The sequence below is a fragment of the Capra hircus genome, chromosome 10 (genome assembly GCF_001704415.2).
Source record: "Capra hircus breed San Clemente chromosome 10, ASM170441v1, whole genome shotgun sequence".
NCBI lineage: Eukaryota > Metazoa > Chordata > Mammalia > Artiodactyla > Bovidae > Capra > Capra hircus.
This window is the reverse complement of record NC_030817.1, coordinates 77568227-77629174: the sequence shown is the minus strand read 5'-3', so window position 1 is coordinate 77629174 and position 60948 is coordinate 77568227. Positions and strand designations below refer to the sequence as shown.

The 60948-nt window shown below is 42.4% G+C and overlaps 1 long non-coding RNA gene and 2 gene segments (V, D, J or C); all 3 read right to left on the bottom strand.

Moving 5' to 3' along the window:
* Nucleotides 542-10833, bottom strand: LOC108636871. The segment is given in 2 exon segments: nt 542-951; nt 10688-10833. Coding segments are annotated over 2 exon segments (519 nt in total).
* Nucleotides 22559-27506, bottom strand: LOC108637003. The gene is made up of 3 exons (XR_001918732.1): nt 27327-27506; nt 27041-27155; nt 22559-22933 (listed from the first exon to the last, which is right to left on the bottom strand). It is a non-coding gene; the product is annotated as an uncharacterized LOC108637003 (long non-coding RNA).
* Nucleotides 45794-47330, bottom strand: LOC108636911. The segment is given in 2 exon segments: nt 45794-46792; nt 47198-47330. Coding segments are annotated over 2 exon segments (555 nt in total).

The following is a 60948-nucleotide window of genomic DNA, read 5'->3' as shown; positions in this document are numbered from 1 at the left end:
AAACAATGCACACAGCGCCCGCGATGTTTACAGAGTGGGCTGCTCTCATCCGCAGGGCCCTTGACAGAAGGAGTATCTTCTCAGAAACTCTCCTCCTGGAACTTACTTAGGCAGCAGAATTTCTAGAGCAACCAAAAGGGATGGAAAAGTCAAGGAAAGAGAGAATAAAGCTCCACTCCCTGAAGATCAAGTGTCTGCAGGTGAAACTCAGCAGGAAACACAATCTTGGCCTAAATTTTAAAAACCAGAGACTAGCTTCCAGGTCACATAGTCATCGATCAACAATGTGCCCTGGAATTTTCCTTAACACATTGTGAAATATTTCAGCATATATAATCTGAATTGTCATTGAAGAGTTAATTTCACTTTAAGGGATTCTATCTGAGGGGATGTTGATGGGCTGAAAACAGGCATTTCTGGAGAAAAGCTCTTAGGTTCCTTTTTGCACTGTCCCGCTCCAGATTCCTCTCTGTAGGGCAACCCAAGAATTCATAGGTCCTTGGCTCTGAGGAGCAGACCTGGAAGTGCTTTGACAATACCTCTAGCAGAGCACACTGGAGAGAGAAACAGCACCCCCGTGCAGGGCTGCCCACAGCCAGAGCCCCATCTGCACTCTGGGTTTGTGCTCAGCTCCCCCGCAGCCCTGTGTCACTGTGTCACTCAGAGCACAGTAGTACACAGCCGAGTCTGATGCTTGCACTGCCCGTTTCTGCAGGTGGAAGGACCTGTCACTCTGAACAAGAGTGGCCTGAAAACCTTCATGCTCTACCTTCTTGTCTGCTGTTAAGCCCTTCAGAAGGAGTTGAGGAGCTTTGTTGAGATGCTGGATATACCAGTAAAGATAGGGATTCGAATATGTGGTCTGGTAAGTGCAGTTCAGGGTCATGAGAGTCCCCTCTGAGACAGTCACTGGGCCTTCTGTCTGGTTCACTGAGTCACCATTGGTCCCTCCTGGAAGAAAATCACTTTGTTATCGTAGAAATGTTCAGGAGGAGAGTTTTCAGTCCAAGAAGAAAAATACAACTTACCTCTAGTTATAAGAAAGTGAAAAATCATTAACATTTAGAATAAAATATTACTTACTGAATATTAAGATGATCAGAAGAACTGAGTGAGTGACAGGATGCATGTTCGCAAAAGAAAACGATCCTTGTTCCCTGCAATACACAAATCTAATAAATCTAGTCTCCATCTGGATGTTACAGAAGCTCCTCGCTCAGAAACTGAGAGCCCCTTTCTGTACTGTAGCAATATTCTGTCTTGTGGCTACAAAGCAGGCAAGTGAAACCAGCTCCTGAAGACAATGAGGAACCGCATCTGAAGGAAGCCCCGCCCTCTGGTGGTGATCCTGAAAATTGCACCACAGTCCGGTCTGACCTATTTCTCCTGGTAACAGTTTGTGGGATTACTTACAGGAGAATGGGACAGGACACTAAGAAGAGAGTCCTAAACATCAGCGTGCTTACGGAAATATTCTAGTATTACTTCCATAATTTTTTGCATGGTAAAGGTATTCCTAGCTTCTCAAGAAACCCCATTTACAATTTCTAAATGGAATAGTCAGAGGTTTCTTCCTTGCATGTGCCTCAAAGATTCCCATGGGACAGAGAAGGACCCCTCTGTATGGAAAGTGCTCCCTCCTCTCCCCAAGTCATCTCTCTGAAGTAGTTATATTCATGCTGACTCTGTCAGCATGCCGTGGAGAAAAGTTTATCTAACGCAGGTGTCTAATAATGTGCACTTAGATGATAAGGTTATTATCCTGATATATCATGGAATGACATATTTGTAAAACACAATAAAAGTAAAATATGTGACTTTTTTTTCACTGATAACAGTAGAGTTGATCTTCAACTGGAAGACTATTTTTGGACCTTGAACTTCAGGGAGCAGAGAGATAAGGAAAACAGATGAGATGAACACTAACATTGCCCAGCTTCCTTCATGGAGGCAGCTTCCAGGCACCAGTGCACGAGGGATTTACCAAAAATAGTGCAGCCGTCTCACTGTGGGATTGAGACAGAATAGGAGAACAGAGATCCTGAAATACCTAAAAATTGTGGACCTCTGTACCAGAGAGGAGGAAATTTGACAAAAAGAGAGAGAGAGATAAGGGTAAGGCAGGGCTTGGCGGGGCGGGGAGAGTAAGGGGGGTGTTGGACCATCCTTGGAGGACAGCAACCTTACCCCTTTAGTCTCATGAGGGACAGGTGACTTTACTTAGGTAACCTGGCTCTTGAAATGTCTTTTTACCTCTTGTCACATAGTTCTTTTAATTTAACTAAATATTTCTTTTAGAATGTCAAGTTTAGATGCTTAATATATTAGCCAGGCACTCTTCATTCCTGAGGCATGTGTGTGGTATTTATCTGACTTCTGTTTGTCTATTTTATTAGGGATTCAAGAATCTCAATGGAAAGAACTGTTTGCTCAGTGTCTGTCAGCCTGTTTGGCTAGTTTCTTGTGCAATTATTTGTGCTAGTGAAGTGAACCCAGCAAAAGATTTAATGGGGTCATTTCATAGCTTGTTCTTTTCTCTAGGATTGGGTTTATTTTATGCAAAGTCTAACTATAATATGGTAAGAAGTCAAACATTGTTCTTTGCTGACATAAACCATTCTAAGGCCTGGGGACGTGTGGCTGCAGACAGCTGGGAGGCTGCCTGACACAGGCTCTCAGGGCAGCGTTGTCAATCCAGTAACAATGGCTGTGACTCAGTCAGATGAACTCAAGTACAGTCTTCTTCAAATGTGCCTTTTTCGCCTACAGAGATTTTCTCACCAGTTAAAATGAATTTTGTTAGTTCTTACCAAAACTGGGGTCATTTTCAATGCACATCTGTTTGCTGAGCTGTTCTTTTTCTTTGTTTTTTGTCTGCGCCAGGTCTTATCTTAGGCGTGTGGGATCTAGTTCCCTGACCAGGGATCGAACCTGGGCCTCCTGCAATGTGAATGCAGAGTCCTACTCACTGAACCAACCCTCCACCTAAAATTAGAATCTTGAGTTAAGGTTATCATGCTGGCAGGACTCTCTGGCTCAGCAGATCACCTAGATTCTCTTAAACTCTTGTGCATTTTCAGGAATCCCTAGCTTTCAGCATTCATTCTGGAAATTGACAGGGTTGTGTACAATGTGGAAACAAAAATCAGACACAATTCCTACCTCAAATTACTTTCAGTTGATTGAGGAGCAGGTAAGCAAAAAAAAAAATCCTATGCCCTGTCTGTACTCCCACTAGCCTGGACCCCAGTACATGAAATGAGAGATCAGACCAAAAGCAGAGAACTGACGAGTTACCACCAGGGAAATAAAACCTGCTAGAATACTTGTATTTCCCCACCGTTAAGATTTATTTTTGTTCTTTCACTCCCCTCTCCATTTCTAGGTCTGCTTATTAAGATGTGAACCCCCAGTGCACAGGTGGCCAGCACCCAGTGTGCAGGACTCCAGGATGCCAGGCAGGAAGGCAGTGCTTATCTTCAGATGGGTGTCCAGATTCTCCCTAAGTGATGATGGTGAGTACATCTGCCAAGACCATAAAACTACTATAACTATTAAACTCTGGATTTAAGTAGTTGTGCCAACAAATTGGGCTTCCCACGTGCTAAGTGATAAAGAATCTGCCTACCAATTGAGGAGATGAGGGTTCAGTCCCTGGGTCAGAAAGATCTCCTGGAGAAGGGAATAGCATCCCACTCCAACATCTTGCCTGGAAAATTCCATGGACAGAGGAGTCTGTTGGGCTACATTCCACGGCGTCACAAAGAGTCAGACACTATTAGCAACTCACTGCTACTGCTGCTAAGTTGCTTCAGTTGTGTCTGTCTCGGCCTGACCCCATGGACTGCAGCCTACCAGGCTCCTCCGTCCATGGGATTTTCCAGGCAAGAGTACTGGATAGGTTGCCATTGCCTTCTTCTAGCAAATCACACACACCATAAATTATGAAATGACAATGATTAGTATCCTGGCCACATCTCACAGACTGCCCAGCAGAAAAACATACATCTCTTCCCGACTGCTGTCCCAACCACTGTCCTTCCAGAAAGGCTGCTCCCGGAAGTTGCAGACAGGAATTCAGCCTGCAGAGATGCAGAGGGACTCTGTGCAGTGGGCACGATTGTATCAGAGATGTAGTTCAGTTCAGTTCAGTCGCTCAGTCATGTCCGACTCTTTGCAACACCATGAATTGCAGCACGCCAGGCCTCCCTGTCCATCACCAACTCCCGGAGTTCACTCAGACTCACGTCCATCGAGTCAATGATGCCATCCAGCCATCTCATCCTCTGTCGTCCCCTTCTCCTCCTGCCCCCAATCCCTCCCAGCATCAGAATCTTTTCCAATGAGTCAACTCTTCGCATGAGGTGGCCAAAGTACTAGAGTTTCAGCTTTATCATCATTCCTTCCAAAGATCCCAGGGTTGATCGCCTTCAGAATGGACTGGTTGGATCTCCTTGCAGACCAAGGGACCCTCAAGAGTCTTCTCCAACACCACAGTTCAAAAGCATCAATTCTTCAGCACTCAGCCTTCTTCACAGTCCAAATCTCACATCCATACATGACTACTGGAAAAACCATAGCCTTGACTAAATGGACGTTAGTCGGCAAATAATGTCTCTGCTTTTGAATATGCTATCTAGGTTTTTAATAACTTTCCTTCCAAAGAGTAAGCGTCTTTTAATTTCATGGCTGCAGTCACCATCTGCAGTGATTTTGGAGCCCCCCAAAATAAAGCCTGACACTGTTTCCACTGGTTCCCCATCTATTTCCCATGAAGTGATGGGACCAGATGCCATGATCTTCGTTTTCTGAATGTTGAGCTTTAAGCCAACTTTTTCCCTCTCCTCTTTCACTTTCATCAAGAGGCTTTTTAGTTCCTCTTCACTTTCTGCCATAAGGGTGATGTCATCTGTATATCTGAGGTTATTGATATTTCTCCCAGCAATCTTGATTCCAGCTTGTGTTTCTTCCAGTCCAGCGTTTCTCATGATGTATTCTGCATAGAAGTTAAATAAGCAGGGTGACATATACAGCCTTGACATACTCCTTTTCCTATTTGGAACCAGTCTGTTGTTCCATGTCCAGTTCTAACTGTTGCTTCCTGACCTGCATACAGATTTCTCAAGAGGCAGGTCAGGTGGTCTGGTATTCCCATCTCTCTCAGAATTTTCCACAGTTTATTGTGATCCACACAGTCAAAGGTTTTGGCATAGTCAATAAAGCAGAAATTGAGGTTTTCTAGAACTCTCTTGCTTTTTCCATGATCCAGTGGATGTTGGCAATTTGATCTCTGGTTCCTCTGCCTTTTCTAAAAGCAGCTTGAACATCAGGAAGTTCACAGTTCACATATTGCTGAAGCCTGGCTTGCAGAATTTTGAGCATGACTTTACTAGCATGTGAGATGAGTGCCACTGTGCAGTAGTTTGAGCATTCTTTGGCATTGCCTTTCTTTGGGATTGGAATGAAAACTGACCTTTTCCAGTCCTGTGGCCACTGCTGAGTTTTCCAAATGTGCTGGCATATTGAGTGCAGCACTTTTACAGCATCATCTTTCAGGATTTGAAACAGCTCAACTGGAATTTCATCACCTCCACTAGCTTTGTTCATAGTTATGCTTTCTAAGGCCCACTTGACTCACATTCCAGGGTGTCTGGCTCTAGATGAGTGATCACACCATCGTGATTATCTGGGTCATGAAGATCTTTTTTGTACAGTTCTTCTGTGTATTCTTGCCATCTCTTCTTAATATCTTCTGCTTCTGTTAGGTGTATACCATTTCTGTCCTTTATCGAGCCCATCTTTGCATGAAATGTTCCCTTGGTATCTCTAATTTTCTTGAAGAGATCTCTAGTCTTTCTCATTTTGTTCTTTTCCTCTATTTGTTTGCATTGACCGCTGAAGAAGGCTTTCTTATCTCTTCTTGCTATTCTTTGGAACTCTGCATTCAGATGCTTATATCTTTCCTTTCCTCCTTTGCTTTTCACCTCTCTTCTTTTCACAGCTATTTGTAAGGCCTCCGCAGATCGCCATTTTGCTTTTTTGCATTTCTTTTCCACGAGGATGGTCTTGATCTTTGTCTCCTGTACAATGCCATGATCTTCATTCCATAGTTCATCAGGCACTCTATCTATCAGATGTAGGCCCTTAAATCTATTTCTCACTTCCACTGTATAATCATAAGGGATTTGATTTAGGTCATACCTGAATGGTCTAGTGGTTTTCCCTACTTTCTTCAATTTAAGTCTGAATTTGGCAATAAGGAGTTCATGATCTGAGCTACAGTCAGCTCCTGGTCTTGTTTTTGTTGACTGTATAGAGCTTCTCCATCTTTGGCTGCAAAGAATATAATCAATCTGATTTCGGTGTTGAGCATCTGTTGATGTCCATGTTTAGAGTCTTCTCTTGTGTTGTTGGAAGAGGGTGTTTGCTATGAACAGTGCATTTTCTTGGCAAAACTCTATTAGTTTCTGCCCTGCTTCATTCCGCATTCCAAGGCCAAATTTGCCTGTTACTCCAGGTGTTTCTTGACTTCCTACTTTAGCATTCCAGTCTCCTATAATGAAAAGGACCTCTTTTCTGGGTGTTAGTTCTAAAAGGTCTTGTAGGTCTTCATAGAACTGTTCAGCTTCAGCTTCTTCAGCATTACTGGTTGGGGCATAGACTTGGATTACCGTGATATTGAATGGTTTGCCTTGGAGACAAACAGAGATCATTCTGTCGTTTTTGAGATTGCATCCAAGTACTGCATTTTGGACTCTTTTGTTGACCATGATGGCTACTCCATTTCTTCTGAGGGATTCCTCCCCGCAGTAGTAGATATAATGGTCATCTGAGTTAAATTCACCCATTCCAGTCCATTTTAGTTCGCTGATTCCTAGAATGTCGATATTCACTCTTGCCATCTCTGGTTTGACCACTTCCAAATTGCCTTGATTCATGGACCTGACATTCCAGGTTCCTATGCAATATTGCTCTTTACAGCATCGGACCTTGCTTCTATTACCGGTCACATCCACAGCTGGGTATTGTTTTTGCTTTGGCTCCATCCCTTCATTCTTTCTGAAGTTATTTCTCCACTGATATCTAGTAGCATATTGGGCACCTACTGCCCTGGGGAGTTCCTCTTTCAGTATCCTATCATTTTGCCTTTTCATACTATTCATGGGGTTCTCAAGGCAAGAATACTGCAGTGGTTTGCCATTCCCTTCTCCAGTGGACCACGTTCTGTCAGACCTCTCCACCATGACCCATCCATCTTGGGTTGCCCTGTGGGCATGGCTCAGTTTCATTGAGTTAGACAAGGGTGTGGTCCTAGTGTGATTAGATTGACTAGTTTTCTGTGAGTATGGTTTCAGTGTGTCTGCCCTCTGATGCCCTCTTGCAACACCTACCATCTTACTTGGGTTTCTCTTACCTTGGGTGTGGGGTATCTCTTCACGGCTGCTCCAGCAAAGCGCAGCCCCTGCTCCTTACATTGGATGAGGGGTATCTCCTCACTGCAGCCCTTCCTAATCTTCAACGTGGGATGGCTCCTCTAAGCCCTCCTGCGCCTGCACAGCCACCGCTCCTTGGACATGGGGTTGCTCTTCCCGGCTGCCGCCCCTGACCTCGGACATGGGATAGTTCCTCTCGGAAATCGCCCCTAACCTCGGACGGATGCGGGGTGGCTCCTCCCGGCCGCCCCTGAAATCGGACGCGGGGTAGCCCCTCTCGGCCGTTCCTGCGCCGTCACAGCCTGTCATGCTCCGCCGCTGCCCCCCGACCTCGGACGTGGGGTAAATCTTCTTGGCCCCTGCTCTTTGGGGATGGGGTCCTCCCGGCTTCTGCCCCTACTTCGGACATTGGGTAGCTCCTCTCAGCTGAGCTTAGCGCGCTGGTCGCTGCTGCTTGCACCTAGTGCGCAGGTCGCAAAAGTGGATCCGCATTCCTGCTCGTGAGCAGAGGAGTGGGGAGATGCTCCTGCTTCGGGAGGGGGTGATACTTCCTCCTAGTTTCTTGAACAGGTGAAAAAGCTCACTCTGCTGCCAAGATAACTTATTGTAAGAGTACATAAACACTTTTTCCATGTGTCTGAAATATGACTGATTGATGAATTTATTTTCCGTGTTTTTGTTGCTGTTCAATCCCTAGGTCATGTCTGACTCTTTACTAGCCCAGGCACTGCAGCACGCCAGGAGCTTTGTTCTCTCTTTCCTTGACTTTTCTATCCCTTCTAGTTGCTCCAGAAATGCTGCTGCCTAAGTAAGTTCCAAGAGGACACCTTCTTGACAAGATAGTCCTTCCGAAGGGCCCTGTGGATCAGAGCAGCTCACTCTGTAAATATTGCAGGTGTTGTGTGTCCTTCCCTGTCCTTTACCATCTCCCAGAGTTTGCTAAACTCACGTCCAATGAGTCAGTGATGCCATCCAACCATCTTATCCTCTGTCACCTCCTTATCCTCTTGCCCTCAATCTTTCCCAGCATCAGGGTCTTCTCCAGTGAATCGGTTCTTCACATCAGGTGGCTAAAATATTAGAACTTAAGCTTCAGCATCAGTCCTTCCAATGAATATTTAGGATTGATATCCTTTAGGATTGACTGGTTTGATCTCCTTGCAGTCCAAGGGACTCTCAAGAGTCTTCTCCAACATCACAGCTAGAAAGCATCAATTATTTGGCACTCAGCCTTCTTTATGGTCCAACTCTCACATCCATACATGATTACTGAGAAAGCCATAGCTCTGACTATATGGACCTTTGTGGGTAAAGTAATGTCTCTGCTTTTTAATATGCTATCTAGGTTGGTCATAGCTTTTCTTCCAAGAAGCAAGCATCGTTTAATTTCATGGCTGAAGTCACCATTTGCAGTGATTTTGAAGCCCAAGATGATTAAATCTGTCACTATTTCCTCATTTTCCCCCATCTATTTGCCATAAAGTGATGAGACCAGATGATGTAATTTTAATGTTTTAATGTTGAGTTTTAATCCAGCTTTTTTACTCTTCTCTTTCACCTGCATCAAGAGATTCTTTAGTTTCCTTTCACTTTCTGCCATCAAAGTGGAGTCATCCACATACCATTGAGGTTGTTGATATTTCTCCTGGCAATCTTGATTCCAGCTTGTGAGTCATCCAGCCCTGCATTTCACATGATGTACTCCACATATAAGTTAAATAAGCAGGGTGACAGTATATAGCCTTGATGTACTCCTTTCCCAGTTTTGAACCAGTCCATTGTTCCATGTCCAGCACTAACTTCTCCTTGTCCTGCATGCAGGTTTCTTGGGTATTCCCATCTCTTTAAGAATTTCCCACAGTTTATTGTGATCCACACAGTGAAAGGCTTTAGTGTAGTCAATGAAGCAGAAGTAGATTTTTTAAAATCCCATTACTTTTTCTGTGATCTAGCAGATATTGGATCTGCTCTGGTTCCTCTGCCTTTTCTAAACCCAGTTTCTACAACAGAAATTCTTGGTTCATGTACTGCTGAAGCCTAGCTTGAATGATTTTGAGCATACTCTTGCTAACATGTGAAATGAGTGCAACTGTATGGTAATTTGAACATTCTTTGGCATTCATTTCCCTGAGATGAGGTTACTAACAGAGACTATCCTGTACATAGTTTGAATACAAACAATGCACACAGCGCCCGCGATGTTTACAGAGGGCGCTGCTCTCATCCACAGGGCCCTTGACAGAAGGAGTATCTTCTCAGAAAATCTCCTCCTGGAACTTACTTAGGCAGCAGAATTTCTGACAACCAGAAGGGATGGAAAAGTCAAGGAAAGAGAGAATAAAACTCCAGTCACAGAAGATGGAGTGTCTGCAGGTGAAACTCAGCAGGATACACAGTCTTGGACAGAATTTTTAAAACCAGAGACTAGCTTCCAGGTCACACAATCATCCATCAACAATGTGTCCTGGAATTTTCCTTAACACACTGTGAACTATTTCAGCATATATAATCTGAATTGTCATTGAAGAGTTAATGTCACTTTAAGGGATTCTATCTGAGGGGATGTCGATGGGCTGAAAACAGGCAGTTCTGGAGAAAAGCTTGTAGGTTCCTTTCTGCACTGTCCCGCTCCAGATTCCTCTCTGTAGGGCAACCCAAGATTCACAGGTCCTTGACTCTGAGGGGCAGAACTGGAAGTGCTTTGACAATACCTCTAGCAGAGCACACTGGAGAGAGAAACAACACCCCTTGCAGGGCTGCCCACAGCCAGAGCCCCATCTGCACTCTGGGTTTGTGCTCAGCTCCCCCGCAGCCCTGTGTCACTGTGTCACTCAGAGCACAGTAGTACACAGCCGAGTCTGATGCTTGCACTGCCTGTTTCTGCAGGTGGAAGGAGCTGTTATTCTTAACAAGAGTGGCCTGAAAACCTTCACTCTTTGGCTTTAGGTCTGACATTGAGCCTTTCAGGAGGAGTTGAGGAGCTTTGTTGAGACGCTGGATATACCAGAAAAGATAGGGAGCTGGATCAGCAGTCTGGTAAGTGCAGTTCAGGGTCATGAGAGCCCCCTCTGAGACAGTCACTGGGCCTTCTGTCTGGGTCACTGAGTCACCATTGGTCCCTCCTGGAAGAGAATCACTTTGTTTTAGTATAAATGTACAGGAGGAGAGTTTTCAGCCACAGAAGAAATGTAAAAGTTACCTATAATCATAGAAAAATGAAAAATCATTAACATGTAGGATAAAATGTTACTTACTGAATATTAAGATGATCAGAAGAACTGAGTGAGTGGCAGAATGCATGTTCGCAAAAGAAAACAATCCTTGTTCCCTGCAATCCACCAGTCTAAGAAATCTAGTCTCCATCTGGATGTTACAGAAGCTCCTCCCTCAGAAACTGAGAGCCCCTTTGTGTACTGCAGCAATATTCTGTCTTGTGGCTACAAAGTAGGCAAGTGAAACCAGCTCCTGAATACAAGGAGGAACCGCGTCTGAAGGCAGCCCCGCCCCCTGGTGGTGATCGTGAAAATTGCACCACAGTCCTGTCTAACCTATTTCTCCTGATAATAGCTTGTGGGGTACTTATAGGAGAATGGGACAGGACCCTAAGAAGAGAGTCCTAAATATAAGCGTGCTTGGGGAATATTCTATTATTACTTCCATAATTTTTTGCATGGTGCAGGTAATTCTAGCTTCGCAAGAAACCCCAGTTACAATTTTTAGAAGGAATAGTCAGAGGTTCCTTCCTTGTGTCTCCGATTCCCATGGGTCAGAGAAGGATCCCTCTGTATGGAAAGTGCTTCCTCCTCAACCGAAGTCATTTCTTTGAAGTAGTTATATTCATGTTGACTCTGTCAACATGCCATGTAGAAAATTTTATCTAAGGCAGGTGTCAAACAATGTGTAGTTAAGTGATAAGGTTATTATCCTGATTTTCATGGAATGACAGATTTGTAAAACACAATAAAAGTAAAATACATGACTTCTTTTTCACTGATAACGGTAGAGTTGATCTTCCAATTGGAAAATTACTTTTGGACCTTGAACATCAGGGAGTACAAAGATAAGGAAAACAGATGAGATGAGCACTATCATTGCCCAGCTTCCTTCATGGAGGCAGCTTCCAGGCACCAGTGCATGAGGGGTTTACCAAAAATAGTGCAGCTGTCTCATTGTGGGATTCAGACATAATAGGAAAACGGAAATCCTGAAATACCTAAAAATTGTGGGCCTCTGTACTAGAGGAGGAATGTTGACAAAAAGAGAGAGAGAGAAATAAGCGCAAGGCAGGGCTTGGGGGAGTGGGGGGAGAGTGGGGGCGGGGGGAGTTGGACCATCCTTGGATAATGGCAACCTTACCTCTCTAGCCTCATGAGGGACAGGTGGCCTTAATTAGGTACATTGGTTCTTGAAACACAATCACTATCGTTTCACTTCTTGTCACATAGTTGTTTTAACTCGACTAAGTATTTTTTAGAATGTCAAGTTTAGATGCTTAATATGTTAGCCAGGCACTCTTCATTCCAGAGGCATGTGTACGTGGTGTTCATCTGTCTTCTATTTATTTGTTTTATTAAGGATTCAAGAATCTCTATTGAAAGAAATGTTTGCTCAGTGTCTGTCAGCCCATTTGTCTGGTTTCCTGTGCAATTATTTGTGCTAGTGAAGTGAACCCAGAAGAAGATTTAATGCGGTCATTTCATAGCTTGTTTTCTCTAGAATTGGGTTTACCTCATGCAAAGTGAGACTGTGTTATGGTGAGAAGTCAAAACATTGCTCTTTGCTGACATACACCATGCTAAGGCATGGGGATGCTGTGGCTACAGACAGCTGGGAGGCTGCCTTACATGGGCTCTCTGGGCAGTGCTGTCAGCCCAGGAACAATGGCTGTGACTCTTAGCTTAATTAAGTCCGATTGTTTATTTTTGTTTTTATTTCCAGTACTCTAGGAGAAAAGGATCGTGCTGTGATGTATGTCAAAGAGTGTACTGCCTATGTTTTCCTCGAAGAGTTTGATGGATTCTGGCTTTCATTCAAGTCGTTAATCCATTTTGAGTTTATTTTGTGTATGGTGTTGAGAAGGGTTCTGGTGTCATCCTTTTACCTGTAGCTTTCCAATTATCTTCCGATTAAAAATAAATGTTTCTAAATGGCAATGACCAAGTCAGTTGAACACAAGAGCAATCTTCTTCAAATGATACCTATTAATAGACATAGAATTTCTCAACAGTCAAATGACCTGTTTTTCTAAAATTAGGGTATTTTTTTAATGCACACTGTTTGCTGAGCTGTTCTGTTTTGTTTTTGGTTTTGGCTGTGCTGGGTCTTAATTTCAGCATCTGAGATCCAGTTCCCTGACCAAGGATCAAACTCAAGCCCCTGGCATTGGGAGCGCAGAGTCCTAGACCCTGGACCAAAGAGCCCCCTAAAATTAGGGTCTTGAGTCAAGTTATCATGCTGGCAGGACTCTGGCTCGGCGGATCCCCGAGGTTCTCTTAAACTTTTGTGCATGTTCAGGAAACCCTGGGCTCCAGCATTCATTCTGGAAAGTTACAGAGTTTTCTACAATGTGGAAACCAAAACCAGACATGATTCCTATCTCAAACTGCTTTCAGTTGACTGAGAAGCTAGTTAAAAAAAAAATCCTCAGCCCTGTCTGTAGTCCCACCAGCCTGGACCCAGAGATGTGGAATGAGGGATCAGACCGGAAGTAGAGAGCTGACACAGTTACCATCCGGGGAATAAAGCCTGCTTGAATACTTTCCTTTCGCTGTTCAGATTTCGTTTTGTTTTTTCATCACCCTCTCCCTTCCTAGGCCCTGTTTATCAAGATACTGAAGCCCCAGTGCTCAGGTGTCCAACACCCAGTGTGCAAGACTCCAGGTTGTTTGGAGGAAATCTGTGTTTACCTTCAGGTGGGTGTTCAGCTATCCCCCCTGTTAAATAAGGATGGGGACTACATCCTCCAGGAATATTAAAACCATTATAACTATTAAATTCTGCCTTTTTATAGTTGTGCCTATAAATTTTTAAATGACAATGATTCAGTGTTTATGCCACATCTCCTAGACTGCCCAGAAATAAAACATATCTCTTTTCTGCTTCTGTGTCCCCCAGTGTCCTTACAGAAAGTATGGTCCCGAAGTTGCAGACAGGAGTTCAGCCTGCAGAGATGTGCAGGGTGAACTCTGTGCAATGGGCCCAATTTTAGCAGAGATGCAGAGCGCTGACCCAAGGGGCTCCACATTCCTGCTCTTGAGCAGAGGAGTGGGGAGAGGTTCCTGCCTTGGGAGGGGCTGATACTTTCTCCTAGTTTCTTGGAGCATGTGAAAAACTCATTGCACTCCAATGGCAGTCTGCCTTCAAACTGGGTACAGGATGAGAATATCCTCTTTGCCAGTGATCACATCATCTCAGGAAAATTAACTCATTAATCAGTCAAGTTTCAGATATACTGAAAAAGTGTTTATATACTCTTCAATCAATCACAGGAAAGAAATTCTCCTTAACTTATACAGAGATTTTGTATGTCACAAGTTAGCCAATAGCAATATATTTTCTTTTAGGTGAAAATGCCATCTCTTCATTATCTTTTATCTTGACATGTGGAACTTTGCTGAATGTTCATAAACTGTGTGCAAGGCTGAAAGCAAATCACTTTGAAGGCCGCAGTGAATATTGATCATGACTTACAGCATTTGTCCATTGATCTGTCAACAAATAGGGTGAAATACACCTTCTGCTATATAGTCAGGGGAATTAAAGTGGCCCTGCCTGGCCCTGAGAAGGGCACTTTTATGTTGAGCATAAGTCACCTGCTCTTCTCTGTCAGGACCGGGGGCTTGTCTGCAGGGGCTGCTGAGATGGGAACGTTGACACAAGGCTACCAAATCCTGTAGGCGACATTCCTAGCAGCGCCAGCATGGCCCTGGCTTTTCACTGAACTTTGCTTCCTTTCTAGAAAAATAAGGAGAAATTTTGTGTTATAGAAAAAAGTGACATGAATGAAAATCTGATGTAGGTACTGGAACAAACTCTGCCTTTTATATTAATAATGGTCATCAGTGAGTGATCCCTGCTGTATCAAGATGCCATAATATGTACCTGTGCTTAAAATTTTATTTCTATAAAACACACAAGCAGGCGTGTTTATATATATTTTAATTTTATAATGATTTTAAACAGAGAGATATAAACGATTTTGATTCTTAAGTCCATGAAGTAGGTTCTATTATTGCCATTTTACATATTAAGAAATTGATGCACAGAGAGGCTAAGGAGTGCCTCAAAAGTTATGCTGTGATGCAGATGACAGGGTTTGAATCCAGCTAAGTTCAATTCACTCTTTTATTAAGGATGATATCAAATGTATACAAAAGTGTCCAGGATGAAAGAGCAAAGTCTGGGCCTGTCCTCCCCTCCTGCCTGCATGCCTGTCCCTTTTCCTCCGCCTTCTCCCTCCAGGGAGGCAGAACAGTGCTCCTGATGTGTTAAAGGCAGGTGGCTTCCCTCGTCACTCTACTCTCTTCCTGCGCCCGTGGCTTCTTATTACACTGGGAAGCAATGTGAGCAGCGCCTTGATAACTTCTACAACACCTAATAGTCCTTTCTTAAGTAAGGGAGGGTGTTAGGAACTCAAAAAGGATAGTGAACTTAGTGCTCCTGTGAGGTGAGTAAAATTTTGGAAAGGACTTCCCTGGTGGCTCAGACGGAAATAATATCTGTCTGCAGTACAGGAGACCTAGGTTCAGTCCCTGGGGTTAGGAAGATCCCCTGGAGGAAAAAATGGCAACCCACTCGAGTCGTCCTGCCTGGGGAATTCCACGGACAGAGGAGCCTGGCAGCCTACAGTCCATAGGGTCACAAAAGAGTTGCACACGACTGCGCGACTCACACTAACTCAACAGCAGCTTCATGACTAACCTTCACACTTTACAGACGAGGAAGCAGAAAGTCAGAGCAAACGACCTGCTTAAAGTCACACAGTCTGTGCTTTAATGTCCTTTCTGCCTACTATCCAGTACTGGATATTACTACAGCCCCCTGGAACATGAGCTCCATCAAAGCAGACATCACATCTGTCTTGCCAACTAACGTTTCCCCAATGCTGACCAGAAAACTAAGAATTTATGAATAAACTATACTGAAATTTCTCACACTGGAATCCATGCTGTGATGATAAAAATCACAGGGAAATAAACAGATATATTTCCATGAGATGTTAATTCAGATTTGTTTGCTTTGTGGATCAGCTTTTATATTATGACTAATAAATTAAAATTTTATTTTTGGCTTTTCAAGTTGTAAATGGTAAATCTGCATAGATTTTAAACAGAAAATGAGTCTATATCAAAGGCATTATGCAGTCAAACATGACTTTTGACCTCTACCAAAGGCAATGACACCCCCCTCCAGTACCCTTGCCTGGCAAATCCCATGGGTGGAGGAGCCCTGGTAGGCTGCAGTCCATGGGGTTGCTAGGAGTCGGACACGACTGAGCGACTTCACTTTCACTTTTCACTTTCAGGCATTGGAGAGGGAAATGGCAACCCACTCCAGTGTTCTTGCCTGGAGGGATTCTGGGGAGCCTGGTGGGCTGCCGTCTCTGGGGTCAGACAGAGTCGGACACGATTGAAGCGACTTAGCAGCAGCAGCAGCAGCCAGAGGATGTTGTGCTCTTAGATATTTTTATAGAGTAGCTAGAAATCCAGTTTTCAATGTGATGTCTGATTTTTTAAATAATAGCCATAACTACTAGCTTCATATACACAGTCCAAGGTTGCAGCCTCCTTCTCCACCACAGAAATTGCAGACTGGACTTGAGTTACCTTCTGGGTCACGCTGGATCCTGCAGGAAAGAGCCTTTACTTACAACCATGATGGTGTAGGGGATGAAGTGGCTTAGGACCTAATGCCCCGATTCCATTGCCCATTATCCCTGCCTTTCAAGATGCATCAGGTAACAATGCTCTGCCCTCCCCACAACCTTGGCACTGAGAGAGGGGCATGAGTCCTGTGTGTGGCCACCCTCACCAAGACAGACAGAGGCTCTGCCCGCCCTCGGCGCACTGGCAACCAGCACATGGGCAGCTCCTCCCTACAGTGACACGTCCTCTGCTCCATTTCAGATCCAGGTCTGAATTCTGCACCCTGTGCTCAGTCCAGGCGGAGCTCCTGGTCTGTGAGATGCTTCTGCCCCACGCAGGAAACTGAGTCAGCAGCTGGAGGGCAGTGTGTCTGTGTCGTGTCACACGCTTCCTTTCTAGGAGGGAAATGCTAGACTTCTGCACATCAGTTTGTCAAATTAGAACACTCTCAGACTAGAAATAAACAGTGGTAAAACAGAATCATGTTCAGTTCATTCTTTGGATCAGAGAATCAAAAGGAACAATGGGGTTTCCACTCTAACAGAAAGGCAGAATTTTTCACTCCAATCTTTGTCTCTGCCTCCTATGGAATCTGGTAAAAGTTACCTGCAAAATATTTTGTTGTCTATGAACGATTTCATGTCTTGCCTCTGCGTCACAAAATCTGTCAAGTGTGTGCCATGTTAAACAGCAGTAAGGGGAGAAATACATGTGCATGTGATCACAATTTACATGTGTGTATGTGTGTAAACAAAAGTAAATTCAGAAAATTTTAGTCAATGCCTAAATATAAGAACTCCTGTTAAAACTCAATACATGTATTTCTGAATCATCATCAGCTCTTCCAAACCACACCCATTAATTGTGGTGTAAATTACGATAGGGAAAACCCTAAAAATACACAAATCCGGAGCCAAAGCATTATCAAAAGCAACAGAAATCCTGTTAGAAATGCCAGCAGAGTTCAATCTCCATTGACATCTGTTGCTAGCATCATAGTCTAAAACTCTTTGACATCTTAAATATTGGGAGTTGAGTCTCACTGCTCTAGACATGGGTCCATGAAAACATGTAAGACCAAGGTCATCAAAATTTTAAAAGTATTCTTCTCCATAAGGGCTCAGTTGGTCAAGAATCCGCCTGCAATGTGGAAGACCTGTGTTTGATCCCTGGGTTGGGAAAGTCCCCTGGAGAAGGGCATGACTACCCACGCCAGTATTCTGACCTAGAGAATTTTTGATAAATCAATTTGCTAATGCTAGAGAGGAAGATGGATCAGCATTCTTTTTACCCTCCCTCTCAGCTTTATCAGGTAGCTTTCACTTGAAAACCCTAGAAATTTGTGAAGCCACTAAAGCAAACACTAGATTTTAGGCTTTTTTATTGAGAGAAAATTGCCTTTGAAAGTTTCTGTTTTGGCACAAATTACTAATGTTTGAGAAAAAGCAATGAAATTTCCGCATCATGCCTGTATTGTTGCTGTTTAGTCGCTAAGTTGTGCCTGACTCTTTGCAACCCCATGAACTGTAACCCACCAGGCTCCTCTGTCCATGGGATTTCCAAGATGAGAATACTGGGGTGGGTTGCTATATCCTCTCCAGGGGATCTGCTCAACCCAGGGGTTGAACTCCTCCTGAAGAAGATCTTCTGCATTGTCAGGCGGATTCTGTACCACTGAGCCCCCGGGGAAGCCCAGACCCATATTTACTAATTGTCTGAAAAAGAGTTTGCTTTAATAAGATATACACTGAAGCAGAACAGAAAATGCTGTGTCTTACAGTCCCAGTGAGGAGACATATTTGCCACACAAAGGGGTTTTTTTATTTGAAAAATATAGTCCTCATTTCCATGGCAAAGACCTGTAATGTATGCCCCTTTCATATGGCTACTGAGGTTCAGCTATTAGCCCTGGAATAAGCAGGTTATTCAATCACAGAGAATCTGAGCAACTTTATGTTCAAAGACATAAATGATGATGACTGCAATTTTTTGGTTTCTGTATTCAGGAATATATATATATATACTCTTGTGATTGCCCATTGAGTCAAGTACAGTTTTGATTATTGCATTAACTTATTTTTCAACAAATGAAAATTTCAAAAATTATAAAATTCTAAGAAGGCAATGGTATTTAACCAAAAAAACAACAACAACAACAAAAAAAATAACAGTTTTCATGGTGGTTCTATCAACTAGATTTTAAGAATATTAGTCATGCATCAGAATGATTGACATCCTACCCAAGCTCTGTCCTGACTGGTTATGTAACCTTAATTAAGTTACTAAACATCTCTACACTTCAATTTTAAGATTTTTAAATTGGAAGTTTCCTAGTATCTACATGAAGAGGTGGAGAGGGATTTTAAAAGCTTAGCCCATTGCCCATAAACCTATTAATGTCACATACTGGGAACAAACAGAGCTCAGTGAGTGAATAAAATGATTTGTGAAAGAAACATTATTTTAAGACACGTGTGGTGTCTTAAAGCAATACAATCCTGAAGCAGGAGACTCGGTCATGTCTACTATATTCTCAACACTTATTCATATTACTGACAAATATGAGTATTGCTCAAAAAGTTTTCCTGAATGAATGCAGGTATAGCTTGGAATGATTATATCTCATGTAAGCATTAAATCATAATTTTAAAGAGCATTTTCTCTTGTACTTACTCATTTTACAGCCTAAGGAAATGTTGGTACCAAATAAAGCAAAATGAAATGAAACAAATATAAAAACACAAAAAGTCGAACCACTAACTGAAAGTACATTCACTTAGAGCAATAGAGCTCCTGCACCTGAGTGCTCATACCAGCATTATTTATAAGAGCTAAAAAGTGGAAATAACCAAAATGTTTCCAAAACAATCATTCAAGTGAAGATAAGGAGAATAGGGGGTATCACGGAGCAGCCTATTAAGTGACCATAAGGCGTAGTGAAGAGCTGATATGGAGACTCGCCATGGAGAGACTCCATGAGGCGAAAGAAGACAGGTACAAACAGTCATATGCGAGCTGATCCTATCTCTAGGAAACACCCAGAACCATCACATCCACAGAGACAGAGAACAGAGGAGTGGATGCCCATGTCTGGGGGAAATGGGGAATGGGAGTGACCACTAATGGGTACAAAGTTTCTCCCTGGGGTGGTGTTCTGGAATCAGATAGTACTGATGACCTCTTGCCTGGAAAATCCCATGGATGGAGGAGCCTGGTAGGTTGCAGTCCATGAGGTTGCTAAGAGTCGGACACGACTGAGCGACTTCACTTTCATTTTTCACTTTCATGCATTGGAGAAGGACATGGCAACCCACTCCAGTATTCTTGCCTGGAGAATCCCAGGGATGGGGGACCCTGGTGGGCTGCCTTCTATGGGGTCTCACAGAGTTGGACACGACTGAAGCGACTTATCAGCAGCAGATGACTGCACAACTCTGTGAACATGCTAAAAACCACTTAGCTGTACAGTTAAAAGTGAGAAAGTGATGATATGTGAATTATCATTATAAAGCTGTTATTCAAAAAGTGATAGAGCTGAAAATACTCATATTAATTACAGATCAAGTGCTGGGACAGAAAGAGTCCTGGGGGGTTCTAATCTGCCAAGATCAAGGCAAAGTAAGATGGTTATAATTCTTTGATCTTAAAGAGGTAAGATTTATGAAGAGAGTTTACCATGAAGCAAATTCATCTTGTGTTTCAGGATCCCTTAGTGTCCTGGGCCCAAGAAACTTGATTTGTAATTTTATTTTCTTTTTCTTAAGAAGAGGCTCTGAAACAGAAGGCTCAGGCTCTGCAAAACCTTCATCTTTACCTCTCAGTCCCACAGAATCATACAAGAGGATAAAGCATAGGTGAGGTTCAGAGACCTCCAGAATGCCAGAACGAATTTCTCTCGGTGAGTTTTATTCATTGCAAGTTACAGTGAGAGCCACACATTTCTCTGTTTTCTGCTCCTCTGCTGTGGGAACGTTGTGAATATGTCAATAATTTAGAATCCCAGTCAACAAAAGTCCATGTGCCCTCTTTTCACTAATGGACTGAGTTTGCTTGGTCACTGAATTTGACACATTTCAAAAGGATCAGAGGCCTCAATACACTGATATAGTATTATGTCAGGTTCCGTGGTCATGCTTATGTCCAGAATTTCTCACAGCACAGATCCTCAAGACCAGAATCGGGATCATGACCCGGCATTCTGTAAAGAGCTGCCATGATGACGAGATGTGGGTGGAGCTGTGTCACCAACATATAAGCAAGACACCTCATGCACAAAATGTTCACTGACTAGACTGCTCCTTCCCACGGGGCCCTTGACAGAAGGAATATCTTCTCAGGAAACCATCTTCATGGGACTCGCAGCAGCAGCATTTCTTGAGCAACCATAAGAGGTGGAAAAGTCAAGGGAAGAGAGTGTAAAGGTCCCAGTCACTAAAGATGGAGTGTCTGCAGGTGAAACTCAGCAAGACATACATTTCTGGTCTGAATTATAACACTCAGACAGCAGCTTCAAGGCCATATATTCATCCATGAACGAGGTGTCCTGGAACTTTTCATCACAGGTTGTGACATATTTCAGCATATATCAACTGAATTGTCATTGAACACAGTTGACGTCACTTCCAGGAATTCTATGCCATCTGGAGAAATGTGACTGGGCTAAAAACAGGCATTTCTGGAGAAGGCCTTTAGATTCCTCTTTTCACTGTTCCTCCAAGATTCCTCTCTGTAGACCAATCCAAGAATTGTGGGCTTCTTGGCACTGAGCTTCAGAGCTGGGAGTACTTTGATGATGCCTCTGGCATAAAATGAGAGCTTCCTAGGTGGCTCAGTGGTAATCTGCCTGACAAACAGGAGACATGGGTACCATTCCTGGGTTGGGGTAATTCCCAGGGAAAGAAATGGCAACCCACTCCAATCTTCTTGCCTGGGAAATCCCATGGACAGAAGAGCCCACTACAGTCACAGGGTCGCAAAAGAGTCGGACATGACTTAGCACACAAACAACAGCACAGCTAGCATAAAACACCTAAGACAGAAAGAGCCACCCCCTTGCAGGGCTGCCCACAGCCAGAGCCCCATCTGCACTCTGGGTTTGTGCTCAGCTCCCCCGCAGCCCTGTGTCACTGTGTCACTCAGAGCACAGTAGTACACAGCCGAGTCTGATGCTTGCACTGCCCGTTTCTGCAGGTGGAAGGACCTGTCACTCTGAACAAGAGTGGCCTGAAAACCTTCACTCTTTGGCTTCGGGTCTGACATCAAGCCCTTCAGGAGGAGTCGAGGAGCTTTGTTGAGATGCTGGATATACCAGAAAAGATAGGGTGCCAAATTAGCAGTCTGGTAAGTGCAGTTCAGGGTCATGAGAGCCCCCTCTGAGACAGTCACTGGGCCTTCTGTCTGGTTCACTGAGTCACCATTGGTCCCTCCTGGAAGAAAATCACTTTGTTATAGTAGAAATGTACAGGAGAAGAGTTTTCAGCCAGAGAAGAAAATAAAACTTACCTATAATCATAGATAAATGAAAAATCATTATCATGTAGGATAAAATGTTACTTACTGAATATTAAGATGATCAGAAGAACTGAGTGAGTGGCAGAATGCATGTTCGCAAAAGAAAACGATCCTTGTTCCCTGCAATACACCAGTCAAACAAATCTAGTCTCCATCTGGATGTTACAGAAGCTCCTCGCTCAGAAACTGAGAGCCCCTTTCTGTACTGCAGCAATATTCTGTCTTGTGGCTACGAAGCAGGCAAGTGAACCAGCTCTTGAATACAGAGGAACCGCATCTGAAGGGAGCCCCGCCCTCTGGTGGTGATCGTGAAAATTGCACCACACTCTGGTCTGACCTATTTCTCCTGATAATAGCTTGTGGGGTACATATAGGAGAATGGGACAGGACCCTAAGAAGAGAGTCCTAAACATAAGCGTGCTTAGGGAAATATTCTATTATTACTTCCATAATTTTTTGCATGGTACAGGTATCTCTAGCTTTGCAAGAAACCCCAGTTACAATTTCTAGATGGAATAGTCAGATTTCTTCCTTCCATGTGTCGCCAAGATTTCCATGGGTCAGAGAAGGATCCTCCTGAATGGAAAGTGCTCCCTCCTCTCCTCAAGTTCTTACCTGAACTAGCTCTGTTCATCCCCAAGACTCAGTCAACATGCCATGGAGGAAACCTTATCTACGGCAGGTCTCAAATAATGTGTGGCTAATGATAAGGCTATTATTACATACCCTACCATCGTAAAATGACACATTTGTAAATATACCCAAAAAATTACCATTACTTCTTTTTCACAGTTAAAGGTAGAGTTGACCTTACAACTAGAAAACTGGACAAAATATATGAAACAGATTTTGGATCTTGTACATCAGGGAGCACAGAGACAAGGAAGACAGATGAGATGAGCACTCACGTGGCCCAGCGTCCTTCATGGAGGCAGCGTCCAGGCGCCAGGGCAGGAGGGGTTTACCAAAACTGTCTCACTGAGGATTGAGATGGAACTTAGAAATTTGTGGACCACTGTACAAGAGAGGAGGGATATGGACAAAAGAGAGAAAGGGAGAGACAAGGGCAAGGCGGTAGCATGAGGAGGGAGGAGATCCAAGGTGAATCCTGGGCTGAGTGGCAATCTGCAATAAAGAGAGAAACCTCAGTGAGTTTGGTAAACCTCCCTGAAAAGATCTCCTTTGGGGCCCCTGGACCATACATGGATGTAGCGCTTGTCACATTCCTGTTTTAATTCAACTAAGTATTTTTTTTTTAGAAAGTCAAGCTCAGATGCTTAATATATTAACCAGGCTTGCTTCATTTCAAAGGCATGTGTGCGGTGTTTATCAGGCTCCTGTTTATTTATTTTATTAGAGATTCAGGAATCTCAGTGGAAAGAGCTGTCTGCTCAGTGTCTATCAGCCTGTTTGTCTAGGTTCCTGTGCAATTATTTGTGCAAGTGGAGTGAACCCAGCAGAAGATATAACAAAGTCATTTCATAGCTGCTGCTTTTTCTAGGATTTACTTTATGGAAAGTATGGTTGTATTATGGTAAGAAGTCAAAACATTGTTCTTTGCTGACATAAACCATTTTAGGCATGAAGACTTTGTGGCTGCAGTCAGGTGTGAGGTTGCCTTACATGGGTTTTCAAGGCAGTGCTGTCAATCCAGTAACAATGGCTATGACTTGGTCAGTTGAACTGACTAAGAGCAATTTCAAGAACAATCTTCTTTAAATGTACCTTTCCACCTACAGAGATTTTCTCACCAGTTAAAATGAACTCCTACTAAAATTAGAGTTACTTTTTTAATTCACAGCTGTTTGCTGAGTTGTTATTTGTTTATGGCTGCCCTGGGTCTTAGCTTCAGCTTGTAAGATTTAGTTTTCTAACCAAAGACTGAACTTGGGACCCCTGCTTTGGGAGTGCAGAGCCCTATCCCCTGAACCAAAATTCCTCCTAAAATTAGGGTCTTGAGTCAAGTTATCATGCTGGTAGGACTCTTTGGCTCAGTGGATCACTTAGGCGCTCTTAAACTTTTGTGCATGTTCAGGAATCCCTAGGGTCCACCAGACACGATTCCTATTTCAAACTGTTTTCAGTTGACTGAGGAGCAGGTAAGCAAATAATAATAATAATAATAATAATCCTCTGCTCTGTCTGTAGTCCCACTAGCCTGGACCCAGAGATGTGGAATGAGAGATCAGACCAGAAGTAAGAAGCTGATACAGTTACCGCCAGGGAAATAAACCCTGCTTGAATACTTTTTTTCCACTGTAAGATTTATTTTTGTTTTTGCATCTCCCTCTCCCTTTCTCTGGCCTGTTTATCAAGATGTTCAAGCCCCAGTGCTCAGGTGGCAAACACCCAGTGTGCAGCACTCTAGGATGTTAGGGAGGAAGTCTGCACTGAACTTCAGGTGGGTGTCCAGACATCCACTCTGTTCAATGAGGATGGGGACTACCTCCCCCAGGACCATTAAAACTATTCTAACTATTAAACTCTGTATTTTGATTGCTGTGTTTATAAATTATAAGATGACAAATAATCAGTGTCTAGGCCACATCTCCCTGACTGCTTGGCAGTAAAACATATCTCTTTTCACACCTTCTGTGTCCCCCACTGTCCTTCCAGAAAGGCTGGTCCCCAAAGGCGCGGACAGGAGTTCAACCTTCAGAGATGCAGAGGGGCTGCTCTGTGCACTGGGCATGATTGTTGCAGGGCGCTGACCCAAGGGGCTCCACATTCCTGCTCGTGGGCAGAGGAGTGGGGAGATGCTCCTGCCTTGGGAGGGGCTGATACTTTCTCCTAGTTTCTTGGAGCAGGTGAAAAGCTCACTCCACTCCAAAGATAGCTTATTGTAAGAGTACAGAAACACTTTTCCCATCTATCAGAAATATGACTGATGAATAGATTTCCCCTGAGGTGACATTATTATTGGCAAAGAGAATATCCTGTATCCTGTTTGAATACAAACAATACACAACATGCCTGCAATATTTACCAACTGGGCTGCTCTGACCCACAGGGCCATTGACAGAAGGATTATCCTGTCAGAAAACTCTCCTCCTGGAGCTTACTTAGGTAGCAGCATTGCTGTAACAGCCATAGGGATGGAAAAGTCAAGGAAAGAGAGAATAAAGCTCTTAGTCACTGAAGATGACGTGTCTGGAGATGTATCTCAGCAAGACATACAAATAGCCTGAATTATTAAAACCAGAGACTACCTTCCAGATCACACAGTCATCCATTAACAATGTTCCTGGGAGTTTCCATTAACAAGCTGTGAAATATTTCAGCATATATCAGCTGAACTCTCACCAAAGAGTTAATGACATTTCAAGGGATTCTGTGCCTTTTGGGGGAATGTGAATGGGCCGAAAACAGGCATTTCTGGAGAAAAGCACTTAGGTTCCTCTTTACACTGTCCCACGGAATTCCAGTTGAGCTATTTCAAATCCTGAATCATGATGCTGTGAAAGTGCTGCACTCAATATGCCAGCTAATTTGGAAAACTCAGCAGTGGCCACAGGACTGGAAAAGGTCAGTTTCATTCCAGTCGCAAAGAAAGGCAATGCCAAAGAATGCTCAAACTACCACACAATTGCACTCATCTCACACGCTAGTAAAGTAATGCTCAAAATTCTCCAAGCCAGACTTCAGCAATACATGAACCATGAAATTCCTGATGTTCAAGCTGGTTTTAGAAAAGGCAGAGCAACCAGAGACCAAATTGCCAACATCTGCTGGATCATCGCAAAAGCAAGAGAGTTCCAGAAAAAAAACAAACATACATCTATTTCTGCTTTACTGACTATGCAAAAGCCTTTGACTGTGTGCATCACACCAAACTGTGGAAAATTCTGAGAGAGATGGGAATACCAGACCACCTAACCTGCCTCTTGAGAAATCTGTATGCAAGTCAGGAAGCAACAGTTAGAACTGGACATGGAACAACAGACTGGTTCCAAATAGGGAAAGGAGTACGTCAAGGCCGTATATTGTCACCCTGCTTATTTAACTTCGATGCAGAGTACATCATGAGAAACGCTGGACTGGAAAAAACATAAGCTAGAATCAAGATTGCTGGGAGAAATATCAATAACCTCAGATATGGAGATGACACCACCCTTATGGCAGAAAGTGAAGAGGAACTAAAAAGCCTCTTGATAAAAGTGCAAGAGGAGAGTGAAAAAGTTGGCTTAAAGGAACAACATTAGGAAAACGAAGATCGTGGCATCTGGTCCCATCACTTCCTGGGAAATAGAGAGGGAAACAGTGGAAACAATGTCAGACTTTATTTTGGGGGGCTCCAAAATCACTGCAGATGGTGATTGCAGCCATGAAATTAAAAGATGCTTACTCCTTGGAAGGAAAGTTATGACCAACCTAGATAGCATATTCAAAAGCAGAGAAATTACTTTGCCGACGAAGGTCCGTCTAGTCAAGGCTATGGTTTTTCCAGTAGTCATGTATGGATGTGAGAGTTGGACTGTGAAGAAGGCTGAGCTCCGAAGAATTGATGCTTTTGAACTGTGGTGTTGGAGAAGACTCTTGAGAGTCCCTTGGACTGCAAGGAGATCCAACCAGTCCATTCTGAAGGAGATCAGCCCTGGGATTTCTTTGGAAGGAATGATGATAAAGCTGAAACTCCAGTACTTTGGCCACCTCATGCAAAGAGTTGACTCATTGTAAAAGACTCTGATGCTGGGAGGGATTGGGGGCAGAAGGAGAAGGGGATGACAGAGGATGAGATGGCTGGATGGCATCACCAACTCAATGGACGTGAGTTTGAGTGAACTCCGGGAGTTGGTGATGGACAGGGAGGCCTGGCGTGCTGCGATTCATGGGGTCGCAAAGAGTCAGACACGATTGAGCAACTGAACTGAACTGAACCCCAGATTCCTCTCTGCAGGGCAATCCACGAATTTCAAGGTTCTTAGCTCTGAGCTTCAGAGCTGAAAGTACTTTGACGATGCCTCTAGCATAGAACTCTGGAGAGCTGCCCACAGCCTGACCCCATATGTGCCCTTGGGTTTGTGTTCAGCTCTCCTTGCAGCCTCTCTCACTGTGTCACTCAGAGCGCAGTAGTACACAGCTGAGTCTGATGTTTTCACGGAGGATTTCTGCAGGTGGAAGGAGCTGTCACTCGAGATATGAGTGGCTTCAAAGCCTCTGCTGGTCACCTTCTGGTTTCCTAATGAGCTTTTCAGGAGCAGCTCAAGCTCTTTGTTTTGGTACTGGACATACCAGAAAAGAGAAACTGAATAGCTGGACTGATAAGTACACTTCAGAGTCAGAGATGCCGTCTCGGGGAGGGTAACAACATGTTCTGTCTGGGTCACCGAGTCTCCACTGGTCCCTCCTTAAAGAAAAAAAATAAACACACACACACACACACACACACACACACACACAGTAAGACTTTGTTAAGTTGGCTAAGGAAGAGGGACCATCTCCCGCTTGATAGAGGTTACATGACATCCTAAAACAAAGGACTAGAACATCTTAGAAATTTTAAATAAACGTTACTCACGCATTATCAACAAGGTCACAAGTCCTAAGCACAAAGCCGAGAGCATAGCTGGCTCAGAAGCCGTGGAGGCTAAGTTTGGGGATACACAAAAGTTGAAAAAAACTGCTCCTCTCGTTTCTTGATCCTTTGTTGAAGTCTTCAAGAAAATCTTCGTTCATGTGTTATGCAAGACAAACTCCCCTACAGGATCATGCTGTAGTATGAGCAAGAGAGAAAGTTTCTCAGAATTTAAAGATGAATTTATTATCAAACCACCAACGAAAGGGAGCAGCGCCCTCTGTCGTTCTCCCTCTGTTCCTGCAGTCTGCTGTACATCTTTTGATATTTACCCAGAAAAGGAGCTCAGTTCAGTTCAGTTCAGTCGTTCAGTCGTGTCCGACTCTTTGCAACCCCATGAATTGCAGCATGCCAAGCCTCCCTGTCCATCACCAACTCCCGGAGTTCACTCAAACCCACGTTCATCGAGTCGGTGATGCCATCCAGCCATCTCATCCTCTGTCGTCCCCTTCCCCTCCTGCCCCCAATCCCTCCCAGCATCAGAGACTTTTCCAATGAGTCAACTCTTTGCATGAGGTGGCCAAAGTACTGGAGTTTCAGCTTTAGCATCAGTCCTTCCAAAGAACACCAAGGACTGATCTCCTTTAGAATGGACTGGTTGGATCTCCTTGCAGTCCAAGGGACTCTCAAGAGTCTTCTCCAACACCACAGTTCAAAAGCATCAATTCTTCGGAGCTCAGCCTTCTTCACAGTCCAACTCTCAAATCCATACATGACTATTGGAAAAACCATTGCCTTGACTAGATGGACCTTCGTCGGCAAAGTAATGTCTCTGCTTTTGAATATACCATCTAGGTTGGTCATAACTTTCCTTCCAAGGAGTAAGCGTCTTAATTTCAGTGCTGCAATCACCATCTGCAGTGATTCTGGAGCCCCAAAAAATGAAGTCTGACACTGTTTCCAATGTTTCCCCATCTATTTCCCATGAAGTGATGGGACCAGATGTCATGATCTTCATTTTCTGAATGTTAAGCTTTAAGCCAACTTTTTCACTCTCTTCTTGCACTTTCATCAAGAGGCTTTTTAATTCCTCTTCACTTTCTGCTATAAGGGTGGTGTCATCTGCATATATGAGGTTATTGATATTTCTCCCGGCAATCTTGATTTCAGCTTGTGCTTCCTCCAGCGCAGCGTTTCTCATTATGTGCTCTGCAGATAAGTTAAATAAGCAGGGCGACAATATACAGCCTTGACGTACTCCTTTTCCTATTTGGAACCAGTCTGTTGTTCCATGCCCGGTTCTAACTGTTGCTTCCTGACCTGCATCCAGGTTTCTCAAGAGGCAGGTCAGAATTTTCTCTTTCAGAATTTTCCACAGTTTGTTGTGATCCACACAGTCAAAGGCTTTGGCATAGTCAATAAAGCAGAAATAGATGTTTTTCTGGAACTCTCTTGCTTTTTCGATGATCCAGCGGATGTTGGCAATTTGATCTCTGGTTCCTCTGCGTTTTCTAAAACTAGCTTGAACATCAAGTCGTAGGCATAGAAGGGAAATAGGTATATATGGTGAGCGTAGGGCTCGAGGAAGGAAGCATCAAATAATTTCTGCCAACTTCGCAATGGTGCCTGAGGCTGAGACAGTTGGTAATTCCTCTGTCTTTAAGATGCAGAGAAATACAGTTCCCTTAAGGCTTTCCAGGCCCAGCATCTATTGTCTGATCACACTGAACAATAAGCTCATTCAGGCAACTTAAGTTGTAGTGTGAGCGTGAAGAAAGACTGAACTGAGATCTTTTCTTGTCATTTCCCTCACTGGTCCCCTAGAACCAGGGGATGAGCTGTCTCTGCTTAGACTGTTCTTTCTTTCTGTCCAGAATCTTTGCCTAGGCAACTTTTTATTCCTTCTTTAAGAACCAATTTACATGCCAACTCCATATGAAAGTACTGATCCAGTCCTTCAGGCTGAATTAGGACCCACCTCTCTTCCCACCATACCTTGTATGCGCATATATCACTGTCATTTCTACACCGTATTTGAATCCTTTGTGTGTTGTTTTTCAAAGTAGGTTTGATGCACCTGAGATCAGGAACTTAATCTTATTCATCTCAGTGGCCAACTTCTCAAAATACACAGAACACTAGTTCAGAGCAAATGGCTTAAACATATTTGAAAAATGAATGAATAAGTGCATGAGTGGACATGTCTGGGTGTACAATGATCTGTTTATGAAGTACAGTCTCTACGAGAAATAGTTCTCAAGCCCACGGTTCGATGAGCTTCTTCCAGCGGCATGTCTAGTGTCTGAACACAGGGGCATTAGGTATTTCCCAAAACTAAGGCACAGTTCTTCATAGAAGAGACCAGTCTCATCCTGACTATTTAAAAAATATTATAGCACCTTTATACATACAAGACTTAGGTTGAGTATAAACGTCTTCGGTTCACAGCTCTTAATCACCAAAGTGAAAGTCGCTTAGTCGTGTCTGACTCTTTGCGATCCCATGAACTATATGGGGCTCTCCAGGCCAGAATACTGGAGTGGGTAGCCTTTCCTTTCTCCAGGGATTTTCCCAACCCGGGGGTCAAACCTAGATCTCCCGCATTACAGACAGATCCTTTTATCAGTTGAGCCACAAGCAAAGCTCTAGAATGTGGAGTGGTAACCTGTCCCTTCTCCAGCGGATTTTCCTGATCTAAAAATCGAACCAGGGTCTCCTGCATTGCAGGTGGATTCTTTACCAACTGAGCTATCAGGGAAGGCCATGCATATAAAATACAAAATTAATAAAATTCATATTAAAACATTAATGTGAGAAGTGATATTTTACTGAAACTAAAGAGGTGGTGAAATCTCAGTAGAAGAAAGCTATAGATTGTGTCATTCAATAATTCACCTGATTAAGATGATTTGGGGCTTAATGCACTATTGTCTGCTGCTGCTGCTGCTGCTGCTAAGTCACTTCAGTCGTGTCCGACTCTGTGCGACCCCATAGACGGCAGCCCACCAGGCTCCCCCCGCCACCAACAACCCCCGTCCCTGGGATTTCCAGGCAAGAACACTGGAGTGGTTTGCCGTTTCCTTCTCCAATACATGAAAGCGAAAAGTGAAAGTGAAGACGCTCAGTCGTGTCTGACTCTTAGCGACCCCATGGGCCGCAGCTTACCAGGCTCCTCCATCCATGGGATTTTCCAGACAAGAGTACTGGAGTGGGTTGCCATTGCTTTCTCCACACTATTGTCTGAATTACTGTGATTAGTGCTTTCTAGTATTTTTACTTCTATTCAAAAATATCTATTTAAGTCAGCATTATATAACTCTATTATTGAACAAAGCATCAAAAAATAAGCCCTGAAAAAAATATTGTGCATGTACTGCTACTCTTTTTTCTGCTGAATTGCATGTTGATACATTCAAACTTTTTAAATGTTTAAAAAATATTCTTAAAACTTTTATCCATTTAAAGACCTATGATGCTTTTATTTGTAAAGTGTCATTATTCCATTTGTCTTTAATTAGAAGAGGGGAGTATTCTAAATTGGCCCAAAACATGATTAGAAACGTTAGAAATATGATAGAAATTATTTAATTTGTTGTCATCAAACAAAAATTCCAAATCGAAAAATTCTAATGTAATTCCTACACCCTCTAGCTTGGCAGACTTTTTCTGTCCATAAAGGGTCAAATAGTAAATAGCTTAGGTTTTGAAGTCGTAAGTCTCTGCTACAACTATGCTGGTATAGCACAAAGCATCCATGGTCAATGCATAAATGAATGAGGATGGCTGTCTTCCAATAAAACTTTATTTATAAACATAAGTATCAAGCTACTTTGCCCTGTGGCTATCCTTTGGCAATCCCCGATATACTCCAAGAATTTATCCATAAACCTCTAACGATTACTTTTTTCACTAAATATTATCATAGCTTTTTGAGGAGGCTTAAAATAAAGAACACATTAATGGATAGAAAAGAAGAAGGAAATTGAGTGATGCTAATGCCAAAGATCCTTCCTGGGTGGCTCAGTGGTAAAGAATCCACCTGCCAATGTGGGAGATGTGGATTCAATCCCTGGGTCAGGAAGATCCCCTGGAGGAGGAAATGGCAGCCCACTCCAGTATTCTCACCTGGAATTCCAGTGGAGAGAGGAGCCTTGCAGGCTACAGTCCATGAGGTCACAAAGAGTTGGACACGACTTAGCAACTAAACAACAACAACAAAGGCCTAAGATACATTGATGCTGAGCTTTCAAGAATGAAAAACACAGATACGGACACTATCATTAAGGAGATCACAAAGTAGGATTGAAAATAGACCTTAAGCAAATAATGAGAGAAACAAAAATAAATTGCAAACCTGAAGATGCAGAGGTCTATAATTCTAAAACTATCCACTAAGCTTTCCTTAGCCACTGACTCTTGGACAAGTATACAAGAATGCGTAGGCATTTACTACTTTTTAAAACTCTTCTGAAGCAAGGAAAATAATTTTAGGAAAACAAAAAAAATAAGAAAATCACCTAAAATTTCTATGAATGGGTTATATAAGAGGAAAGTAGTGCCTTTGACAAACTTAGTATTGTTGAAGAGGGAGGGAGAGACAGAGACAGAGAGATTAGGGACACATAATGAAATGAAGTTGGAGAGGTAGCTTCTCTTTGTCCTAAGAGCAAATGGGTGACTGACATGCTAACATTTGCACTCTGGCAAAATCGCTCCCACTATGGAAAAGGGACTACATGGTAGAGTGATGGGGTGTGTCAAGTGTTGAGCGGGAGACTGAGATGGATTTTTAATGAGGATGGTGGAGGTGAATTGGGCTGTGGGGATTGTGACATCTTCTAGAAGACTTTTAGGAAGCAAAGTCCACAGAACTGGGAATTAGACTGAATACAGTATATCAAAAATGAATATCACTAAATAAACAAACAAAAAACTACATGAGTCTTAATATACAGAACAGGGAATTAGACTGAATACAGTATATCAAAAATGAATATCACTAAATAAACAAACAAACAAAAAACTACATGAGTCTTAATATAGCTTAAATTGAGAGTACAGCAGAAACTATTTGCCTATAGAATGCTCATTTTCTACCACCTCTAATAGAACTAATTTTTATTTTATATTGGAGTGTAGTTGATTGGCAGTGTTATGTTAGTTTCAAGTGTACAGCAAAGTGATTCAATTATACATAAACATGTATCTCTTCTTTTTCAACTCTTTTCCCACTTAGGTTATTACAGAATACTGAGCAGTGTTCCCTGTGCGCTACAGCGGGTCTTAGTTGAATGTATACTTTATTTTTTTAATTTTTAACTGGAGCATAATTACTTTATACTCTAGCGATGGTTTCTGCCATACATCAACATGAATCAGCCACAGGCATACACACGTCCCCTCCCTCTGAAACCTCACTCCCACCCCCTCCCCATTCCAGCCCCTAGGGTGTTACAGAGCACCGGCCTGGAGTTCCCTGCATCTTACAGCAAATTCCCACTGGCTGTCTATTTTACACATGGTAATGTGTATGTTTCAGTACTGCTCTCTCAAGTCTTCCCACCCTCTCCCTTCCTCACTGTGAGCAAAAGTCTGTTCTTTAAGTCTGCATCTCCTTTGCTGCCCTGCAAATAGGTTCATCATCACCATCTTTCTAGATTCCATATTGATGCACTAATACATGATATTTGTCTTCCTCATTCTTGCTTGCTTCACCCTGTGCAATAGGTTTTAAGTTCATCCACCTCATTAGAACTGACTCAAATGTGTTCCTTTTTATAGAGGAGCTACCCCACATCCGAGACCAGGGGCGGCTGCCAAGAAGAGCTACCCCACCTCCGAGGTCAGGGGTGGTGGCTGAGAGTGCCAGGCTGCAACTGCGCAGGAACGGCTGAGAGGAGCTACCCCACGCTTGAGGTCAGGGGCAGCGGCTGAGAGGAGCAACCCCATGTCCAAGGAGCGGTGGCTGTGCAGGTGCAGGAGGGCCAAGAGGAGCTATTTCACCTTCAAGGTTGGGAGGGGCGGCGGTAAGAAGATACTCTTCCTCCAAGGTAAGGAGCAGTGGATGCGCTTTGCTGGAGCAGCCGTGAAGAGATACCCCATGTCCAAGGTAAGAGAAACCCAAGTAAGACGGTAGGGCATCAGAAGACAGACACACTGAAACCATAATCACAGAAAACTAGTCAATCTACGGACCACAGCCTTGTCTAACTCAATGAAACTAAGCCATGCTGTGTGGGGCGACCCAAGATGGAGGGGTTGTGGTGGAGAGGTTTGACAGAATGTTGTCCACTGGAGAAGGGAATGGCAAACCACTTCAGTATTCTTGCCTTAAGAACCCCATGAACAGTATGAAAAGGCAAACTGATAGGATACTGAAAGAGGAACTCCCCAGGTCAGTAGGTGCCCAATATGCTACAGCAGATCAGTGGAGAAATAACTTCAGAAAGAATGAATGGATGGAGCCAAAACAAAAACAGTACCCAGTCGTCGATGTGACTGGTGATAGAAGCAAGGTCCAATGCTGTAAAGAGCAATATTGCATAGGAACCTGGAATGTTAGGTCCATGAATCAAGGCAAATTGGAAGTGGTCAAACAAGAGATGGCAAGAGTGAACATCGACATGCTAGGAATCAGCTAACTAAAATGGACTGGAATGGGTGAATTTAACTCAGATGACCATTATACCTATTACTGCGGGCAGGAATCCCTCAGAAGAAATGGAGTAGCCATCATGGTCAACAAAAGAGTCCGAAATGCAGTACTTGGATGCAATCTCAAAAATGACAGAATGATCTCTGTTCATTGCCAAGGCAAACTATTCAATATCACAGTAATCCAAGTCTATGCCCCAACCAGTAATGCTGAAGAAGCTGAAATTGAATGGTTCTATGAAGACCTACAAGACCTTTTAGAACTAACACCCCAAAAAGATGTTCTTTTCATTATAGGGAACTGGAATGCAAAAGTAGGAAGTCAAGAAACACCTGGAGTAACAGGCAAATTTGGCCTTGGAATATGGAATGAAGCAGGGCAAAGGCTAATAGAGTTTTCCCAGGAGAACGCACTGATCATAGCATACACCCTCTTCCAACAACACAAGAGAAGACTCTACACATGGACATCACCAGATGGTCAACATCAAAATCAGATTGATTATATTTTTTGCAGCCAAAGATGGAGAAGCTCTATACAGCCAGCAAAAGCAAGACCAGGAGCTGACTGTGGCTCAGATCATGAGATTCTTATTGGCACATTCAGACTTAAATTGAAGAAAGTAGGGAAAACCACTAGACCATTCAGGTATGACCTAAATCAAATCCCTTATTATTATACAGTGGAAGTGAGAAACAAATTTAAGTGTCTAGATCTCATAGATAGAGTGCCTGATGAACTATGGACGGAGGTTTGTGACATTGTACAGGAGACAGGAATCAAGATATTTCCCATGGAAAAGAAATGCAAAAGAGCAAAATGGCTGTCTGGGGAGGTTTAACAAAGAGCTGTGAAAAGAAGAGAGGTGAAAAGCAAAGGAAGAAAGGAAAGATATAAGCATCTGAATGCAGAGTTCCAAAGAATAGCAAGAAGAGATATGAAAGCCTTCTTCAGTGATCAATGCAAAGAAATAGAGGAAAACAACAGAATGGGAAAGACTAGAGATCTCTTCAAGAAAATTAGAGATACCAAGGGAACATTTCATGCAAAGATGGGCTGGATAAAGGACAGAAATGGCATGGACCTAACAGAAGCAGAAGATATTAAGAAGAGATGGCAAGAATACACAGAAGAACTGTACAAAAAGGATCTTCACGACCCAGATAATCATGATGATGTGATCACTAACCTAGAGCCAGACATCCTGGAATGTGAAGTCAAGTGGGCCTTAGAAAGCATCACTACGAACAAAGCTAGTGGAGGTGATGGAATTCCAGTTGAGCTATTTCAAATCCTGAAAGATGATGCTATGAAAGTGCTGCACTCAAAATGCCAGAAAATTTGGAAAACTCAGCAGTGGCCACAGGATTGGAAAAGGTCAGTTTTCATTCCAATCCCAAAGAAAGGCAATGCCAAAGAATGCTCAAACTACCACACAATTGCACTCATCTCACACGCTAGTAAAGTAATGCTCAAAATTCTCCAAGCCAGGCTTAAGCAATACATGAACAGTGAACTTCCAGATGTTCAAGCTGGTTTTAAAAAAGGCAGAGCAGAGAGAGGGAAAGATGGCGGAGGAATAGGACGGGAAGATCACTTTCTCCCTCACAAATTCCTCAAAAGAACATTTCAACGCCGAGCAAACTCCACAAAACAACTTCTGTAGGCTGGCAGAGGACATCAGGCAACCAGAAAAGCAGACCATTGTCTTCAAAAACAGGTAGGGAAAAATATAAAAGACAAAAAAGGAGACAAAGGAGGTGGGGAGGGAGCTCCGTCCCGGGAAGGGAAGCCCGTCCCGGGAAGGGAATTTTAAGAAGAGAGGTTTCCAAACACCAGGAAACACTCTCCCTGCTGAGTCTGTGGCGAGCCTTGGAAACACAGAGGGCAACATAACAGGAAGGAAAAATAGATAAATAATTAAAACCAACAGATTACAAGCCCACCAGTAACTCCCCCAGCGGAAAAGCAGCACAGACGCCTGCATCCGCCATTGGGAAGTGGGGGCAGGGCAGGGACACGCGGGAGGCGCGGGCTGCAGTGCTTTGTAAGAATCGGGCAGGAGCGCCCCACGCGCAACCAGAACGATCTAACTTGGGCTAGCAAACCAGACTGTGGGATAGCTACCACGCAAAAAACTCGAACATAAGACACCACCAGGACCGAGCACAGAACAAAGGACGGAACGGAAAAAGCCGGCTGCAGACCATCCCCCGCCGGGGACAGGCAGCCAGAGCCATAAGGACTGGAAAGGGGCAATTGCAGCCCCGGAGAGACTTTACTTACCTAACTGCAAGCAGGCTCCTTTGCTAAGACTTCTGGGGGTGCTGGACAGTCACAATCTGCCTCACGGGGTGCACCAGCGGTCCACCCAGAGAGCTGAGTGGCAGCGGCGGAAAAGGTGACAAGCCGCGGCGATCGCGCTCGCCAAACTCCTGAGCTACTCGGACCTGGGAAGGGCACAAAGCGCAGTCCCAGCCGAATCTGTGCCTCTGAGGGCTGCCTGAGCGCCGAACCTGAGCGGCTTGGACCGGGGAAGTGCACGCAGCCTAGGGCCGGCCCCAGACGATTCCCGGCTGAGCATCGTAGAGCCGGAGCGGTTTGTGCGCCGCGAGAAAGGACAGGTCAAGCGGGGCTGAGATGCGGTGTGCACACGACAGTGCTGTTTGTTTGCAGCATCCCCCCTCCCTACAGCGTGACTGAACTAGTGAGCCTAAAAAACCAGCAAACAGAAGAAGTTAAACAGAGGGAACCACCTTGGAAGTGAGCCCACACGGCCCATAACATCAGAGAAGGGCTAGATATATTTTTAATATTTTAAAAATCATTCCTTTTTTTTTTTTTGCTTTTTTGTTTTTCTTTTTATTTTCTAGCTTTTTTTAAAATTGTTAAGTCTTCTATTTCTCCTCTAATTTTTATTTCTATAACCTATTATTACTTTTTTTTTTTTTAAGGCAAACACCATATATACTCTTTGGATGGTTGTTGGTGTGTGGTTTTTTTTTTTTTCTTTTGTTTGTTTGTTTGTTTTTTAATAATTTTTTTCTTTCTTCCTTTTTCCTTCTGCTTTTCTTTAATATTGTATCTTTGAAAATCCAACCTCTACTCTAGATTTTTAATCTTTGCTCTTAGGTTTTTGTTGTCAATTTTGTACATTTAAAAACCCAAACTTCACTACCCAAGTTTACCTGAGAGCGAGATTACTGGCTTGACCACTCTCTCCTCCTCTGGACTCTCCTTTTTCTCCACCAGGTGGCCTCTGTCTCTTTTCTCCCCCATCTCTTCTCTATCCAACTCTGTGAATCTCTGTGTGTTCCAGACGGTGGAGAACACCTAAGGAACTGGTTACTGGCAGGATTTGTCTCTCTCCTACTCATTCCTCTCTCTTATCCTCCTGGTCACCTTTGTCTACTTCCTCCCTCTCCTCTTCCCCGTATAACTCTGTAAATACCTCTGAGTGGTCCAGACTATAGAGCGCACATAAGGAAGTGACTACTGACTAGCTTGCTCTCTCCTCTTTTGATCTCACTGCATCTCATTCCAGTTACCTCTAACTACCCCCTCCATCTTCTCTTCTCCTTGTAACTCAGTGAACCTCTCTGAGTGTCCCTCAATGTGAAGAAACTTTTCATCTTTAACCTAGATGTTTTATCATCGGCGCTGTATAGATGGAGAAGTCTAGAGGCTACTGTAAAAATAAAACTGAAAACCAGAAGCAGGAAGCTTAAATCCAAAGCCTGAAAACATTAGAGAACTCTTGAATTCAGGGAACATTAAGCAATAGGAGCTCATCAAATGCCTTCATACCTACACCGAAACCAAGCTCCACCCAAGGGCCAACAAGTTCCAAAACAAGACATACCATGCAAATTCTCCAGCAACACAGGAACACTCCCCTGAGCTTCAATATACAGGCAGCTCAAAATTATCCCAAAACTTTTGATGTCTCATAACCCATTACTGGTCACTCCACTGCACTCCAGAGAGAAGAAACCCAGCTCCACCCATCAAAACTCCAACATAAGCCTCCCTAACCAGGAAACCTTGACAAGCCACTGATAGAACCCCACCCACAGTGAGGAAGCTCCATAATAAAGAGAACTCCACAAATTACCACAATATAAAAAGGCCACCCCAAACGCAGCAATATAACCAAGATGAAGAGACAGAGGAATACTCAGCAGGTAAAGGAACAGGAGAGTTGCCCGCCAAACCAAACAAAAGAGGAAGAAGTAGGGAATCTACCGGAGAAGGAATTCCGAATATTGATAGTGAAAATGATCCAAAATCTTGAAATCAAAATGGAAACACAGATAAATAGCCTAGAGACAAGGATTGAGAAGATGCAAGAAAGGTTTAACAAGGACCTAGAAGAAATAAAAAAGAGTCAAAATATAATGAATAACGCAATAAATGAGATCAGAAACACTCTGGAGGCAACAAATAGTAGAATAACGGAGGCAGAAGATAGGATTAGTGAAATAGAAGATAGAATGATAGAAATAAATGAATCAGAGAGGAAACAAGAAAAACGAATTAAAAGAAACGAGGACAATCTCAGAGACCTCCAGGACAATATGAAACGCTCCAACATTCGAATTATAGGAGTCCCAGAAGAAGAAGACAGAAAGAAAGATCATGAGAAAATCCTTGAGGAGATAATAGTTGAAAACTTCCCTAAAATGGGGAAGGAAATAATCACCCAAGTCCAAGAAACACAGAGAGTTCCAAATAGGATAAACCCAAGGCAAAACACCCCAAGACACATATTAATCAAATTAACAAAGATCAAACACAAAGAACAAATATTAAAAGCAGCAAGGGAAAAACAACAAATAACACACAAGGGGATTCCCATAAGGATAACAGCTGATCTTTCAATAGAAACTCTTCAGGCCAGGAGGGAATGGCAAGACATACTTAAAGTGATGAAAGACAATAACCTACAGCCCAGATTACTGTACCCAGCAAGGATCTCATTCAAATACGAAGGAGAAATCAAAAGCTTTACAGACAAGCAAAAGCTGAGAGAATTCAGCACCACCAAACCAGCTCTCCAACAAATTCTAAAGGATATCCTCTAGACAGGAAACACGAAAAGGGTGTATAAACCCAAACCCAAAACAATAAAGTAAATGGTAATGGGATCATACTTATCAATAATCACCTTAAACATAAATGGGTTGAACGCCCCAACCAAAAGACAAAGACTGGCCGAATGGATACAAAAACAAGACCCCTCTATATGCTGCTTACAAGAGACCCACCTCAAAACAAGGGACACATACAGACTGAAAGTGAAGGGCTGGAAAAAGATATACCACGCAAATAGAGACCAAAAGAAAGCAGGAGTGGCAATACTCATATCCGATAAAATAGACTTTAAAACAAAGGCTGTGAAAAGACACAAAGAAGGCCACTACATAGTGATCAAAGGTTCAATCCAAGAAGAAGATATAACAATTATAAATATATATGCACCCAATATAGGACCACCTCAATATGTAAGAGAAATGATAACAAATATGAAAGGGGAAATCAACAATAACACAATAATAGTGGGAGACTTTAATACCCCACTCACACCTATGGACAGATCAACTAAACAGAAAATTAACAAAGAAACGCAAACTTTAAATGATACATTAGATCAGTTAGACCTAATTGATATCTATAGGACATTTCACCCCAAAACAATGAATTTCACCTTTTTTTCAAGTGCTCATGGAACCTTCTCCAGGATAGATCACATCCTGGACCATAAATCTAAACTTGATAAATTCAAAAAAATCGAAATCATTCCAAGCATCTTTTCTGACCATAATGCATTAAGATTAGATCTCAATTCCAGGAGAAAAACTATTAAAAATTCCTACATATGGAGGTTGAACAACACACTTCTGAATAACCAACAAATCACAGAAGAAATCAAAAAAGAAATCAAAATATGCATAGAAACTAATGAAAATGAAAACACAACAACCCAAAACCTGCGGGACACTATAAAAGCAGTGCTTAGAGGAAAGTTCATAGCAATACAGGCATACCTCAAGAAACAAGAAAAAAGTCAAATAAATAACCTAACTCTACAACTAAAGCAACTAGAAAAGGAAGAGTTGGAGAACCCCAGAGTTAGTAGAAGGAAAGAAATCTTAAAAATTAGGGCAGAAATAAATGCAAAAGAAATAAAAGAGACCATAGCAAAAATCAACAAAGCCAAAAGCTGGTTCTTTGAAAGGATAAATAAAATTGACAAACCATTAGCCAGACTCATCAAGAAGCAAAGAGAGAAAAATCAAATCAATAAAATTAGAAATGAAAATGGAGAGATCACAACAGACAACACAGAAATACAAAGGATCATAAGAGACTACTATCAGCAATTGTATGCCAATAAAATGGACGACGTGGAAGAAATGGACAAATTCTTAGAAAAGTACAATTTTCCAAAACTGAACCAGGAAGAAATAGAAAATCTTAACAGACCCATCACAAGCACGGAAATTGAAACTGTAATCAGAAATCTTCCAGCAAACAAAAGCCCAGGTCCAGACGGCTTCACAGCTGAATTCTACCAAAAATTTCGAGAGGAGCTAACACCTATCCTCCTCAAACTCTTCCAGAAAATTGCAGAGGAAGGTAAACTTCCAAACTCATTCTATGAGGCCACCATCACCCTAATACCAAAACCTGACAAAGATGTCACAAAAAAAGAAAACTACAGGCCAATATCACTGATGAACATAGATGCAAAAATCCTCAACAAAATTCTAGCAATCAGAATCCAACAACACATTAAAAAGATCATACACCATGACCAAGTGGGCTTTATCCCAGGGATGCAAGGATTCTTCAATATCCGCAAATCAATCAATGTAATTCACCACATTAACAAACTGAAAAATAAAAACCATATGATTATCTCAATAGATGCAGAGAAGGCCTTTGACAAAATTCAACATCCATTTATGATAAAAACTCTCCAGAAAGCAGGAATACAAGGAACATACCTCAACATAATAAAAGCTATCTATGACAAACCCACAGCAAACATTATTCTCAATGGTGAAAAATTGAAAGCATTTCCGCTAAAGTCAGGAACAAGACAAGGGTGTCCACTTTCACCGCTACTATTCAACATAGTTCTGGAAGTTTTGGCCACAGCAATTAGAGCAGAAAAAGAAATAAAAGGAATCCAAATTGGAAAAGAAGAAGTAAAACTCTCACTGTTTGCAGATGACATGATCCTCTACATGGAAAACCCTAAAGACTCCACCAGAAAATTACTAGAGCTAATCAATGAATATAGTAAAGTTGCAGGATATAAAATCAACACACAGAAATCCCTTGCATTCCTATACATGAATAATGAGAAAGTAGAAAAAGAAATTAAGGAAACAATTCCATTCACCATTGCAACGAAAAGAATAAAATACTTAGGAATATATCTACCTAAAGAAACTAAAGACCTATATATAGAAAACTATAAAACACTGATGAAAGAAATCAAAGAGGACACTAATAGATGGAGAAATATACCATGTTCATGGATCGGAAGAATCAATATAGTGAAAATGAGTATACTACCCAAAGCAATTTACAAATTCAATGCAATCCCTATCAAGCTACCAGCCATATTTTTCACAGAACTAGAACAAATAATTTCAAGATTTGTATGGAAATACAAAAAACCTCGAATAGCCAAAGCAATCTTGAGAAAGAAGAATGGAACTGGAGGAATCAACTTGCCTGACTTCAGGCTCTACTACAAAGCCACAGTCATCAAGACAGTATGGTACTGGCACAAAGACAGACATATAGATCAATGGAACAAAATAGAAAGCCCAGAGATAAATCCACACACATATGGACACCTTATCTTTGACAAAGGAGGCAAGAATATACAATGGAGTAAAGACAATCTCTTTAACAAGTGGTGCTGGGAAAACTGGTCAACCACTTGTAAAAGAATGAAACTAGATCACTTTCTAACACCCCACACAAAAATAAACTCAAAATGGATTAAAGATCTAAATGTAAGACCAGAAACTATAAAACTCCTAGAGGAGAACATAGGCAAAACACTCTCAGACATAAATCACAGCAGGATCCTCTATGATTCACCTCCCAGAATTCTGGAAATAAAAGCAAAAATAAACAAATGGGATCTAATTATACTTAAAAGCTTCTGCACAACAAAGGAAAATATAAGCAAGGTGAAAAGACAGCCTTCTGAATGGGAGAAAATAATAGCAAATGAAGCAACTGACAAACAACTAATCTCAAAAATATACAAACAACTTCTGCAGCTCAATTCCAGAAAAATAAACGACCCAATCAAAAAATGGGCCAAAGAAGTAAATAGACATTTCTCCAAAGAAGACATACAGATGGCTAACAAACACATGAAAAGATGCTCAACATCACTCATTATTAGAGAAATGCAAATCAAAACCACAATGAGGTACCACTTCACACCAGTCAGAATGGCTGTGATCCAAAAATCTGCAAGCAATAAATGCTGGAGAGGATGTGGAGAAAAGGGAACCCTCCTACACTGTTCATGGGAATGCAAACTAGTACAGCCACTATGGAGAACAGTGTGGAGATTCCTTAAAAAATTGCAAATAGAACTACCTTATGACCCAGCAATCCCACTTCTGGGCATACACACCGAGGAAACCAGAATTGAAAGAGACACATGTACCCCAATGTTCATCGCAGCACTGTTTATAATAGCCAGGACATGGAAACAACCTAGATGTCCATCAGCAGATGAATGGATAAGAAAGCTGTGGTACATATACACAATGGAGTATTACTCAGCCATTAAAAAGAATTCATTTGAATCAGTTCTGATGAGATGGATGAAACTGGAGCCGATTATACAGAGTGAAGTAAGCCAGAAAGAAAAACACCAATACAGTATACTAACACATATATATGGAATTTAGGAAGATGGCAATGACGACCCTGTATGCAAGACAGGGAAAGAGACACAGATGTGTATAATGGACTTTTGGACTCGGAGGGAGAGGGTGGGATGATGTGGGAGAATGACATTCTAACATGTATACTATCATGTAAAAAAAAAAAAGAAAAGGCAGAGCAACCAGAGATCAAATTGCCAACATCTGCTGGATCATCAAAAAAGCAAGAGAGTTCCAGAAAAACATCTATTTCTGCTTTATTGACTATGCCAAAGCCTTTGACTGTGTGGATCACAATCAACTGTGGAAAATTCTGAAAGAGATGGGAACACTAGACCACCTAACTTGCCTCTTGAGAGACCTATATGCAGGTCAGGAAGCAACAGTTAGAACTGGGCATGGAACAACAGACTGTTTCCAAATAGGAAAAGGAGTACATCAAGGCTGTATATAGTCACCCTGCTTATTTAAGTTATGTGAAGAGTACATCATGAGAAATGCTGGGCTGGAAGATGCACAAGCTGGAATCAAGATTGTCGGGAGAAATATCAATAACCTCAGATATGGAGATGACACCACCCTTATGGCAGAAAGTGAAGAGGAGCTAAAAAGCCTCTTGATGAAAGTGAAAGTGGAGAGTGAAAAAGTTGGCTTAAAGCTCAACATTCAGAAAACGAAGATCATGGCATCTGATCCCATCACTTCATGGGAAATAGATGGGGAAACAGTGAAACAGTGTCAGATTTTATTTTGCGCGGGCTCCAAAATCACTGCAGATGGTGATTGCAGCCGTGAAATTAAAAGATGCTTACTTCTTGGAAGGAAAGTTATGACCAACCTAGATAGCATATTGAAAACCAGAGACATTACTTTGCCAACAAAGGTCTGTCAAGGCTATGGTTTTTCCTGTGGTCATGTATGGATGTGAGAGTTGGACTGTGAAGAAAGCTGATCACTGAAGAATTGATACTTTTGAACTGTGGTGTTGGAGAAGACTCTTGAGAGTCCCTTGGTTTTCAAGGAGATCCAACCAGTCATTCTAAAGGAGATCAGTCCTGGGTGTTCATTGGAAGGACTGATGCTAAAGCTGAAACTCCAGTAGTTTGGCCACCTCATGCAAAGAGTTGACTCATTGGAAAAGACTCTGATTCTGGGAGGTATTGAGGGCAGGAGGAGAAGGGGATGACAGAGGATGAGATGGCTGGATGGCATCACTGACTCGATGGACGTGAGTCTGAGTGAACTCCGGGAGTTGGTGATGGACAGGGAGGCCTGGCATGCTGCGATTCATGGGGTCACAAAGAGTCGGACACGACTGAGCGACTGAACTGAATACTCCATTGTGCATATCTACCACAACTTCTTTATCCATTCATCTGTCAGTGGATGTCTAGGTTGCTTCCTTGTCCTAGCTGTTGTAAATAGTGCTTCAATAAACTGAGGTACACGTGTCTTCTTCAATTATGGTAGAACCACAATTTTCTTGTGAGTGACAACATGCTGAGATTGAAAAGATCCTGATATCCCAACCTAGACAGCATATTAAAAAGAAGAGACATATCTTTTCCAATAAGATCTTTATAGTCAAACCTATGATTTTTCCAGTAGTCATGTATGGATGTGAGAGTTGAACCATGAAGAATGCTGAGCACCAAAAAATTGATGCTTTTAAACTGTGGTGTTGGAGAAGACTCTCGAGAGTCTCTTGGACACCAAGGAGATCAAACCAGTCAATCCTGAAGGAAATCAGTCTTCAATATTCATTGGAAGTTTGATGCTGAAACTGAAGCTCCAATACTTTGGCCACCCGATGTGAAGAACTGATTCATTGGAAAAGACCCTGATGCTGGGGAAGATTAAAGGCGGAAGGAGAAGGGGATGGCAGAGGATGAGATGGCTGGATGGCATCACCGACTCAAAGGACATCAGTTTGATCAAGTTTTGGGAACTGGTGACGGACAAGGAAGCCTGGCGTTCTGCTGTCCATGGGATCACAAAGAGTCATACGCAACTGAGCGACTGAACTGAACTGAACTGAGAACAATTTTGTTGTGAGCGACAACATGCTGAGGCTGAAAAAATCCTGATATCCCAGGCTCCTTTGAAGAAATGTGGGGACATGGACTAACACTCTGGTAAATGAAATGCAAGTAGAAGGTGCTGGGGGAAGCTTCTGAAAATGATTGACTTGGCCAGCATGTACTCATTTGCCTCTTGACATTCTTCCTGCAAGGTGTATAAAGTGGATGGATTTCTTGCTGTTTCAGCAAAGTATATAAACAAAAGTGACAATTTAAGGACAAGAAAAAGCTAGAAAGAAGACCCTTGATTCCTCACAAGATTATGGAGCTAGTATACCAGCCCTGGACTGCACAGGGTACCTGTGATAGAGCTTCTTTATATGAGAGGGAAGTAAACTCCAGCTTGTTAAAAACATTATCTGAGTGTTTTGTTATGTGAAGCTGAACCAATATCTGATATAAATGATGTTCATTAAAAATACAACCCATCACTGCATCAGTCTGATTGAGTAAACTCCTAATAACCCAGGTCTTCAAAGGCGTTCTAGGTGATTGTGACACAGGTGATGTGGTGGTTTAAGGTCTGGAATGTGGGAACCACAGTCCTACCAACCTTTCCCCTGCCCTCTCCTACCTTTTTCACCAAGTGTCACATAAATACAAATGCCCTTTGCCCACAAACACATTTTCAGTAGCATCAAAACTGTATCAAGAAAACTATTCTTACCAGGAAGAAGAATACAATGGATGGAAAACTGTTATATATGTGATAATAAACAGAAGTATCCACTTTCAAAAAACAATATTTTAGGGGCTGATAGCAGAAAACATGTATCTCTCACTTATAATGGGAAAAATTCTGACTTTTGGATAAATTTCCATCTCTTTAATGGAGAAATTGATGGTTAGAAACCATGCAAATCATAAATGGCAGAATCAGATTCACATCTTTGTCTCTTTTACTCCCAATACTGAGATCTTTGTGTCTATTATTACATAACGTTTTCACTCCTCGGTTTTAAAGTGAAAAGTTTCATGGGAACAGTCCTAGATCCTTTTTATTTCTAATGTCTGGCGAATCTACTGTTTCCTATATAGGAATTAGAGAAATACTAAAATCATCTCATGTGTTTTAAAGCCCCACCTAGGTCTTGAGGGGGCTGTACATATAACAGACGAGCCCTTCTAATACTGAGAAGTCCTTCTTCATCCTTCAGAGGTGACCTGGTAAAATTAGAACTTGAAGGGTCTTTAGGCTCATCAGCCTAAATCCTTTGTTTAAACTGAGGACACTGAAGGTTGCTACACCAATGATATGGCTAAAGACACAGCCAGGATGGGCAGGGCTGAATTTGGCATTTCAGCTTCCCATTCTAAATCCCATGCCCTTTACTATAGTCTGACATGTTACCAAAAACCCAGGAATTTGAGAGGAGCTCCCTTTCATGTTGCTAGCCATTTGCAGACTCTCCTTTGTGGGAAGACAAAACCACCAACTCTGCACACTGTCGCGGCTTCTAAGAGACAGCTCCAGCAGGTTTGCGCTGGGGCTGCAGGTGCCAGCTGAGCACTGTGTGTCTGGAGCACAGAAGTAAGTAGCAGTGTCCTCAGCCTGGGAAGCCATGATGGACATGGAGCTGCTTTGGATGGAGCTGTCCAGTGTGAAGAGTAGTCTTCCACTGTGTTTCTGTCTCTCATTTGAACGCATTAAAATCAGATGAACAAAGCCTCGCCTTGAATCCTGTCTGTACCACTGTAGGGCAGTTATAGTAATACTTTTATAGCTGCAGTTCATGGTGATATTTTCACCCTCCTGGATGCTCAGGGTCTGCAGATTCTGTTCTCCTTGCTGGCTATTCACCTCTAGGCAGAAACACAAGGGCAGAGGCCAGGAGTCAGTCACTGCATTTTCACTCACTAGCGTCTGCATTTCCTTCCATAATTTGAGGGTACATTTCCCAATTAACAGGCTTTCCTGGTGGCACAGTGGTAAAGAATCTGCCAGCAATGCCGGAGATGTGGCTTTGATCCCTGGGTCAGGAAGATCTCCTGGAGAAGGGAATGGCAACTCACTCCAGTATTCTAGCCTGGAAAATTCCGTGGACTGAGGAGCCTGGCGGGCTACAGTCCATTAGGTCACAAAGAGTTAGACAGGACTGAGCGACTAACACTTTCACTTTTCCCAATTAAAGAGAAGATTTTGCCCCTCAGTCTTGTGATCTCTGAACTTTGGTCACCCTCTTCCCATCACCAAGAGCCCCAACTCACTGGCCAGCTGAAGCCACAGAATCACCAAAGACAGGGCCAGAAGCTTCTCCATTCTTCTTCTTTAGGAGGATCACAGAAGATGCAGCTCTTGCCCTGAAATAAAGCCAGGTTCCTCAGTCTAGCTCTTTTTTTTTTTTTTTTCCAGTATACTCATCCAGTCCCTCTGAGACCCAGAGAGAGTCTCAGGTTTCTTACCCAGCCAATCAAAGGAAGCTTAATCTTTTTGCTTTCAATACAAACATATTGATTTCAAACAAAGTGAGTCTGAGAGAGGCACTGCCCTCTTGTGGGGGCAACATCATCCTACTAAGAGAATCACCTGAGGAAGATGAAGTGTGTTAGGGCTGGTTCAGAGGAAATTGCAAAGCTGTTCTATTCTCTGCCTTTATTGAACTCCAGTTCCAGCCTACAGTGAGAACAGATACAGATACAATTTTATGCACTAAAAACTCAATGAAGAAAGAACACTGATGCCCAGTATTTACAGAGTACCTCTGAGGAGCACGGTTAGACTTCTTAGTCACTTCTGATACCCTGTCCTTTTTTCCTAATTTGCCTCATGCTGGAATCAGATTATATATGAGTCAGGGTTCTTACTTACGAGTAACAGAAACTGACTCTGGCCGAATTAAAGAGAAAAGGAATAAGTTAATTAATATTGGGTTTGCCTCAGAATCTCCAATATGGTCAGAGAACTGGACTCCAAAGCTATAGAGTCAGTCTACCAAACATTTAAGGAAGAGTTAACACTGATCCTTCTCAAACTACTCTCAGAAGTTGCAGAGATTGCATGCAGAGGAAGGAACATCTCAGTGCAACCTGCTTCATCACTTTGGCCTCATGATCTCATGATCCGGCCTCGCTAGCAGTGCTGGAAGTCATGCATGGGCTCAGAAACACTGCTTTCCCCTTACCAAGTTTGTCCCCGCTGATGCGATTGCTCAGCGCCTAATCTGTCCATGACGCAGACAAATACTGAGTTCCTGATATGGTGTCATTCCCCAGAGAGACTTCCCAGACGCCTGATGACAGCTGGATTACATTCAGTTCAGTTCAGTCGTGCCTGACTCTTTGTAATCCCATGAATTGCAGCACGCCAGGCCTCCCTGTCCATCACCAACTCCCGGAGTTCACTCAAACTCACATCCGTTGAGTCAGTCATGCCATACAGCCATCTCATCCTCTGTCGTTCCCTTCTCCTCCTGCCCCCAATCCCTCCTGGCATCAGAGTCTTTTCCAATGAGTCAACTCTTCGCATGAGGTGACCAAAGTATTGGAGTTTCAGCTTTAGCATCATTCCTTCCAATGAACACCCAGGACTGGTCTCCTTTAGGATGGACTGGTTGGATCTCCTTGCAGTCCAAGGGACTCTCAAGAGTCTTCTCCAACACCACAGTTCAAAAGCATCAATTCTTCAGCGCTCAGTTTTCTTCACAGTCCAACTCTCACATTCATATATGACCACTGGAAAAACTATAGCCTTGACTAGATGGACCTTTGTTGGCAAAGTAATGTCTATGCTTTTGAATATGCTATCTAGGTTGGTCATAACTTTCCTTCCAAGGAGTAAGCGTCTTTTAATTTCATGACTGCAATCACCATCTGCAGTGATTCTGGAGCCCCAAAAAATAAAGTCTGACACTGTTTCCACTGTTTCCTCATCTATTTCCCATGGAGGGATGGGACCGGATGCCATGATCTTCGTTTTCTGAATGTTGAGCTTTAAGCCAACTTTTTCACTCTCTTCTTCCACTTTCATCAAGAGGCTTTTGAGTTCCTCTTCACTTTCTGCCATAAGGGTGGTGTCATCTGCATATCTGAGGTTATTGATGTTTCTCCTGGCAATCTTGATTCCAGTTTGTGTTTCTTCCAGCCCAGTGTTTCTCATGATGTACTCTGCATATAAGTTAAATAAGCAGGGTGACAATATACAGCCTTGACATACTCCTCTTCCTATTTGGAACCAGTCTGTTGTTCCATGTCCAGTTCTAACTGTTTCTTCCTGACCTGGAAATAGGTTTCTCAAGAGGCAGGTCAGGTGGTCTGGTATTCCGATCTCTTTCAGAATTTTCCACAGTTTCTTGTGATCCACACAGTCAAAGGCTTTGGCATAGTCAATAAAGCAGAAATAGATGTTTTTCCTGGAACTCTCTTTTATTTTTGATGATCCAGCAGATGTTGGCAATTTGATCTCTGGTTCCTCTGCCTTTTCTAAAACCAGCTTGAACATCTGGGAGTTCACGGTTTATGTATTGCTGAAGCCTGGCTTGGAGAATTTTGAGCATTACTTTACTAGCATGTGAGATGAGTGCAATATTGCGGTAGTTTGAGCATTCTTTGGCATTGCCTTTCTTTGAGATTGGAATGAAAACTGACCTTTTCCAATCCTGTGGCCACTGCTGAGTTTTCCAAATGTGCTGGCATATTGAGTGCAGCACATTCACAGCATCATCTTTCAGGATTTGAAACAGCTCAACTGGAATTCCATCACCTCCACTAGCTTTGTTCGTAGCGATGCTTTCTAAGGCCCACTTGACTTCACATTCCAGGATGTCTGGCTCTAGGTGCGTGATCACACCATTGTGATTAGATATCTCCTATGATGGAGATGGCTGAGATTTGTTCTCACTGGAGAACACTTATACCTGCATACGGATTTGTCTTCTTTGCTTAATATACTCGTCCAGCCTTATCCTGATAAACTGACAGAGTGCCTAATTTCAACAAGATATTCCCCACAGCATTTCTTCTGAGGAAGAAACTATTTTCACAGCAAAAGGTTACAGCCATGGGCACACACCCACAGAATTATTTATCTTACCATATACCCTGTCATCCAGAAATGGCTGACCTGATTAAATTTAGAATGGTTTATTGGTTCTATGGGCTTCCCAGGTGGCGCAGTGGTAAAGGATCCATCTGCCAATACAGGAGATGCAAGAAACACAGGTTTGAGCCCTGGGTCAGTAAGAGCCCCTGGGGTAGGAAATGCAACCCACTCCAGTATTCTTGCTTGAAAAATTCCAGGGACAGAGGAGCCTGGCGGACTATAGTTCATGGGGCCACAGAGGGGACTGCATGACTGAGCAATCACACACACACTGATTGTATAATAGCACAGGTTGAAAAACAGCTCTGAAAATATGGCACTCTGTCTCTTCAGATGCAATGCATGCTTTATAGTGGAGATAAGTAATGGTGTTGTCTCCCCATAGGCAGAATGCATGATTCCAAAAATCAAGGAGGCGGCACTGGGAGTGGACCCCTCACTGTTATCTTCAGTAACTCACTAGCAAGATTTTTGCATGTAATGTTTGTAACTTTGAGTTGTATTAGTTCTTATTCTCTAAAAGAAATAATGCTTTCACCAGGGAACACAGCAATGGTTTCATTGAACTGGAAGATAAGACTTCCATGTGGCTATTTGGGTTATATATGTCTCACAACCAATGAATAGAAAATGAGGTTACTCTACTAACTACAGTGGTTGATTCCAATTACCAAGGAGGAATGGGTTGTTGCTACATATCAAATACAAAAAGGACTATGTCTGGAACCCAGGAGATTTCCTAGGGGAGCCTCTTGGCACTTCCATGACCAATACTAAAGGTTAATGTTAAATTACAACAACCAATAAAAATACAAGATTTTTGAGTACTCAGATCCTTTAAGAATGAAGAATTGGGTCACACCACTAGGTAAGTAACCCAATTCACGGAGGTTATGGCTGTAAGCAGGGAAAATAGAAAATGTGTAATAAGAAAAAATGTCATCTACATCAATTGCCGCATAACCACCAAATCAGGAACCAAAGAATGTAGGAGTTTTCTACAGTTTCTTCTTGTTCTTTACTTTCATGTGTTCCTCTGTGTACACTGCTATTTCCTGCTTCCTTCTCCTCACATTATTCTATATACCACTTGAGAGAGATTAACTTTAGAATTTAGTCTGCATATAACAGAATTTTCAGTGGGATTCCCTCTGAATTTTAGAAGTAATTAATACAGCCAGTGATCCGTAGTGACTGTTGGGACCACAGGTCTCCTCCTTTGAGAGAAAGGATGAGAACTTCTTCACTTGTTCAAAGGACAGACTTAGCTTGTGAGATGGAAACAGAGTCATTTCACCCTTGCTTGAAAGTTCAACTGTGTGTGGAGGAGTGTGTATGAAAGATGTGCCAGTTATCAGCTTATTGCCTTTGAACTACAAATTCTCCCTTCGTAGATTCAGAGGGTAATTCTGGACATGCGCCTCTTGCCAGCTGGCGTAATGTTAAGCTTTGTCGGTAGAGAGGATGGAAAGGACCCGGCAGGAAGAGGCAGCTTCTCTTCCGGGTCCTGGGATGTGCTCCGCACTTCTTGTTCCGGGTTGCTTGGCCGTCCTTTGGGGCACCTGTGACGCTCACGTCCAGCAACATTTAGTGACAGTCCCCGGGTGCTTTCGTGGCAAGTTTCACAGGCACCCGAGCAAGTTCAGCAGTGCTCCTTTGCCAGCTTCCTACAAACTGTTCTAGAACCCTGGGAGCTGTTCTTCTGCTTGTTAGTCTTATTCTCTGGCACCTCGGCAAACTTCCCCATCTAGCAGGCTACAGTCACACACTCCCCAGTGAAGCCTGAGTCACCACAGTGATAGGAGAAGAGAGTACGTATTATAATGTGTTACTTTCTGTGAAACTCTGGCATAGTCCTAAAGATAACAGTGTCTCCCTACAGATGCTATTCTTATGTTCTTTAGAGTTCTTTCTAGAGTTCTTTAGAGTTCATAGTAAATAATGCTCTGCTATTTGTTAATAATTCTTTATATTAAACTTTCCTTTTTCAACTTGCCACGATTTTTTGCCTGATGGCCCCTATTTGGATGGTATGAGTCCATCAAGTGCATGAGAAGAAAGGCATCAGCTGCAGAAAGATCAGCAACCACATGTCAGGAAGCACCATTCTACTTTTAAGGAATTTTGGCCTGTGGTAATGATACTCGTGGGTGTGGATGAGGTGGCAGCAGAGTCGGAGAAATGGGACTGTATCACTTAAACCTGTGGAGCCCATCTGGGCCAAGAAGAGAATTTTCATGCTGTTACATAGTTTTATTTCAGAAGTATATTTCCAGGTACTAATATCTAAAATAAATACATTTACTATTTAAAAATTAACTTATACAGAATAGCTCATGAGAATTCCCTTTAAAAAAAAAATTCTACAGCTAGTTGACAACTGATGACAACTCTGTACCTGAGAGGTAAATTCAGTGTCAGTCTCTAGAGAGACAGCGCCCCACGGTGGTCAAGTTGGGAACATGGAAATGCTTTCTGTAAGGGGTTTGCGCTCTGCTTCTCTTATGAAGCCAGGTACTGTGTTACCCAGGGCACAGTAATACACAGCTGAGTCTCCCTCCTGAGCCGAGGGTTTTTTCAGATGGAAGGATGCCTCAGCCCGGCTGAGCTCAGCAGTGAAACCCTGGATGTTCTCTCTTGAGGTGTGTTTCAGGAGTAACTGGAGGTGCTGTCTGGAGTACTGGACATACCAGAAGAGCACGGGACTCCCAGAATACGAATAGCTGCACTTCACCTGCACGGGGTCCCCTTTAGACACAGAGATGTGGCTCTCAGGCTGAGTCACTGTCTGGGCTCTTGTTCTTCCTGTAACACAAATTCTGGGTCAGGGACTGACTTTCAAACAGAGCAAAATATTTTGTTAAGCCAATTCTGAATGAGAAGACCATAGTAAGATAAAATAAAAAGAGACTTTACTCACCAAGTGTGAATATCATCATAAGCACTGAGATGAGGGCGCGCTTCATATCTGAGCTCTGAGGAAGCAGGAGGCTCCTTTCTGCAGGTTTTTCCTAGAAACAATTCAGCCACATGGACACCCTGACAGAGCAGTGAGTGGGTTTACAGGGCATGCAAAGTAAAAGCTCTTCCTCAAAGGGCTGGTGGCTTTCTGGCTTTCTATAGAGTTCAAGATGTGTAGCATCTTCCTCTAGAGGCCAAATATGATACTGCAGGTAATCTCAGGCTTCAGGAAGACCAATTCTGAAACAAAACGGAGAGGAATTTCCTCGTTAGTAAGACAAAGTGTAATGCTATGTTAAGTAAAGAAGCTGGTTGCCAGAAAGATTCAGACATCGATGGAACATAATAGAAAGTCCAAACATACAAATTACTTATGAAAATTTAGTTATTAAAAAATAGGAAAAAGATGGCATATTCTATAAAATATGCCCCACGAAATGGAGAGTCATGTAGAGATTAACAGATAAATTTGGACGCCTACCTTAGCATCTGTTATTAAATACATTCTAAATATAGATAATTAATACTTTTAAGTAATAGCTATTTTTTGATAAATTTAGGATGATCGTGAATTTTCTAAGCATGAAAGTCAGGAAGAGTATAGGAAAATATTAGCAGATCAGATTTCACAGAAATTTAAGCTTCTGTACAGGTTTGTTAATGAAATGCTTAAGCATGACCATACCGAGTTATTTTCCATTCATCATCATTGATTCTGACCTTCCTCATACCAGGAATGGGCCTTTAGAATTTTAGATCTACAGTTTTTTTTTTTAATAGTTCATTAACAAGGTAACAATCATTTGAACTAAAAAGAAGGCAAGTCTAGAAAGAGGGTAGATTTAAAATGTTCCTGATCCCCTGTGTTTAGCCAAGGAGCTTTCTGTTGAAGCCAGCCAACGCTGTGCCAACAGAGCTCAAGTGAGTTATTCCACTGGGGCTCATAATAAATCTAGGGTCAGTAGCAAGGAACTCCAGGATAGAGCAGAAAACTATAGGTTGTGAAGAAAGCTTTGCATGCAGAGATCAGTGGACCTCTAAGGAAGCTAGTTCTTTTGAGAAAGTCTTTTCTCTATCCGCCAAATAGCTGAGAAGAAAGTAGCAGGTGGAGTCCCATCTATCCTAAATGGAGAGGAGTACAACGAGATTGGAGAGCAAAGACATGTTTTTCTAGTTTTTCAGCAAGGTACTGGCACTGGTGCTGAGACCAATGTCCTACTGCCTAAGACACTGCTGGTCACAAGTACAGAAATATCTAGGCTTTACAGTCTCACAGCATTGCCTCCACTTTAAGTGCCCCAGCAATCAGACATGTCAGAAAGGAGTAAAGAAAGGGAAAGGATACTTCAGAGAAAAATAAGGGCTTCATCTGGGGAGAATAAAGTCTGAAAAAATGATCAGGGTCAGTGACGCAATTTCCCTAGCCAAGAATCAGTGCACAAAGTTTTCAGTGATTGAGAATTCATTTACAAGGAAGCTCTCACAAAGAAGGAATATCTCACTGAATGCATTGCTTATTTATTGAATCCTCTTGAGGGAATAAATACAATTAAATAAAATTAGGAGAATTATTGGAGAAGGCAATGGCACCCCACTCCAGTACTCTTGCCTGGAAAACCCCATGGATGGAGGAGCCTGGAAGGCTGCAGTCCATGGGGTCACTAGGAGTCGGACATGACTGAGTGACTTCACTTTGACTTTTCACTTTCATCCATTGGAGAAGGACATGGCAACCCACTCCAGTGTTCTTGCCTGGAGAATCCCAGGGATGGGGGAGCCTGGTAGGCTGCTGTCTATGGGGTCGCACAGAGTTAGACACGACTGAAGCAACTTAGCAGCAGTAGCAGTAGCAGCAGCAGAATTATGAAAACCTCAGACATAATTATCATGAAAAAATAGAGTGTCTCCAACAAGATTTTGACTGATGGAAGAGAAGCAGGACATGTACATGACGGCCACCTGACTTCAATTCCACCTCCCTCCTGCTTCCCTCCAGCACTTTCCCCACTCACCTTGCAAGTACATCACACTGATTCTGCTCTGTAACTATGAAGCAGGGGCCGCAATCCAAGTCACTGTCTCCTATTTCTTTCTCCCCAGATCTTTTCTTTTCTCTCTTTTCTGTGCACTACTTCTCTTCTGTTTCATCTTCTCATCTCCTTTTTTTTTTCTTTCTTTTTTCTGTCTCTGAGAGAAATGGAGGTGTAATAGAAGGTAGAAATCATTGGAATAATTGTGAAATGACAGTAAGGCTCATATTTTACAATTTTTAGTCATGAGTATCAAAACTCTAGATAGGTAACGCAGGTGATTTCTTCTTGAACTTTTAGTTTTACCACGGCCCTAATCTGATGCTCAGTTCTGCTGGGGAATCATCTCTTTACGCCACTCAAAGCAACAGATCTTCATCACAGATGAGTATCTGGAGATGCCCCAGCTCCCCATCTGACTAGTTCAGATGTTTTCCTAACTGCCAGAAACCCTAATTCAAATGTTCGCCAAGATTCGTCTCAAACCATGAGAAAATTGTGTCATTTGGTGTACCTTAAAGTGCCCCCTAGTGGTCTAAAATTGTTGGGTCAACTAGCTCATCAGCAGCCACTAGCCCTCCGTTCTCTCTTGAGGACCATTTACAAATTATCAGGAACAAAAGACCTGTCAGCTTGGGTGGGGATTTTTTAAGTAAACTTATTCCTTCTTCAAAATGTCAGTTAATGGAAACTACTATCTTAAACTATCCACAATAAATTATCAAAGGTTTTCTATGAGATCTTTTTCCAAGTCTTTAAAACTTAAAAACTGAATTCAGCTTTGTCTACTTACAAGACGTTGCAGTATAACAGGAAAGACAAGGACATGTGTGCATGTGTGTGTATTCATATACAAAGTGGCGCATGAGATAGTACTAAATGAATCCAGAAATAAGGAGACAGTTCTTATAACAGAGAACAGTCAGACAAAAATTAATGAGAACAAAATCGCATTGTCTTTTTCCTGGAAATGATAGAAAGGAATGTCATCAGAGGTTGTGTAGATATTGGGTTGGGAGTAGACTAAAGACTAGAGACACTGTCTAGATGAAAATAAGAGTAGGAGATGGACAGACAGGTGGAAGTAATTTGGGAGATATGAGGTAAAGTGTTTTATTCTATTATGCATTTCAACATTTTAAAGGACATATGAATATATTATTGACCTATCTCTCCTCTCTATATGTAATAGTATACAGTTTGCAGCTTGAGTTATGGAACTCAGTTACACATCCTGATGACCTACTGATGCTAACACACTGCTTCATAATAATTAAGTCCCCTTTATACGAACCTTCGAGTTTGAAACTTTCAAAGATGCAAACATGCATTCTCATGTCCAGTCACTTAAGTCAGTTCACATATCTGGTGTAATTTTCAAGGTACTGTAATTTTATTTTGTTTTCTTTATTTTTGTATTTGTCTTTTTCGTATTATTTGTGTGAAAAGTATTACAAACCTATTACAGTACAGTACTATATAATCGATTGCGTTAGTTGGACAAAGCTAGCTTTGTTGGACTTACAAACAAATTGGAGTTGTGCACACACTCTCAGGATGGAACTCATTTGTATGTAGGGGGCTTAATGTAGAATAGATTTGAAATACAGCTTTTGAATTCATTTTCTGAGAAACACTTTGTATTTCTTTTTTCCAACTATTACCACCCTCAAGTGCTGCAAAAAATGTTTCAAGCTTGTCTCCTGAGCAGAGGCCAGAATGAAGTGAAAGTGTAAGCTAGGTGGCTACCTGGAGGAAAGGCACTCACGGTACAGGAAGAATTGCTGCAGAGACCCCAGGGCAGGAAAGCAGTTGCCATGTCAGAGCAACATCAGGTGTGGTGAAGGTGGAGAGAGTAAGGAGGAGACAGTGACTCATGTCAGAGAGTGGGCAGGGAACCAGGGGGAGTAGTCTTACAGATTGCAGTGAGACTCTGCTTTTCATCTCAGTGAGATGAAAAACCACTGGAGAGTTGTGAGCACAGAGGCCACATGATCTGAATTATGTTCTCAGAAGCTCACTCTGCTGGGTGGAGACCAGACTGAAGAGGGGCAAGAAGGAAAGAAGAGAGATCAGGTAGGGTTATTACTGCCACCCCCAGGCAAGAGATGAGAGTGGCTTGGATCAGGTAAGAGCAGAGTTGGAAGTGAAAAGTGATGAATTCTGGGTCTGCTTTGAAGAAAGAGCTAATTGACTTTCCTAACAGATCAAATGGCAATATGAGAAAAATTGAGGAGATAAGGGAAACTTCAAGGTTTCTGACCAAGGTGATTAGAGAATTTCATAGACAGAGCTGCCTTTTCCTAAATGAGGATGAATTCACAAAAACCAGCTGGGAGGTGTGGAGGGTGAAGTAGCTGGAGTGGTGGAAATCAGGAGATCACCTAGAGATATACCAAGAAGATGCCCCAATGGGGATGTCATTTAATATACAAGTTGAGAAATCAGAGGAGCCAGGAGGGTTTCAGATATAAATGCTGATATTTAAGTAGTTTTTAAAGCCAAGAGACTGGATATAATTAGCTGGAAATAAATTGTTGGTAGAAAGTAAAGAGTTCTAACAATAAGTTCTTGAGGCACTCCAATGTTTAGAGATCAGGGGGATGAAGGAAAAACCCTCAAAGGAGACTGAGAAGGAGCCACTGAAAACAGGAAGAGAACCAAGAAGGTGCTCTGTCTCTAAATCTAAATAAAGAATTTCAAGAGGGGAGCGTTCTGTAATCTCAAATGTCATCACTATTTGCTATGAAAGTCATATGTTGAAACTCTAATCCCCCAATGTCATTGCATTTGAAGGTGGAGGTCTTTGAGAGGCAGTTAGGGTAGAGCCCTCGCCATGGGATTTGTGCCTTTATAAGAGACGCAAGACAGGCTGTTTCTCTCTCTACTCTCCATGTGAAGCTACAATGAGAAGTGAGGAATCTATAAACTAGAAAAGGGATCTCACCAGAAACTCACCATGCTGGCACCCTGGCCTCAGACTTCCAGCCTCCAGAATGGTGAGAAACAAATAAATCCATTTTGTTTATAACCCACCTGGTCTATTGTACTTTGGTCCAAACAAAGACACTGCTTCAAGTAGTTAAAAATACTAGCTGGAACAATAAATGTAAACACAAATATAAATAGGCAAATTTTCCTATTGAGATACAGACACAATCTGAATAACATTCAAATCTTGTGTAGGAGACATAAAAATAATGCAATGAAGTGTCAGAAATGTTAAAAGTCTGTGATTGGGCTCCCTGCTGGCCTCAGGTGATTCAGTGAGCATCACATTCAAAAAAGGAAGGATGGATATGAGTGTCATAGCAGATATGGGATGGGGAGAGATTATTCCTTTGTTTGGTGCTAAAGGGGAAAGAGTAAATTAGATCAGGGACTTTTACTTAACATCAGAAGGGAACATGTAACGTTAATTATTTAATCAATGCAAATTAATAAAAAAAACAATTTTCTTTGTCAGTCAGAAAGTCTAAATATGACTTGGTCTCAGTATGAACAACTTTGATATTTGTTAAAGCCATAAAAAAAAATGACTTGGGCACCACATGTTTATGTGCAGAAGGGGAAAGTCCCATTCCAGTTGTCAATGGTCAGAACAGACAGGTATACGGTGCCACATTAAGGGGACCTCACACTAAGGAGAGTGTCAACAGAGGAGTATCTGCAGAGAAACTGAGCTACATTCTAACAGTAAAGAAAATGTAGCACACGTATAAATGATTCTGGAAAGAACTGTGAGAAAAAGAAGAGCACACTTACATAAACTCAATAAAGCAGGAAGGAGTGAAGCCAGGAGAGCAGGGATGAGAAGAACTTCTGTAGGTACAGAGGACACAGCAGCAAATTGGTGCAGACATTCAACACCGCAAAGCAGTTAGCATCCCATGCAGGTAGGAGAGAGGGTCTGCATTCAAGGAGCACTCCTTCTGTGGTCTAACAAGAAGATGCAACTCTAAAGGGGGAAGACTTCCCTACACAACTTATGTTAGCATAGAGAACACTGAAACCTAATGCTGAAAAAAGTAAGCAGAGAAATCTCCACTGAAATGAAAGTCTGGTCAGCTGGGGTCCTTTTGACAAGGTCAAAACAACTTCCTTCTTCCTGAGCACTCTGTTGAGTTGTACCAGTTTGAAATCAGTTCTCCCTTGTGCTTCTATTTACTTCTTGATCCTGTTGATACACTTTCTTTCACATGTAAGACCAAATCATATGGTCAGTTTGAAAGTTTATATGAAAATTAAAAAATGGGACCTAATTAAAATTAAAAGCTTTTGCACAGCAAAGGAAAATATAAGCAAGGTGGAAAGACAGCCTTCAGAATGGGAGAAAATAATAGCAAATGAAGCAATTGACAAACAACTAATCTCAAAAACATACAAGCAACTCCTGAAGCTCAATCCCAGAAAACTAAACGAGTCAATCAAAAAATGGGCCAAAGAACTAAACAGACATTTCTCCAAAGAAGACATACAGATGGCTAACAAACACATGAAAAGATGCTCAACATCACTTATTATCAGAGAAATGCAAATCAAAACCACAATGAGGAACCATTTCATGCCAGTCAGAATGGCTGTGATCCAAAAGTCTACAAGTAATAAATGCTGGAGAGGGTGTGAAGAGAGGGGGACCCTCTTACACTGTTGGTGGGAATGCAAACTAGTACAGCCACTATGGAGACCAGTGTGGAGATTACTTAAAAAACTGGAACTAGAACTGCCATATGACCCAGCAATCCCACTGCTGGGCATACACACTGAGGAGACAAGAATTGAAAGACACACGTGTACCCCAATGTTCATTGCAGCACTGTTTTTAATAGCAAGGACATGGAAGCAACCTAGATGTCCATCAGCAGAAGAATGAATAAGAAAGCTGTGGTACATATACACAATGGAATATTACTCAGCCATTAAAAATAATATGTCTGAATTAGTTCTAATGAGGTGGATGAAACTGGAGCCTATTATATAGAATGAAGTAAGCCAGAAAGAAAAACACCAACACAGTATCAGTTCAGTTAAGTTCAGTCGCTTAGTTGTGTCCGACTCTTTGCGACCCCATGAATTGCAGCACGCCAGGCCTCCCAGTCCATCACCAACTCCCGGAGTTCACTCACACTCACGTCCATCGAGCCGGTGATGCAATCCAGCCATCTCATCCTCTGTCATCCACTTCTCCTCCTGCCCTCAATTCCTCCCAGCATCAGAGTCTTTTCCAGTGAGTCAACCCTTCTCATGAGGTGGCCAACATACTGGAGTTTCAGCTCCAGCATCATTCCCTCCAAAGAAATCCCAGGGTTGATCTCCTTCAGAATGGACTGGTTGGATCTCCTTGCAGTTCAAGGGACTCTCAAGAGTCTTCTCCAACACCACAGTTCAAAAGCATCCGTTCTTCACTGCTCAGCTTTCTTCACATTCCAACTCTCACATCCATACATGACCACTGGAAAAACCATAGCCTTGACTAGATGGGCCTTTGTTGGCAAAGTAATGTCTCTGCTTTTTAATATGCTATCTAGGTTGGTCATAACTTTCCTTCCAAGGAGTAAGCATCTTTTAATTTCATGGCTGCAATCACCATCTGCAGTGATTTTGGAGCCCCCAAAAATAAAGTCTGACACTGTTTTCACTGTTTCCCCATCTATTTCCCATGAAGTGATGGGACCGGATGCCATGATCTTCATTTTCTGAATGTTGAGCTTTAAGTCAACTTTTTCTCTCTCCTCTTTCACTTTCATCAAGAGGCTTTTTAGTTCCTCTTCACTTTCTGCCATAAGGGTGGTGTCATCTGCATATCTGAGGTTATTGATATTTCTCCCGGCCATCTTGATTCCAGCTTGTGCTTCTTCCAGCCCAGCATTTCTCATGATGTACTCTGCATACAAGTTAAATAAGCAGGGTGACAATATACAGCCTTGACA